Raw genomic sequence first — 72,089 nt, 5'->3', positions numbered from 1 at the left:
CTCCTTTAGATGACATTGTAGGGCCTTTGCCCCTATTTCAAAATCTTCCTCTCGACTGCAATTTTTCTTAGTCTGAGGTATTGGCTGTAGGGTATGCTAGAAATGAAAGATTTTGGATGAGAGATGGTGGCATGCAGGACTTTATTTCCCGCAGATGGTTTCCTGTATAAAGAGGATCCAACAGTTTTATCTAAGTTAACATTAAAATGCTAATATCCAGAAAGCTGATTGACTGTTGGTCAAGGGTCATGGTAAATTTTAAATTATATTGATTTATGTTTAAAATATCCAAAAATGAAAAGAAGTTTCTCCCTGGAACCTGTCCAAACAACAAAAATATTGTCTATAAATCTACGCCAAATCAAGACTTTATCAAAACTCTTCTGTAAAGCATCACAGGAAAAGATCTCATGCTCCCACCCCCCCCAGGTACAGGATTGCATATGATGGGGCACAACGTATCCCCATCGCAACACCCTGCACCTGGAGGTAGAGGGAGAGATCAAAGAGAAAAATATCGTTAGTCAGGACAAAACGCAATAGGTTCAAAATAAACTGATTGTAGGGGTCCGCATTCGTACCTCTTTCAGAAATAAAGCCCTCCACAACCCGAACCCCCATATCATGGGGGATAGAGTTGTAGAGGGCCTCAACATCGATTGTCACTAGCCATACTCCCTCAGGCCTAATGATATCTTCAAGGGCCCTCAATAGGTCTACCGTATCCTTGATATAGGAACTCAAGGACGTGATATGAGGCCGTAAGTAGTCATCAATCAACTGACTGGCTGACTCAGTGAGACAGCCGTTTCCTGATACAATAGGTCACACAGACAGACAGTCAATATCTTTTTGCACCTTTGGAAAGGCATATAAAGTTGGTGTTCTAGGATTTTAAACTGTAAGGAATTCTCTTGTTTTTTGGTCAATCAAACTATCACAATATGCCTGAGCAATCAAATCCATTAACTTGTACCCGTTTCACTTGGTTTTCCGATATCCGTTTGTACCATTAGTGATTCTTTAGAAGGTCCATAACCATTTTTTCATATTTAACTAAATCCATGACTACAATGTTGCCCTCTTTATCGGCTGGCTTGATAACTAGTTCATGATTCTTTTTCAAAGCTACCAAAGCTTTGCGCTGGGCCGGATTTAAATTAGATGATCTACTGCCTCTACTCCAATCAATTGATTGTATTTCTTTAGTTACCTGTTGGGTAAAAGTCCATATGTTGGGATTTCCTTGTAAAACTGGAAATTAATGCGATTTTGGTTTGTACATGTGGGGAGGTGGAAAACATCTTTCTACAGAGGGAATGGACATTGTAATTTGGAACTTTCGGATGGATCTTCCAAAGGATCGAGAGGATTGCTTTCCTCCCATAACTCCATTAAATCATTGAGAACCTTTATTTCATTAAGGGTATGATTCTTCCAAATGTCATCTGAGGAAGCCTTGGATTTAGACATTTGATACTCTTTATAAAAGATTGTCTTGTATAGGAGTTTTCTAGCAAATAGATGAACATCCTTGATGACCTCAAAACTATCAACCGCTTGAATAGGGCAGAAGGTCAAACCCAGACTCAAAACGTGGATCTGATCCTCTGTTAAGGGATGGGAGGACAGGAGCCACTTGGCGCCTGTCTTGCTCACATTCTTAGATGGTATTGTGGATACATTGAATATCTTTTTTGGATCTGGCATGGGTTGCAGTGCAAAAATTGGTGCTGTTCATAAGTCCCCCAAAGGCGGCGTAGTGTGTGAATCCCCACAAATTCGTATGGGGTGAAGTTTGGCTTTGTTTGGTTAATGTACAAGCATTTGGTACTGAAGAAACAGAAAATGCAGAAACAATGTCACCCAGTGCAGTAGAAGAAAGAAGTGAAAGTGAAGTTTTACTGTGAAGATGTTTGCCATGTGTGATCATGTGAACTACGCTTTGAGGCAGACGAGTGAGGTCCTGATCCTTCCCCCTTCCATTTTTAAGACCGTGCTTTGGCTCCCTGTGCCTGAATAGGTGCTATCTGGGAGGAAAAAGAAGATATGGATGACCCATCAGAATCACTAGGATCCTGATTGGGACCATTTTTATGATGAGCAGAAGCATTGTTTCTACATCTTCTATTATCATTAAAAGTGAGGGTTGTTGATCGGCTATTTATCTGCAGGTTGTGCCACATCCTATACTAAGAATTTAAACAAGAGCAATTCCCCTAGTGGACTTTAAAGGCACATATGGAAGGACGTATGGAAAAATGTATAGTATATAAATAATAATTTATTCATTGCAAAAACATCATAAAAACATCAATAGCATTATAACAGATAGTGAAGGGAATGCGATTCATACATTTGTACAACTATAACTATTGATACCAATGTGCTTGCATCTGACGCGTTTTAGCCTCCTTCTTCAGGGGTGGTTGTAAGCTTTAGCAAGGGTTTCTAGATTAGGAATATTATACATGTATTTAACAGAGAGATAATGAGTGTGTGTACATAACAGACCATAAGGACATGAATTCAAGTTAGATTTGTTGAATTTACACTTACATTGGCATATATGTAGACTAGTTTTGCATTCCACAGAAATTTAAAAACAAAGGCACTGACACTGTCTGCCCATCCAGCGTGTTTCCCAATCGTGATACATCAGGGTCACTTGGTATCCCCAGAGTATTAGTAATCCATATATAACAGATGGAAGTAGATGAGTATGGATATATGTAGATAGTTTACTTCCTCATAGTGGGAAGAGAGGCCCATATACATAGGGCGTAAAGAGATTTTGGATCTGGAGTTTCACTGAGGCCAAATGCGGGTCCTGGTTGAACTAGTGTAGAAGATTCAAAGGGAAATAATGAAGATGGTTGGTGTAAACTGAATATATCTCGGATAATTTGTATCACATCAGCTCAGACCGACAGCATCCTGCATGCAGCAAAGGACCATGCAGGACGCTGTCGGTCTGAGCTGATTAATACAAATTATCCGAGATATATTCAGTTTACACCAACCATCTTCGTTATTTCCCTTTGAATCTTCTACACTAGTTCAACCAGGACCCGCATTTGGCCCCACACCCACCTAACAACTGTCCCAGAGCCACCCCCATCAAATCATTCCCCGCATCTATTACCTTTTGTACCACCACCCCCCCTCCCTTTAGAATGTAAGCTCTACGAGCAGGGCCCTCCTGTCCCTTCTGTATTGAACTGTGCTGTAATTGTGCTGTCCCCCTCTACATTGTAAAGCGCTGTGTAAACTGTTGGTGCTATATAAATCGTGTATAATAATAATAATAATAATAATAATAATAATAATGTTCTTGCAACCTAAAAATCCCAAATCTCTTTGCTTGCTATACCTTTTGTTACCAGCGGTTTAGACATTAATGGCTGTGTGTTGAGTTATTTTGAGGGGACAGCAAATTTACACTGTTATACAAGCTGTACACTCACTACTTTAAGTTGTAACAATGTGTGATTTCTTCAGTGTTGTCACATGAAAAGATATAATAAAATATTTACAAAAATGTGAGGGGTGTACTTACTTTTGTGAGATACTGTATATATATATTTATATCTCAAATCGGTGTCTGAAAAAAAATCAAAGAAACAGACATTAGGTGGCGCTGTAAATTCTCATACCTCCAATATAAATACAATATGAATACATATACAATTGATTCAATTGTGTTCACCCAATTAACAACCTTTTATAAGAGAGTAAATTGGGTGTGGTTTGTTTCTATGAGGAAGTCTGCACGTGCCAAATATGTCTGAATATAACTGCACATAGGACCGCAAGTGTGGCAGGCACACTGATCTGGAGGAGACACAGAGGTAGCAAGCTGCACCGCGAGGTGGTGAGACACCGGAAATCCGGCTCATGCAGGGAAAGCTGGCACACTGGCGGCTTGTTTTAATGGTTGAAGGCAATTCATTTTGACCACTTAATGACCGCCCTATAGCAGATTTACTGCTACAGGGGGACAGTTCTGAGCAGAATCATGTATGTATACGTGATTCTGTACTTCCGCCTAGGGGGTGTGTGCGTGCCCCTTCTGTTGTGATTAGTCACAGCAGAAACAGATCAGCGGGTGCCGACCAATGGATGTCCATTGGCACCCGATTGTCAGGAAGAGAGGCTGGATGGAGCTAAACAAGGCAGAGCTCTGTTCTGTGGGAATGTGATGGATTTTCTTTTCAGAGAATAAAATCAATCACATCCCTTAGTAAAAACACCTCACAAATTACACAAAAACACTGACTAGCCACATATTTAACCCTTTGATCGACCTACATGTTTAACCCCTTCCCAGTGTCATTAGTACATTGACAGTGCATATTTTTAGCACTAATCACTGTATTGGTGTCACTGGTTCCCACAAAGTGTCAAAGGTGTCAGTTAATGTCAGATTGTCTGAGGAAGCCCTGCTATAAGTCACTGATCACTGTCTTTACTAGTATAAAATAAATAAATAAGTAAATTCCAGTATATATCCCATAGTTTGTAGACGCTATAACTTTGCGCAAACCAGTCAATATACGCTTATTATTATTATTATTAATATAATTATGATTTTTTTTTTGCCAAAAATATGTAGCAGAATACATATTGGCCTAAATTTATGAAGAAATTAGATTTTTTTTTAAAAAATGTATTGGATATGTTTTATAGCATAAAAGAATTTTTTTTTTCTTTTAAACATTATCTGTATTTTTTGTTACAGTATATAGTAAAAAATAAAAAACGCAGTGGTGATCAAATACCACCAAAAGAAAGCTCTATTTGTGGGGAAAACATGAAATAAATGTTATTTGTGTAAAGCGTCGCATGACAGCGCAATTGTCAGTTAAAGTAACGCAATGCCATATCACAAAAAATGGCCTGGTCATGAAGGGGGGTAAATCTTCCAGAGGTCTTTCTTTCTGGAGCAAGAGAACCATGAGATATGTGTGACGGTGTCATTAACCATTTCAGCTCTGCATGCTGATCATCATAGACCAATGCTTGATGAAGGAAATTATTTGAGTATATGTGGACATTATTGGTAATTCATAATATGCACTGTTGTGTAAGATTGTTTGAGACTTTCATGTGCTTCTACTTTTTACTTTCTTATACTGTAAAAGGTTCTTAATTGGGTATAGTTTGATTCAATTGTATATGCATTCATATTGTATTTCTATTGGAGGTATGAGGATCTGCAATGCCACGTAATGTCTGTTTATATGATTTTTTTAGACACTGATATGATGTGTTTGATTTTTAAAGAGGCAGCAGCACTACACACTATTTTTGGTTAATATTGATTTGTCTGTGTTTAATATATATGTATATACAGTATCTCACAAAAGTGAGTACACCTCTCACATTTTTGTAAATATTTTATTATATCTTTTCATGTAACAACACTAAAGAAATGACACTTTGCTACAATGTAAAGTAGTGAGTGTACAGCTTGTATAACGGTGTAAATTTGGTGTCCCCTCAAAATAACTCAACACACAGCCCGTCATGTCTAAACCGCTGGCAACAAAAGTGAGTACACCCCTAAGTGGAAATGTCCAAATTGGGCCCAAAGTGTCAATATTGTGTGTGGCCACCATTATTTTCCAGCACTGCCTTAACCCTCTTGGGCGTGGAGTTCACCAGAGCTTCACAGGTTGCCACTGGAGTTCTCTTCCACTCATCCATGGCGACATCACGGAGCTGGTGGATGTTGGAGACCTTGCACTGCTCCACCTTCCATTTGAGGATGCCCCACAGATCCTCAATAAGGTTTAGGCCTGGGGACATGCTTGGCCAGTCCTTCACCTTTATTCTCAGATTCTTTAGTAAGGCAGTGGTCGTCTTGGAGGTGTGTTTCGGGTTGTTATCATGTTGGAATACTGCCCTGCGGCCCAGTCTCTAAAGGGGGGGGTCAGGCTATGCTTCAGTATGTCACAGTACATGCTGGCATTCATGGTTCCCTCAATGAACTGTAGCTCTCCAGTACCGGCAGCACTCATGCAGCCGCAGACCATGACACTCCCGCCACCATGCTTGACTATAGGCATGACACACTTGTCTTTGTACTCCTCACCTGGTTGTCTCCACACACGCTTGTCACCATCTGAACCAAACAAGTTTATCTTGGTCTCATCAGACCACAGGACATGGTTCCAGTAATCCATGTCCTCAGTCTGCTTGTCTTCAGCAAACTGTTTGCAGGCTTTCTTGTGCATCATCTTTAGAAGAGGCTTCCTTCTGGGATGACAGCCATGCAGACCAATTTGATGCCATGTGTGGCGTATGGTCTGAGCACTGACAGGCTTACCCCCACCCCTTTAACCTCTGCAGCAATGCTGGCAGCACTCATACATCTATTTCCCAAAGACCACCTCTGGATATGACACTGAGCATGGGCAATCAACTTCTTTGGTTGACCATGTTGAGGCCTGTTCTGAGTGGAATCTGTCCTGTTAAACCGCTGTATGGTCTTGGCCACCATGCTGCAGCTCAGTTTCAGGGTCTTGGCAATCTTCTTATAGCCTAGTCCAACTTTATGTAGAGCAACAATTCTTGGCATGTTGAAGTTCCAGTGACCAGTATGAGAGTTAGAGAGAAAATACCAAATTTAACACACCTGCTCCCCATTCACACCTGCTCCCCATTCACATCTTACACTAACGAGTCACGTGACACCGGGGAGGGAAAATTGCTAATTGGGCCCAATTTGGACATTTTAACTTAGGGGTGTACCCACTTTTGTTGCCAGCGGTTTGGACATTAATGGCTGTGTGTTGAGTTATTTTGAGGGGACAGCAAATTGACACTGTTATACAAGCTGTACACACACTACTTTACATTGTAGCAAAGTGTAATTTCTTCAGTGTTGTCACATGTAAAGAAATAATCAAATATTTACAAAAATATGAGGGGTGTACTCACTTTTGTGAGATACTGTATATAAGGAAGGTGCAGTAATTATTTATTTATTTTCTTTAAAGCGTTGCCATTCCAAACTGAAAATTGAGCCTTGGATGTCCAACCAAGTCCCATTCGTTATCTAGTAATCTATGAGCCTCTGCTCGTGAAGCAGGGGAGTTATTCCCAAACACATCCACTGAAGGATATTGGTTGTCTCTCCCATACAAAAAGTGTGATGTCAAAACTTACTTGCAGCCACCAATCAAACTGGATGTATCATTTTAACTCTCACTGACAATACTGCAAGCAGTGAGATGGGAAGTTAGACTTTTGGAAGACAGCACCTCTTAGCACATGTGACTACTGTATGAAATCCATAAAGTCTTTAAACTTTCAGGACCTAAAAGAGTTCCAGTGTTTGCTAAAAAGCATTGGTTTTAATTGCTGGCTAGAATTGATCTTGATAAGCAGACCTTAGAAACCCATGCAATCCACTTAAAGTCTAAAACCGAAATTCTGAAATAATTTTCTTACAAAAATTGTAACTAAGAATTATCTTTCTCGAATTTTGCACCATTAGTAGGCTGCAGCAATGACCGATTTTCGTGTGGCCATTGAATTTGTGTGATCGGGCATGTTGGAAATTTTTGGAAAAATTAACAAATTACTAATCAATAATGGGAAAATCGTGCAAGAAATATTATAAAAAAAGGAAATGCAAATGAACTGTGATCTGGAAAGAAAAGAAGATTCCCAGTCACAAAATTATTTTCTGTAGCAACATGAGGTGAAATTGAATGCTTGGTTGGTGGAATTTCGAAATCAATGGTGGTACCATCAGATCACAAAACACATACAATTTCTAATTTTCTAAAGAAAATTTGTTCAAAATTCGACCCATTTATGACAGGCTTTACACCAGGTTTCTTCTGACTTTAACTAGCTCATTTGGACCAAGCTGGGCCAAATGAACTATTTCTATTACTAACAGATGCAAAGTAAACTTTCAAAATATTATTGAAGGCTTTACCCTCTTACTGTTACTAGGTTTTAAACATGAGCTTCAGATGTACCTTTACTGAAGTTTTAAACTCAGTTTAAAACACATGTTTTGATTTCCAGTCATGACATCAAAGTTGGTCTACTGTAGAGCTTGCACACTGCCAAACTTCATTAGCATTAAGTAGATATAAGTACATGAGAAAATATAGATGACAGATGGTGATGAGAAAAGTCCACAAGACACATGATGTGGTTCTAATGCTGGATACTAGTAGTGCACCTCATACCAAGAACCTCCAAAACATGTGTCACACTCCCCTTAGGGGTTCTCACTCACCAGATATAAGCATAAAAACAAGCCTTTAATATGCCCAGAAATACACCATCCACATCTTGAGAGTTGGGTCAGAACCGCAAATCACCTCCACAGGTACTTGGATAAATGGGAAACAAACTCCACATAGCGTGATTCTGTTTACCTTTTATTGTAGTCACCAACTTCATAAAATAAACATTTTGCAATGGATAAAACATACAAGTATGCACTTTATAACGTTACCAGCAGCCCTTGTTAGTAGCAAGACATTCACTTTGGAAGAACAGCGTCTGCTGGTTACTTCCGGTTGTCTCTTCCTGGCTGTGGAACGCAAAACATCACTTCCGGTCGCCGTAAGGTCAAGCACTGACATGCTTCGTCATTACAACTTCATCTGAGGGAGTGGCCTTATGGCGTGGTGTCCCGATATTTATACCAAAACATCACAGCTGAAATTTAACCCTCCGTTGGTGCAGCCACACCATTCTCTACTGGTGCACATAGATGGTGGTCAGTACACCACTCAGAGGTCAATGCATTCTCAATAAATCACTGTTTAATCCTCCAAATACATCTGCACATCATCTGGAAGTGTTTAAAGGTCTTGTATTACAGGATTTAGAACATGTGGCCCCCCAAAAAGACATAATCCCAGATACATACAAGAAGGCATAGAAAAGTTGGAGACTAGGAATGACATAATAATAAGGCCAGCAGATAAAGGAGGTGAGGTAGTCATTTTATCTAAAGAGTTCTACAATAGCCAGTTAACAGAATTGCTTTCGGATGTAGACACCTACAAAAAATTAGATAGTGACCCCACTTCACAATATAGGATGCAGTTAGAGGCCTTAGTTGAACATGGTCACCAAACACGGGTTTTAACATGGAAAGAGAAAAAATATCTAGTCCCAAGTAGTAGTCACATTTCTACTAGCTATACACTTCCAAAGATACATAAAGACCCATTAAATCCCCCTGCTAGGCCTATCGTTAATGGGATAGGTTCTGTGACATCAAGAATATTTAGATCAGTTCCTCCAGAAAAGTGTAGTCACTACAAAGGGATATCTGAGAGGTACCAAGAATCTTTTACAGCTCTTTCAGGAAGTTAACTTAACAGAGAGAAGTGACGTTTTCCTAGTCACGCTGATGTGTCTTCATTATATACAGTAATACAACACGACAATGCTCTATTAGCCCTTAATTGGGCATTGAGTCAGAGAGAGGATTTGCCCCATAGTCAGAAAGTCTTTTTGCGGGATGCTCTAGATTTTTGTCTCTCCCACAATTATTTTTGGTTCAACAACAAGTTTTTTTCCCAGAAGAGAGGGGTAGCTATAGGCGCAAAGTTTGCGCCCAGTATAGCTAACCTTTTTATGGGGGAATGGGAGGACAAATTTGTTTTTGGTAAGAAAAGAGATTAACTGTTGTTTTACAGGCAATACATAGACAATCTGATTTTCATATGGGCAGGATCAGACATTTCCCTAATTAATTACTTGGAATATTTGAATAGTAATGAAAACAACATTAAATTGACCAGTCAGTGGAGTAAAGACCAAATCAATTCTTTAGATGTTAATATTTTTAGACATAATTATGTATTAGAGACCAAAATATATTCTAAGCCAACTGACCGGAATCGTATTCTGCCAATACAGAGTGGTCACTACCCTCTGTGGCTGAAGAATATACCTAAAGGTCAAATAATGAGGGTAAGGAGAAATTGCTCCACTGCAGATGACCTTGTATTTCAGTCTGAAGTGTCTGGAGTGCCCATGTGGGTTAACGTATGTAGGCCGTACTGAAAGGCTTCTGAGGATTCGCATTGCAGAACATATTCAGAACATTAAATTGGGTTATAAGGATCATAGTGTAAAGCTTCACTTTAGATTAACTGTTGAATCACCACAATCAGGATCCCTCTGGTTTAAATTTTTGGGGTGTAGATATAAAACCAGTATGGAGAGGTTTATAAAAACAGCTGACAAAGGAGGCGGAATTGTCATCCAAAACAGAGACACATATGTCAATGAGGCCCACAGGCTTCTGTCAGATGACAACACCTACAAAAAACTGTCTTGTGACCCTTTACCCAAGTTCATACCTGAAGCCCATGCACTGGTGAATAAGGCAACAATGGAGGGAATCATCACAAAAACCGAAGCTGCATTCCTCAAACGTGATAACTACAACACCCCCAATTTCTACTACCTTCCCAAAATTCATAAAAGTCTTATCGAGCCCCCTGGACGTCCCATTGTGGCCCCCCATGAACAGTATCACCAACCCCTTCTCCATGTACATCGATCATTTCCTGCAACTTCTGGCCCAGAACCTACCGGCATACATCCGGGATGGCACCCATCTACTTAATACTTTATGTAACTACCGTTGGGAACCAGCCTATCTATGGCTCTCACTCGATGTTTGCTTGCTATACACATCGATCCCACATAAAATTAGTCTAGAAGCAATAGAATATTTTCTTTCCCAAGAGCCCCAAATCAACTCCAGACAAGCAGAATTTATTGTTAAATCCACAAAATTCTGCCTTAACCACAACTATTTTTCCTTCGAGAACCAATACTACCTACAAACCCAAGGCACTGCCATGGGTGCCAACTTTGCCCTCAGCTATGCCAACTTGACTATGGGGCTCTGGGAACAATGCTCAATCTGGCATAACAACCCCTACTCTGAGCACATCATATTCTTCGGCCGATATATAGATGACATACTGATTATCTGGGATGGCACTCGATCTTGAGTTGACGAATTTGTGGCCTACTGCAACACCAACAGCTTAGGCTTATCTTTTACTTCTGTCTGCGATCCAGACACCCTCGCCTTCCTGAACCTTGAACTAAGCCACACAGATAATCTCATCCATGCTAAGAACTATATGAAACCCACTGCAGGCAACTCTTACCTCCATTTTCACAGCTGCCATCACCCTCGATGGATTTCAAACATACCAAAAAGCCAATTCTGCCATTTGAAACATAATTGCACCCGTTTGGAAGACTACATTGAACAAAGCAGCTCATTCAAGAAAAAGTTCTCCGATAAAGGCTATCCTGCCCCCCTAGTGGACGAAGCCTATAACCACTTCCTGAGCGAAATACCGCAATCCAGGAATCTAAAATCTCCCTCGCTCTCCCAAGCACCCAGACTTATCACCCAATTCCATACTCAACACAGAAAGATGGAACACATCCTCCAAAAACATTGGGGGCATACTACTGGAAGACCCCCATCTCAAAAACAGCCTTAATGAAAAACCCAAAATTACATACAGAAGAGCCCAAAACCTAAAAAAAAAATAACTCCTAGCAAGCTAAAAACCCACAGACCTCAACCTTCTGCCACACCTACTTTCCTCGATATCAAGGGCATGTACCAATGCCACAAGCTCAACTGCCTAACCTGCAAATTCATACAGCACAAACAAAAACATTTCACTAGTAAGGATAAAACATTTCAAATTGGCCAATTCTTCAACTGTTCCACTGAATTCGTGGTATACTGCCTCTCATGCCCATGCAACCTACTTTATGTAGGCAGCACCACCAGGACATTACGCAAGAGATTTGGAGAACACAGACAATCCATTGAAGATAACAAGAACTTAACGATCCCCAGACATTTCACGGAGTTCCACCAAGGCTCCACCAATGGGCTGCGGGTCTGGATTATAGAAGCCATCCTGTACAATCTCCCCCGAGCTGTCAAACATCTGTGCGAGAATGAGACCTTCTGGATATACACCCTAGACTGCCTAAAGCCAGGAGGCCTCAACTAAGAGATCGAAATCCATTCCATTCTATAAACTCCCTAGACACATCATCCGCATTCTCCCACAGCCATATCACCTTTAAACCCCCTCAACCCCCCCGTTGTAAACACCATACACACAACCTTCTTTCCCCACAGTTACCCCACCCTTAACATTGCCCTCCGACTATATCATAGTCTAATTACCACCTGCCCCCGTACTTCTTCACTATACTCTATAATTAATTTGCTGCATATGTGCATGCATGCGTGTGCACATGCATATGTGCTTGCACTCATGCGTTTTTGACGCTTGCTGCATGCGTTCCCACCTGCTTTATACCCCTCCCCATTTCTCACTTCATTCTCATCATCCTTGCCATTTATATTCCTTACCATATTTATTTCCCCGTAATATTCCCTCCATGCGTTTATCATTTATTCCTTCCACTCATTCATATTTTTCACCCATCTGTCACCTATAATCTATTAACTATTTAATTTTTTCCATTATCTCTCACTGCACATAAAATATTTTTTTTACATTTTTTTACACCTTTTTATATATATATATATATATATATATATATATATATATATATATATATATATATATATATATATATATATATATATATATATATATATATTCCTCTGTTTTTATTATTTTTTTTATTATTAATATTTTATTTTTTATTTTTGCATTTTTTACTTTTTAAATACTTTTTTAATCCTATTTTTTCTATATATTTTTTCATATATTCTAATATATTTTTTAATAAATATTTTTTTCTCTTATTTATTTTTTATATCTTTTATATATTTTTTTTCACAATTTTTTATTTTTTATTTATTTGCACAACCATCCCTTATCCTCCAGTTTTCTCACGTACATTCCCGCAGTACTTTTCTTTCTTTCATTATTTTTTCCATTCTTATTTTTTCCATTCTCATCATTACTTCCCCCCCTCCCCCTTCACCTCTTTTTTCCCACCCTGCCATACAATCCGCTTTTACACTCCCTTGCAAGCCACATAATCATTCCATTTGTCTACCTCATTACAACTCCCTTTGCCTTACTACGATTGCACCAGCCTGCATGTGTCTGACACACACACCAAGGCTGCTTGACAGATCAATCCAACTCTGCACCCTGCCCCTTCCCCCTCCCCTTTTTCCTATATAATCAGGACTTGTCATGGCCGACACACACGCCTGATAAAGGAGCATGCATGCTCCGAACGCGAGCACTACGGCCACGCCCCTCCGGCTCTCCAGCATCTGTCATCTCCACCCACGGACCAGCTGACGCACTGTCTGACAGAACTACATACCTTGGAGCTTCGGATGCCACTGGAAGCGGCCAGGGAATGACTCCTCCACAGCCCAGCAGTCCACCGGATGTGATCTCATGATGTTAAAGAGTAACACTACATGCCTGTTTTTATCAGCCTAAATGTGAGTGCATATTTTAAACATTATTAAAGTCTTTTTTACACACTACTACCCTTAGAGTGGCGCTGCTCTTTTTTTCTGCTTGTCTTCCCCACAGAGTCCCTTCTGCTCTGAGAATCCGGCTGCCGCCTACCCCATCCATCTGAACCCAGTACTGTAGGTCTAACGACCACCTCAACGGTTTGCCTCTTGCAAACACCACACTTCCTGATCCACACCACTGTCCCATTTTTCATTTCAATAGTAGCACCTGTCAGCGCTCCATTTCCCATTTCCACTCTTTGGAATATATATATATATATATATATATATATATATATATATATATATATATATATATATATATATATATATATATCTATATCTATATCTATATCTATATCTATATCTATATCTATAGATATATATATCTATATATAGATATATATATATATGGCCAGATGTTAAAGATTACCATCACCAGCTGCTGAAAATGTATTGCCCTCTGAGTGGTGTACTGACCACCGTCTATGTGCACCTCTAGGGAACGGTGTGGTTGCACCATCAGAGGGTTACATTTCAGCTGTGATGTTTTGGTATTAATATCGGGACACTGCGCCGTAAGGCCACTCCCTCAGACAAAGTCACAATGACGAAACACATCAGTGCGTGATCTTACGGTCACCAGAAGTGACGTTTTGTGTTCCACAGCCAGGAAGAGACAGCTGGAAGTAACCAGCAGACACTGTTCTTCCAAGGTGAATGTTGTTAGGGAATGGTTCATTAGAAAGACACGTGGTCTAGAGTGATGCTTTAAGGTGAACTTATAAACTGCTAAGCTGAAATGCACAACGCAAGGCTTTTCTGCAAAAACATGTTTTTCTTGCTCAAAGATATGCAGCTGTAGCTAGCAGGAAGCCGCTTGTAGTTGCAAGTGAAGCTTATCTCAGAACATTATCAAAAGATATTATGTATCACACACCTTGGCTTGGACCACACTGTTTCAATTTATAATTTAGTTAAAGGTTAAGAAAGTATATTTTGATAAGAATTTTATAGGTCATATCTCTTGGCAGAATTATATGCAAATATATGTAACATGTAACTCATGATACCTGTACTTCTGTGATAATGTTGTAACCCTATATAACCTATGGCAAGCTTTTAATACAAGGTATTTCTTGATAACCCATAACTGTCTATGGTGTCTTGATTACCCGATCGATCAAGGAAATCTCTTGGTGTCCAACAAAGTCCAGCTCGAGCAGAAGTGGCGCACTTGACCAGTTGACCAGATGACCAGTTGACCTTTTCAAATGTCTTGCTACTAACAAGATGTCAAGTTCTCACGTACCTGACTGATGAGCCCGAGCAGAGGAAGGCCTCCCTTACGTATCTGACTCGCGGCCCCTGGTAGAGCAGTCAGGTGGCACGGGAGTGCAGAATGGTATGAGTGCCTGGCAGGATCAACAGCAGATGGGTCAGATGGCCGGCACAGCAGACAGAACCAGCAGGCTGGATGGATCAGCAGACAGGTGAGCAGACTGAATGGGTCAGCAGACAGGTGAGCAGACTGGATGGATCAGCAGACAGGTGAGCAGAATGGATGGATCAGCAGACAGGTGAGCAAACTGGATGGGTCAGCAGACAGGTGAGCAAACTGGATGGGTCAGCAGACAGGTAAGCAGATTGGATGGATCAGCAGACAGGTGAGCAAACTGGATGGATCAGCAGACAGGTAAGCAGACTGGATGGATCAGCAGACAGGTGAGCAAACTGGATGGGTTAGCAGACAGGTAAGCAGACTGGATGGATCAGCAGACAGGTGAGCAAACTGGATGGATCAGCAGACAGGGGAGCAGACTGGATGGATCAGCAGGCAGGTGAGCAGACTGGATGGATCAGCAGACAGGTGAGTAAACTGGATGGATCAGCAGACAGGTGAGCAGACCGGGACTGAAGCTGGATGGCTGCAGTAGGTAAGTATAGCAGACTGGAGGAGAGTCTTGGAACGTCAGGCAGGCCGGGTCGATAATCAGGCTGGCAACAAAGGTACAAGAGGAGCAGGCAGAAGGAATCGTCAAACAAGCCAAGTGTCAGATGCAAGCGGATAACAGGAACAGTCTCAAAACAAGCCGGGTCAAACAGGAGCAGATATCAGATCTTCAGGAAACACATACACAGAGCTGCAGATCAAACAGCAAGGACACAGAGCTGCTGAGGTCTTTAAATAAGGCAGCCTGTTGCCAATCACTGAAATCAGCCTGGACTAAGTTAACCCTTAGGTGGCAGATCCATGACACAAGGGCTGCTGGTAACGCTATAAAGTGCATAGTTGTACCTTTTATCCATTTCAAAATCATTGGAAATTATTATTTTATGAAGTTGGTGACTACAATAAAAAGGTAAACGGAATCACGCTATGTGGGGTTTGTTTCCCATTTATCCGAGTACCTGCGGAGGTGATTTGCAGTTCTGACCCAACTCAAGATGTGGATGGTGTATTTCTGGGCATATTAAAGGATTATATCTGGTGAGTGAGAACCCCTAAGGGGAGTGTGACGCACGTTTTGAAGGATCTTGGTGTGAGGTGCACTGCTACAATCCAGCATTAGGACCACATCCTGTGTCTCGTGGACTTTTCTCATCACCATCTGTCATCTATATTTTCTCATTGGTTATAATCATATGAAAGCTTGTCATTTTGGGAAATGACAGTAGCGCTGCTTTAGTATATACTGGTACTTATAGAAGTACCTGTGGACTTGGATACTATTTGCTGATACAAAATTTTATTTTTAAACAGCTGCTGATCAATGAAGTGTATGTGGTACATATGTGTTATGCCCCGTACACACGGTCGGACTTTGTTCGGACATTCCAACAACAAAATCCATGGATTTTTTTCATACACACGGTCACACAAAGTTGTCGGAAAATCCGATCGTTCTAAATGCAGTGGCCAATAGCTTTCATCTCTTTATTTATTCTGAGCATGCGTGGCACTTTGTGTGTCGGATTTGTGTATACACGATCGGAATTTCCGACAACGGATTTTGTTGTCGGAAAATTTTATATCCTGCTCTCAAACTTTGTGTGTCGGAGAATCCGATGGAAAATGTGTGATGGAGCCCACACACGGTCGGAATTTCCGACAACAAGGTCCTATCACACATTTTCGGTCGGAAAATCCGACCGTGTGTACGGGGCATAAGTGTGTTGTTATTAACATTTAAGCTCCGGAGCACTAAGATAGTGGAATTGGGGCCGGTTTTCACTTTTTTATGTATATTAAGTGGATATAGACCAGTGGCAGTGCATTAAGAGCACAAGGGCGCCGCCCCCTCTGTCATGCCACCCCCCTATATGTAAAATTGATAGATTCAACTTTATTGAATTTTTTTGAGCATTTCCTGGCTTCAAAAGTCATTTTATATAATGTTACATTGGCAATGACCAGGCCCTTCCAGGAGGTTAACGTGAGATGGTCTCTCTTAATCCAATTGATGGCAAAAAGCTTACGAATATAAAAGAATAGTAATCGTAGTAAAGTTCTCATGTTGTTACTCATAATGTCATCTTCAATAATGCCTAGAAGTCCCAGTAACGGGCTACAAATATTCAGGGGATCAAACGTGTCAGCAATAAATTGGGTCACCTGTGACCAGAGAGGACATATCCTGTTACAATCACACCATATGGAGAAATGAACCTTCCGTTGCCAAACATTTTTGACATGTGGGAGTGTCTCTACTTCCCATTTCATACAGTCTAAGGGGAGTGTAGTACATTTGGTATAAGTGTAGCTGGCCAGCTAAGACCTGTACTAGGTTGCTAAAGTGACTTACATGGATATACAGCTAGACCTGCTAATAACCTTAATACAGTTTATATGCTCACATGTGAGAGATAAAAAGCAGAGTTATTTACTGTGACTTTATATATGGATGTCATATAACAGTCAGTAGTGTATTTAGGTTTTGTGCTGCCCTAGGCCTGACTAAACTTGTGCACCCCCTAATTTAAATATGACCACCCCTTCCTGTCAAGGCCACACCCCTTGATGTTTAAGACCCGCCCTGAAATTTTCGAGTGGGGACACTAGTTCTGTGGGCCTGGGGGGGGGGGGAATGGATTCCCTTTGAGATTTCCTCTCACCTCCTGTTTGGCTATGGGGCAGGAAGTGAAGGGAAATCTCTGCAATGGGAAAGGGATGGTAAAAAATAAACTGGCAGTGGCTATAACCCTCCCTTAGTCTATCCAAAATGAAAAAAAAAAGTGTTGCCTATAGTTCTGCTTTAACCACTTAAGGACTAGCCTCGTTTTGGATTTTAAGTGTTTACATGTTTAAAACAGGTTTTTTTGCTAGAAAATTACTTAGAACCCCCAAACATTATATATTGTTTTTTTCTAACACCCTAGAGAATAAAATGGCAGTCAATGCAATACTTTTTTTTGCACCGTATTTGCGCGGCGGTCTTATAAGCGCACTTTTTTTGGAAAAAAATTCACTTTTTTTGAATAAAAAAATAAGACAACAGTAAAGTTACCCAAATTTTTTTTAATATTGTGAAATATAATGTTACGCCAAGTAAATTGTTACCCAACATGTCATGATTCAAAATTGCCCCCGCTCGTGGAATGGCGTCAAACTTTTACCCTAAAATATCTCTATAGACGACATTTAAAAAATTCTACAAGTTGCATGTTTTGCATTACAGAGGAGGTCTAGGGCTAGAATTATTGCTCTTGCTCTACCGGTCGCGGTGATACCTCACACGTGTGGTTTGAAAACCGGTTTCATATGCGGGCGCTACTGACGTATGTGTTCGCTTCTATGCGCGAGCACGTCGGGACGGGGGGGTTTTTAAAAAAAATTTTTTTGTTTTTATTATTTATTTTACATTATTTTGTTTAGTTTTAAAAAAAAAGATTGTGTCACTTTTATTCCAATTACAAGGAATGTAAACATCCCTTGTAATAGAAAAAAGCATGACAGGACCTCTTAAATATGAGATTTGGGGTCAAACAGACCTCAGATCTCATATTTACACTAAAATGCAATAAAACAAAAAATGACATTGAAAAAAATGTGCCTTTAAGAGGCGTGGGCGGAAGTGACGTTTTGACGTCGCTTCCGCCCAGCAGTGTCATGGAGATGAGTGGGCGCCATCTTAGCCTCACTCGTCTCCTGGCAAAGAAGGGAGACGGACGCGATCGCCTCCGCCGCTATCGACAGCTCGTGGAGCGGTGGAGGGCACCGGATCGCGGTGGGAGGGGGGCCTCTCCCGCCACCGATAAAAGTGATCTCGTGGTGAATCCGCCACAGGGACCACTTTTATCTGAAATCCGACCACCGCACGAAAACGGGGATACCGGGGTTATGGCAGCTAGCTGCTGCCATAACAACGATATCCGCTGCCAAACTTTGGATGTACCTCGCCGTGCGGCGGTCGGCAAGTGGTTAAGCACAAATTTCTGATAATTTTATGGAGAGGACTAAGAAGATATAACCATGCCAATGGTGCAGCAGAAAACATATAGTACAGTGTGGAAGGTTTGTGGTCCAGGATGAGAGGACAGTCAAAATTAGAAGCGGCGCAACCCCCCCCACAGTTGCGGAATGCTGGCCGCCTCATACCAGAAGCAGTGCGGCCGATTTACGGAGGCGCTAGGCTAATTTGCCTCTCAGCCCAGTCCGCCCCATAAGACTGGCGTTACACTAACAGTGTAGCGCAAGCCGGCGGGGGCTCTTTCCATGCTGCCCCCCTGCAAAGTGCTGCCCTAGGCCTGGGCCTTGTTGGCCTAGGCCAGGATTCAGCATTGATAACAGTTGCATATTGTGTTCACAGAAGCAAACCAGAAAGCATAGAGTTAAGTCTTTGTGACTCTCAGGAGTTTTGGCCAGTCACAGCCAATCTCACATTGAGCAAGAGTTTTGGCCAATCACAGCCAGCCTTACACCTATTATTTTGTCTGGAAATTACCCAGCACATTGCTAAATCTTATTATATCAGAGAGAGTGGACCTGAACAGATTGCAGATCCAGCCAGAGTTCAGTTTTATGGAAGCAAGTGGCCAAAATAGGTATTTAATACAGTTATATATGTTACTAATGTTATATAATGTGATTAGAACTGTATACTGAACTAGTTATGTGTTCACTTGTAGTTCCACCAAACCAAACAAACATCACCAAACAGCATAGCAAAAGTTTAAACAAGCATGCAAACTGCAAATTGCAATATCAAACAAGTAAAAGTATTTCTTATGCCTCAGATATACCTCTCAGAGAGATCATAAAGTGTCTAAGGAACTTTAAAGTGAGAGTACAGATACTGAAGAGAAAAATACATCTACCATTTTATGTAAAATGACAAGATTGAACTGTTGAATCGCCATTTTTGTTATACTTTATTCAACACGTTTGTACATGCACTGCCTGCTGCTAAATTGTCAGTGTTATATATGAAGAAAATCTGAAGTTGATAAAGAAGATATCATATAGGTTTGGTGTGCTCTTTAAACCTACTGCTTCCATAGAACGGCGCTAGAAGAATTATAGAGTAAGAGATAGTCTTGTTTGGACTAAAAGGTCAGAGATTACAATTCTTCTAATACCACAGCGCATAAGGCACTTCAAAGTGCTGCGCCTGCCACAATAAGTACCTGAGTTGTATCATTTTGTCTCTGGCCAAGATAACTGTGGGCATATATGAGGCTAACACTTCCTCCCACTGTTCCTCCGTTAGCTCAGGTATAATACTGGTCCATCTTTCCCTGATTTTCTTAGCTTTTGGCTTTTCTTTGCCTATCAATACACTATAATAGCTAGATATTAATTTAGTGTGGTCAGGGGTTACAAGGAGTTTTTCTAAGTTCGTGTTTTCTAGGGAGATTGTTTCAGTCCCAAACTGAGTGCGTGCCGCATGTTTTAGTCTAGTATATTGGAATGCCCAGGAGTCAGGAATTCCCAGTTCCCTCCTTAGTTGTGCAAACGTTCTCCCGCATTATATAGTTGGTGGAGGTATGTAAGTCCAAATTTAGACCATTTATAGCCATCTTCCAGATGGAAAAATTCTTTCAGACACGGGTTGAACCCTAGCGGAGCATAGGGGGATAAATGAAGGGGACCATCTGCTATATGTTTCAGACATATCCCTAGGATACCTTTAGCAGATTTGAGCATCACCCTGCCTCCCTCCGTAGGGACCTCCCCCTAAAGAAAAAGTTTAACAAGGTTTCATATGAAGTTACAACCTCTGCCTCTACCACCACTGCTGCATTGTTTATTTGTGGGAACAATCGCCAATGTATATGCACCAACTGTGATGCAAGATAGTAGAGGGACCCACCAGTCCTCCCTTTCCCACCGGTAATTATAAGATCTCCAAGGAGACTCTGGCTGCCATGGAGCCCCACAAAAAGGAGCTCAGCAGGGAATTAATGTACCAAAATGTTTTTTTGGTATATAGCCCGGGGCATTAGAGAGAGCATATAGAAACTTTGGTAAGAAAATCATTTTGAATAGGTTAGCTCTACCCAATAGTGTGAGTGGTATATCTTTCCATTTTTGCACTCTGTCACTAAAAGTTCTAATTATGGACCACAGACGTTTATCCTCAAATACTTAAACTGCGTTGTAACAGTGAGGGGTATTAGGCGGGAGTATTAAATTTGGTTGCGGGTCTAGGAGAAACACTGTTGACTTGGACCAATTGATTCGGGAGCCTGAGCAATCCCCAAATTCCTGGATTACAGAAAATGCAGTGGATAGGGATGTAGCAGGGTCTCTCAGATATAGAAGCATGTCGTCTGCATATAATGATACACGTTCCTCTAGCTCCGCAACCAACAAACCTCTAATATCAGCATGATTTCTAAGTTTAGCAGCTAGCTCGATAGCCAGTGAGAATAGAAGAGGAGACAGGGGGCAGCCCAGTCTCTTTCCTCTATGTATCTGGAAAGTTTTTGAAATTAGTCCATTCACTCTAATGCTGGCCCTAGGGTCATTATACAGCAGTTTGAACCAGGAGATAAATTTTGGCCCAACCTAGTCAGAAGGGAGAAAAGGTAACCCCATTCAACCGAGTCAAATGCTTTTTTAATGTCTAGAGATGCTATTATCCTATTGCCGGTATTTGTATGCTGGATCTGCAAATTAACATATAGTCTTCTAAGGTTCATTTGGGTACTTCGTCCAGGTATAAATCCTGTTTTGTCAGAGTTTATTAATTTAAAGATTACCGATTGCAACCTATTAGCTATAATTGTTGCCAGTATTTTGACATCAGACTTTGTCAAAGATATCGGTCTGTAGGATTCACAATCCAGTGGATCCTTCCCAGGTTTGGATATCACCACAATCAGGGCTCTCTCTTATGGATTCTGGGAGTATACATTCTTTTCCCGCCGCTATGAAAACCTTTTACAAATGTGGCACCAGATTCTCTTTATGTAGCTGATACCAGTCAGCTGGAAATCCGTCAAGTCCTGGTGATTTACAGGGCTTGAAAGAGGAAAAGGCACCACATATTTCCTTCTGCGTTATGGAGTGTTTCAGGTTATTACTATCTTCTACACTTAATGAAGACAATGTCAGGGCTTCCAGATAGAATGATATCTCCTGATCCGTTTGTCGGGTCTGTGATTGGTAAAGGTTCTCATAAAACTCTAGGAATGTGTTCAGAAGTTTCAAAGTTGGATCACTGATACTGGAGCAGTAAGAAGGTTTCTCTAGGAAAGCTAACAGGCGTCCACTCTTATCAACAAAAAAAAAATGTTTCGGACCTGGTGTAGTTGCTTTTTTGTATTTTGTTCAGTCAAGAGTAATCTGTACTGCCTTGTCTGGTCCTGCCAAAACTTGTAAGTGTTAGGGGACGGATCTTGTATGTACTTCTGCTCAGCTACAGTCGCTCTATGTTCTGTTTGCATCACGTCAGAGCTCAAAGCTCTGGAAAAATCCCTCACCTCCTTAGTGAAGACTCCCCTAAGGGTCACCTTAAATGCCTCCCATTGTTTATGGACCAGAGTATCTGCACTATTTTCCCCCCAATAATGATCAATAGCGGTTTTGCATTTTAAAGTAATGAGTTCCTCCTGTAACCAGTGAACATTCATACGCCAGTGCCTTCTCCCCTGGGGAGCATTCTAGTCTAGTGTGAACTCCACCTGTGAATGATCCGATAAAGCTCTGGATAGATATCTGACATTGGATATTAGTGGAAAACCGTCCATGGAAGAAAGCAGCAGGTCTATTCTTGAGAGTGTCCTATGTGTCTCTGAGTGACAGGAGTACTCTCTGACCCCAGGATGTTTGTGACGCCATACGTCAGTGAGAGCGTAGCTCTCCAACCAGGAGGAAAGAATGTAGTGTGAGCCAGAGGTACAGCCATGTCTGTCTAGAGCCACATCTGACACCGCGTTGAAATCTCCTAATAACAGTAGTGGACCCTCAGCACAGCCACTTTTAGAATTTCCTCCAACACCGAAAAAGAGAATGGGGGGGTTACATACACGCATACCGATGTTAGGCACACATTAAACATCTTACATAGCGAGATTGCATATCTACCATTAGGGTCAAGCTTGATATGTAAAATATGAGCTGCCGCCTTTTTAGTAACCAAAATAGTCACTCCTCTTGAGTATGTGGAGTATTTTGCATGAATAACATTTATAATATTTGCTTTTTTTAAGGCCAGAACCTTAGAACCCTGTAAATGCATTTCCTGTAATAGAATAATATGGGGTTTGTACCTCTTAATAGAGTCAAAGAATAGAGATCTCTTCACTTTTGCGTTTAGACCTCTCACGTTCCAGGACATTAAGTATATTTTGTTAGACATTCAAACAGAGAAAACATAGATACAGGATTACTGGGTAAACAGTATCTGAGCGATCACATGGCAGTTTGGCCACCTTGTGGAGATCTGAACAGAAAAATATAACAGCACACAACACAAAACAATAGTGAATGAATATCCATCCCTTCCCACCCTGCACACAACCCCAACATGTTGAGTGCCTGTACCCCAAAACTGAAAGTGTAAATGACCTTGGGGTTCTAAGGTCTTTAGAGAAAATGTAGTTACATATAGTTACGTAGCAAGTCCAACCTATGTGTGTGATTATATGTCAGTATTACATTGTATATCCCTGAATGTTGTGGTCGTTCAGGTGCTTATCTAATAGTTTTTTGAAACTATCGATGCTCCTCGCTGAGACCACCGCCTGTGGAAGGGAATTCCACATCTTTACCGCTCTTACAGTAAAGAACCCTCTATGTAGTTTAAGGTTAAACCTCTTTTCTTCTAATTTTAATGAGTGGCCACGTGTCTTGTTAAACTCCCTTCCCGTGAAAAAGTTTTGTCCCTATTGTAGGGTCACCAGTATGGTATTTGTAAATTGAAATCATATCCCCCCTCAAGCATCTCTTCTCCAGAGAGTTAGCTTTGTTGCCCTTCTTTGTACTCGCTCCATTTCCAGTACAGCCTTCTGGACAGCACTGGACATCCATCCTGGACAGCACTGGACAGCTGCATATCCAGAGAAATGTCCCCGGCAAGAGCTAAGTAGTGTCTGGTACTATAGCAATCACTCCACACCTGCTTACACGGGGATAGGAGAATATTGTAAAAGATGCAGCTCAAAAAATGAGGTGGTAAAAAGATATAGTGAGTCCAACGAAGAACTGAGGAAAGCAACAAAAGTAAAATTAGTAAAGGTGCAATAGTGTGTCTTAATAAGTTTGTAGATCGGCATGGGATAGCACACAGGAGAAGATGGTGTCAAGAAATAAACGTAGGTTTTGGATGAGGAGTGGTGTGTGACCAAAGATAGGCCTGTAAAAAGGGTGCTGGACCTCATGAGCACAGCTCCCTGAATCCCAGAGCAAGTGGACATTATGTCCTGTAGGTGGTCAGTGGAGCAAACATAAGTCTCAACTATTGGACTTAAAACCAACATTAGCCACTTTGAAATTTCACAACCTAGTAACAGTAGAGCTTAATAGGGGTTCAGGTTGTAGTGAACGATTGTATAGCATAAGAGGTCCAGAGCAATCAACGGTGTGCGGCAGGGCTAGAGCGCCCCCTAGCATCCAGCCAGCGCGAGGCATTCGAAGGGGTGTTGAAGAAATAATTCTTGCCTCTGTCTACCACTCTCAGTTTTGCAGGGTAAAGCATACTGTATGCCATTTGTAAATCCCGGAGCCTTTTTTTCACAAGGGTGAAACTGGCACGTTGCCTCTGTGTTGCTGCAGAGAAGTCAGGGTATATAGAAATGCGGTTGCCATTATACTGTAAGTCTCCCAGGGACCATGCTGCACAGAGGATATTTTCACAATCTCTAAAATGCAAGATGCGTGCAATCAAACTGCGTGGATGTGACCCGGTGGAGGTTTAGAGGGGACCCTATGTGCCCTTTCAATAGCAAACAAATGGGAGAAAGTAGTATCTGCCATATTGTCTTTAAGCCAAAGTTCCAAAAACTCTTCAGGTTGTTTACCCTCTGCCCCTTCAGGGAATCCCAAAAATCGAATGTTATTCCTTCTTTGGCGGTCTTCCATATCCCCTAATTTGTCAGCGTGGGCAGTAACTTCTTTTTGTATATTTTGCACCGTGCCTTCTAATGGGTGGACTACATCTTCCAGATCATTGATTCTGTTCTGCTTCTGTGGCCCTTTCCCTAATATTCTGTACATCCTGCTTTAGGAAGGACATTTCAGCTCTCATGCCATCTATATGCTCAATCGGGGTAGATTGGCAGGTGTGTATGGCTTCCATAATTTGTTTCAGGGAGGGCTCTGCTTCTCGTTATAACAGCGCTATGTCACCCATGTCTTTTTGGGATAGTCTGTCTAGTGAGAAGCCCCTTCTCAACCCCCGGGCTCTGCGGGGCAGTGGGCTTACCTTGCTGGGGTCAGTGGGTGAGCAATCAGCTCCATTCTGCTGCGTGCTGCTGGGTCCCTGGGCCTCCTCGTAGACGCCGCCATCTTGGGATCCCCAGGCAAAATGGGCCAGACGTTCCACGGCGGAATCCATGGGCGCTGGTCCATATTTTACCATAGTAGTCAGCTCTGCCAGCTCTGTACAGTATTAGGCGTCTGGTGTAGTGCAGGATTGGTGTCTCTGACACTCAGGATGGTAACAGGAGATGTTGTCCCGGCCAGAGCTCTTTCACGCCGCTGCTTACATGTCGGCAGTTGGCTCCACCCCCAACAATCTCCTTTAGAACTGCCATCAACTATGTAATGCAAGGACCTAACTGATTTTATGCTAATTGAATGGTTTGTTTAGATTTAACCTCATATTACATTGTTTTGGTAAATCTAAATTGTACAGTGAGCCTAAAGTTTTTTTTTTTTAAATCAGAAAATGTTAGCACAGGTAGTTTTTATGAATATATGCTAGATATAAAAGTTCTGGGGACATGCAAAAGCAAAGATTTGTTAAATTTCACAAATTTATTTTGTGAGACTTTGATAAGATAATTGCAATTTTTTAATGAAAATATCATAAACAAAATGCTGATAGATTTACTGTAGCCATTCATTTTAGTGTATCATAGTGTTTTCCATATTTCTATACAGACTTTTTAAATACCTCATGTTCAAGTATGTTGTCTATTTCTTTGTATAAAGAGCTTTCTCCACCTTTTGAACTCTAGCCTTTGTTTAAATGCCTGCCAAGTTCGCAGCTTTTGCAGGGAATATGACTTTTTTCTTTTCATCTTCCTCTTCTATGTCTCTTAGGTCTTTTAGTGCATGCAAATGTGTACTGCTTCATAAAAGGTCCCCTTGAAATCCTATAACATGCATATTCTAGTTCGATACTATAGAATGGAGAAAGTTCAAAGTGAAAAGACAGCGCATTGGTTTAGAAGGAAAGCAGCTCGGAACCCCAAAAAAATAATACATAATATTTTCTAACAGTACATCAGGGACCACAAAAGTGACAATGCTAAGAATTTTTATATTTGCATATATCCATCACTAAAAAGAATTGACATTTTTTTTTTAAGAAGAACTCCAGATTCAACCAAAGAATTTACATGCTCATCCTGTTAAAGTGTTCAAATATTTTGAGTCTTTCAATGTCCAAATTAGTACCCAGCATACTTGGCAACCTGACATATTAGTTGGTGGCATGTGAGCTAAAGCTGAACTCCAGGAATGACCTTTATTGCATACTTTCATTGGTCCTACAATCCTCTGGGTCCTGTACAAGGAGCTTCCCCTCGCTCAACTCTGCTGCCCTTCATAGAACAGCTTGTATTATTTTCAATGAAAATAACATCACTGCCCTTACTCTCCACTTCATCCAATCAGAGAATGCATTATATTCATTGAAATAAATAAAAGACCCAATAAAAATAGCACTAATGCCAAGCAAGTGACTCCCTGTGGTCAGTGTGCAGAGGGGGAACCGCTTGCATAGAAAAGAGCAAGATCAGAAGATCCTGACTATCATCATAGTAGTGCCGACTACTACAGTGTCAGCTTCCCCAGTAGTCCATCAGGTATGAAATATGCATGCTTACAATGAACCAAGGTAGACCAATGAAACTATGTTCTATGTATATACAGTAGGTGGCATTATATAAATAACTGTAACAATTTTTACATTTTTTTTTTTTTTAGTTTAATGTTTAGTAAATATTTTTCATTATTTGTTTAAAATCTTGAAAGCCCATATTTTTCTTTAGGATGGTAATGTGATGTACTGGGCCCTCCCCCTCTTTGGTCTTCTTCTGGTAGTGGGCAATCCTTCAGATGTAGAAAGTGGTGCTGATGTGATCGTGTCAGCCCCACTCTCAGCAGTGGATGATACTCTACATGTAAAGAGTGGTGCTGATGTGATCATGTCAGCCCCACTTTCAGCAGTGGATGATACTCTAGATGTAAAGAGTGGTGCTGATGTGATCATGTCAGCCCCACTTTCAGCAGTGGATGATACTCTAGATGTAAAGAGTGGTGCTGATGTGATCATGTCAGCCCCACTCTCAGCAGTGGATGATACTCTAGATGTAAGGAGCGGTGCTGATGCGATCATGTAAGCCCCACTCTCAGCAGTGGATGATACTCTAGATGTAAATAGTGGTGCTGTTGCGATCATGTCAGCCCCACTCATAACAGTGGATGATACTCTAGATGTAAAGAGTGGTGCTGATGTGATCATGTCAGCCCCACTCTCAGCAGTGGATGGTACTCTAGATGTAAAGAGTGGTGCTGATGTGATCATGTCAGCCCTACTCTCAGCAGTGGATGGTACTCTAGATGTAAAGAGTGGTGCTGATGTGATCATGTCAGCACCACTCTCAGCAGTGGATGATACTCTAGATATAAAGAGTGGTGCTGATGTGATCATGTCAGCCCCACTATCAGCAGTGGATGATACTCTAGAAGTAAAGAGTGGTGCTGATGTGATTATGTTAGTCCACTCTCAGCAGTGGGTGGTACTCTAGATGTAAGGAGTGGTGCTGATGTGATCATGTCAGCCCCACTCTCAGCAGTGGGTGATACTCTAGATGTAAAGAGTGGTGCTGATGTGATAATGTCAATCCAACTCTCTGCATCAATATACTATGACTGACAGGCCCAGTAGTGATGTTCTCTTATTGATGCATGGTGTCATTCAAACTGAATTGTTGAGGACATATTGTGCACAAAAGAAGTACTGCAGGAGACATCTCTAGAAAGTGAGCAACCAGAGCTATTTTTTTCTAAGTGCTGGGGGACCTTATGAAGATAAAAAATTTGTCCAGAATTGGGTTTTAATTAACAAGTCCATATTTAATACAGGGTGCTACATAATTAGATTATTTGCAGACAATGTTGGGCTTTCTAAAAGTACTTGCTCAGTTCCTGTTGATTGTTCCTCTGGAAATCTAGATCACCATCTCTACCAAGATAAAGGAAGACATAAAAAAAATTACATTGTCTGGAATATTAGGTTATAGTAATATGAGGTTGCTTTGGGTATATACAGCTCCAGGTTTCTGCACTGCATGTAAGAGACTTCGATTGGACAGCGGTTCCCGACAAGCTGGCCCAGGTTATACCTTGCTTCTTCTCCAGATAGCATATGCACATACCTGCCTTTTGGAGAGACTTTTCCATATTGTGTCACTAATACTTCTGGTGAGAGGCTTCTGGTGATAGTACTCATATTTTCTGGCATTTAGAATCAGAATATCCACACACAAAGTGATTTTCAGTACTTTATTGCAGAACATTCTTTACACAAAAGCTTACATATTTCTCCTTCACAATTCGTGTGGAGCACTTCAGTGCCAGAAACACATAGTGCCATAAATACAGAGCAATACAATTCTGCCATTTCCCCCAGTAGACTCTTGGGAGTCCCCCAGCAGTGGGTTCTGACACAAGGTGTCTCACCAAGCCAGGCCCAGAAGACCTCTGAACGCCAAGCTATAGACTTGTAGAAAGTAGGTTATGGGTAATTGATTTCTGCTCCTTCTACCTTGTGAGTCCCTATATATGGATATTTATCCCATACCTTCTGTCAGTCTTTTCTTATAGGACTCTCTCTCTCTCTCTCTCTCTAGAACAGTACACAGACCAACAATGTATTTGTCCAGAGTGACCTATTCTAAAGAAAAAAAAATGTAATTTAAACTTGCTGTAATGTATTGCTGGCTCCCGGCCATATAGATGAAAAATCAAGGAAAATATTGGCAAAGGGTCCCCCCCAGTCCATACCAGGCCCTTCAGGTCTGGTATGGATTTTATGGGGAACTCCACGCCAAAATTTTTTAAAAAATTGGCGTGGGTCCCCCCCCAAAATCCATACCAGACCCTTATGCGAGCATGCAGCCTGGAGGACAGGATGGGGAGGCAGGCCGCATGCCTTCAACATGGGGAGAGTGATTTGGGTTCCCCCCAAAGCACCTTGTCCCCATGTTAATGGGGACACGAGCCCCTTCCCAACAACCCTGGCCATTGGTAGTCGGTAGTCTGCGGGTGGGGGGCTTATCGGAATCTGGAAGCCCCCTTTAACAAAGGGGCCCCCAGATCCCGGTCCTCCCCATGTGAATGGGTATCGAGTACATTGTACCCCTACCCATTCACCAAAAAAAGTGTTAAAAAGTAAAAACCACAATAGACAGTTTTTGACAATTCCTTTTTTAAAAAAGAAAAAAAGTGTCCTGCGATACATCCGTCGTCAATCATGCCGCGCGACGCACCCGAAAAAAATACAAACCCCCCCCCGAAAAAACTCCTCTTCCATGGGAGACCTGCTGACTCTTGGCTTTGACAGCTGTCATATAGGCAAGGGCAGGGCCACCCGCTGATGTAGCTGGATGACCCCGCACCCCTCTGACGTCACATGACATCAGAAGGGGCAAGGTCACCCGGTTACGTCATCGGTTGGCCCTCCCTTGCCTATATAACAGGTGTCACAGCCAAGAGACAGCAGTCGTCGGGAGGCCTCCCATCGAGATGGAGCTTTTTTTTTTCTATTTTTCGGGTCCGTCGGGCGCCATGATTGAAGATGGATGGACATCGCGGGACCCTTTTTTTCTTTATTTTTTAATAAAGGAATTGTCAAAAACGGTCTGTTTTTTTACTTTTTGACACTTTTTTTGGTGAATGGGTAGCTGTACAATGTTAAAGGGGGCTTCCAGATTCCGATAAGCCCACTGCCCGCAGACCCCGACAACCAATGGCCAGGGTTGTTGGGAAGAGGATCTTGTCCATGTTGAGGGCAATCGGCCTGGTATGGTTCAGGAGGGGGGCGCTCGCTTGTCCTTTTCTTAATTCTGTCATAGGGTTCCCCTTAACCACTTCAATGCATTGTATTATATACTGTACACTGACTGCACTGTATATATAGTCTACACTGACTGCACTGTATATATATTAGACTGCCTGCACTGTATATACAGTCTACACGGAATGTACAGAGCAAGTAAGTATAACATGTTTGTTATTTAAAAAAATAAATAAATGAGACTTAAGTATCACTTTAAATTAATTTTGCAACATGCTTTTAAGGCTCCCATATAAAGTTTTATAACAGTTGACAAGGAAAAGAGCCACCCTTCATCCACTAGAGGGTGCCTGGGGGCATAGCATGCAAGAGACTCTGAGGTGAAATGTGGAGGCTTCCACATTTCACCTCAGAGTCACATTCCACAATTCTCAGGAGAGGGACAATAATCAATAAGAGCTGCAATAGTGTTCCTGGGCTAAGAGAGGAAGAAAATGCTCTTTCTGTGGAGAGGCCAGGACTGAGACAGACTGCAACCCACCTGAAAGCAGCTAAGGCAGTAAGCTAGCAATCACCGCCTGAGTGTAGAGGAGGTGGAGCGGATGCTATTCCAGAACTTTGGCGTGCAACCTGGACAATGGTGAGCCTGCTGTGCAGTTAAAGAGCAAGAGCCTGTGGACACCATTCAAGAGTGAAAGGGAGAACCCCTTTTTCCTGGAACTTGGACAAAAAGCTTCTGCTTAAACAGGACTGGTGAGTGGCTGCGTGGCTGCTGGACTAATTGCTGTTGTTTGACTGTTGACTGTTGTGCTGTATTTCTTGAACTGTGAACCATTCCAGTATAGTCTTTTTCTAGTTGCAATACACTTTGCCAATACTCACACTGTTTGGATTCATTGTATGGTGTAGATTTACTATGTTTTGGTGATATATATATATATATATATATATATATATATATATATATATATATATATATATATATATATATTGTAATGGTGAGAGTCCCTGTCACTATGAAAATGGGGTTAAAGTGGACACAGAATATGCACATTTGATTGGTGCAAGGCTGCAGAGCATAAATGTGGACTGGAGAAAACTGCTTTCGCAGCTTTCTCCAGATTTTGAGATCCACCAGCATATTGACTGGTCAGGTGTGTGTTGGGCTATTTGTAGGCCTCCCATCGAGATGGAGCTTTTTTTTTTCTATTTTTCGGGTCCGTCGGGCGCCATGATTGAAGATGGATGGACATCGCGGGACCCTTTTTTTCTTTATTTTTTAATAAAGGAATTGTCAAAAACGGTCTGTTTTTTTACTTTTTGACACTTTTTTTGGTGAATGGGTAGCTGTACAATGTTAAAGGGGGCTTCCAGATTCCGATAAGCCCACTGCCCGCAGACCCCGACAACCAATGGCCAGGGTTGTTGGGAAGAGGATCTTGTCCATGTTGAGGGCAATCGGCCTGGTATGGTTCAGGAGGGGGGCGCTCGCTTGTCCTTTTCTTAATTCTGTCATAGGGTTCCCCTTAACCACTTCAATGCATTGTATTATATACTGTACACTGACTGCACTGTATATATAGTCTACACTGACTGCACTGTATATATATTAGACTGCCTGCACTGTATATACAGTCTACACGGAATGTACAGAGCAAGTAAGTATAACATGTTTGTTATTTAAAAAAATAAATAAATGAGACTTAAGTATCACTTTAAATTAATTTTGCAACATGCTTTTAAGGCTCCCATATAAAGTTTTATAACAGTTGACAAGGAAAAGAGCCACCCTTCATCCACTAGAGGGTGCCTGGGGGCATAGCATGCAAGAGACTCTGAGGTGAAATGTGGAGGCTTCCACATTTCACCTCAGAGTCACATTCCACAATTCTCAGGAGAGGGACAATAATCAATAAGAGCTGCAATAGTGTTCCTGGGCTAAGAGAGGAAGAAAATGCTCTTTCTGTGGAGAGGCCAGGACTGAGACAGACTGCAACCCACCTGAAAGCAGCTAAGGCAGTAAGCTAGCAATCACCGCCTGAGTGTAGAGGAGGTGGAGCGGATGCTATTCCAGAACTTTGGCGTGCAACCTGGACAATGGTGAGCCTGCTGTGCAGTTAAAGAGCAAGAGCCTGTGGACACCATTCAAGAGTGAAAGGGAGAACCCCTTTTTCCTGGAACTTGGACAAAAAGCTTCTGCTTAAACAGGACTGGTGAGTGGCTGCGTGGCTGCTGGACTAATTGCTGTTGTTTGACTGTTGACTGTTGTGCTGTATTTCTTGAACTGTGAACCATTCCAGTATAGTCTTTTTCTAGTTGCAATACACTTTGCCAATACTCACACTGTTTGGATTCATTGTATGGTGTAGATTTACTATGTTTTGGTGATATATATATATATATATATATATATATATATATATTGTAATGGTGAGAGTCCCTGTCACTATGAAAATGGGGTTAAAGTGGACACAGAATATGCACATTTGATTGGTGCAAGGCTGCAGAGCATAAATGTGGACTGGTGAAAACTGCTTTCGCAGCTTTCTCCAGATTTTGAGATCCACCAGCATATTGACTGGTCAGGTGTGTGTTGGGCTATTTGTAGACACCTGACCATAGTTCTGGGCTCCACCCTCCCGAGGAGTCCAGGCAAGCAAGGGAGAAGTGTGCATGTCTGCACAGGTCTGTCAGAGTAGACAGAGGGTCCAAGCCAGTGGGCTGGAAAAGGAAGCTGGAAAAGAGTGCTGAGTGTACTGGGTGTACAGGAACTCTGTTATAGATCCGAGAGGGCTGAAGCATAAGTCTGAGCAGCAGTGCTGCTAAAGAGAGCCAGGTGGCTTGGTATTTTTGATTGAACTTATATTGTTGCTGTGGAAAGCTGAAACCCCTGTGTGGGCAACTCTTCTGTTATCGGACATTTTCTTTCTTTAATAAAAGTGGGCCTACAAGCCCTTAAAACTGCATATCTGGCGTGGACTCAGCTCACTGGTAAGCTCTACCTTTAAGCTAAACCAACCCCTGATGTTACAAGTGGTTGTTGGATGCGGGCACAAGACGGTGGAATCCGGGTCATTGCTCCACAGTGAGTTCAAGTCACTAGTGGCTGTGTGTGGAAGTGCAGCCAGGCAAAAGGCATTGCGTGTTGCAGGTGGTGTACCTGTGAATGAAAAGTCAAACTTATTTTTTTTCTGCTATGAACTGTGTTTGTGTGCATGAGACAGCACAATCTGTGTGTGCACTGTGCAGGTGAGGAAATCTTGCATGAAGTGAAAAGCAACTTGCTTTAAAGTAACAGTGCTTCATTTTTTTTTTTTTTTTTTTTTTTTTTTTTTTTTTTTTTTTTTTGCTGGAAAGCGCAAAAGTGTGGTGGAGTGACTGCAAAGATGAAGCAAGAGTTTGAGCCTGCCGGAGAATATTGCAGACTGTTTTTTGCTACACTTAAAGGGGAAGTGCATGCTGTTGCCCCTGGCAACGCTGGTGCAAGCAGGCCAGCTATTAAGGTGCAAAGTCCCAAGCTTACAAGAGGATGCAATTGGGGAAGCCCTGTCAAGGCTCTGAAGCAAGAGCGCTGTTTTCGGTGCAGAGAGTGGGGGCATGTTATCTCCAAGTGACCTTTGTCTCAGTCTCCAATACAAGGCGACACGGCCAGACAGAGGTCTGCAACAATGTTTAGGAAGCCTGATTTAAGTCCCAGGAGTGTCCAAAAGACTTATCAGAAGTTCGACAAGTATGTGGTTGCCCGTAGCAACGGCAGTGATGTCAAGTCTGTGGACTACGCGAGAAACGTATTGCCGACGTACTGCGTTTGGGAGAGTCAGCAAAGTACAGCCATCTCCCTTAGCAACAAGAGATCGGGTGTTAACCAGAAGGAGGAGATACAGTGGAGATGTGGAGCGGCATCCCACTAAAGATATGTGTAAAAATGTACCATGCCTGGAATGTGGTCAACTGGGGCATGGAATTTTTTCTTGTCCCAGGTTATGGAACATGCCTGGAGATGTGGTTACTGGGCAGAAGTCTTTGTCTGCAAGCCCAGATTTTTGTGCAAACCTATTTTCAGTCACCTCTGGCAACAGTGAGGAAGTACCTGTTGTGCCTGCAGGGGGTGCTAAGGAGTCAGAAGTGGCTGCTGCAGTTTCATCCCATGGCCACCAGGGAGAGTTGGTCAGTAAAAGTGCGATAAAGGATAGACAACGTACTCAAATGAAGCCAGAGTTACCTGCTACAGATTATGGTAAGACTGTTGCAGTTTGTGGGACTGATCCCAGTGAAGTGGGAGTATATCCGGCTGGGAGATCAGCAGAAGTTGTAAAAATGGACTTGCTGCAGTGTGCTACCCCAAGTAGTGGGGAGACACAGGTTGAAGCTCAACCTGCAGCAAGGTTAAGAACTCAAAGACTGGACTCTGTATGTGCCTGGTGTAATCCACCAGAGTGCTGGAAGTGGTAACCTAGGGGTGACCAATACAGTTTGTGTGCCAGGTTCCCTAGTGACAGGTGCTACAGAGATGCCCAGGGAAACCTCCCAGGAGCCCGCAGTGGTGAGGCACATGGTTTCCCAGGACAACTGTGGAGCCGCCCTAGTGGGCAAAAGAATGCCTTTGGAGAGGAAGGGTGGTGTGCTGAGCGTTACACGGGGTGCTGTGTGTTCTGACCAAAAACGGCCTGTTAAAGCTTATAACACTGCTATGTCTATGAATGCTGATGGTAAAGGTATGGCTGATGATACATGTACTTATTGTGATGTATTCAAAAGTAATGAGGAAAGAGGAATGTCTCCCTTGGCAACCAGACGCAGAGCCACAGGGTTGTCCATGGAAGTCTCAGGGGCTCTCCATGCGTTTTGAGCCAGAGATTTTCCAGGACAGCACTGAATTTGCTCGGGTGGAACAGACTCGGTCTACACCATGCAGTAAGAGTTTGTGTAAGCAATCCGTTTACCATCTGTGTAACCCAGTTGGTAAGGGGTTAAGTCAGCTGGCCAAAGCTGAAGGTACACAGCTGAGTGTGTTAGCGCCCCAGGAGCAAGGTGGTGATGGTGTATTGCAGCCTGCCTTGTTTGATGAAGCATTAGCCAAGAGTAAAAGCATGTTGTCAAAATGTGATTTATATAGAAATGACAAAGGTACTGTTTGTGCTGCAGAATCCCAGGTGCCTCCTAGAGCAGATGATGAGGTACTGCTGAGCCCTCATAATGGAAGCACAATGGATTGGGACAGTTGAGCCAAACAATTACTAGCCATGTTAGACAAGGCTATATTAAGTGACAGGGGTGTGAGTACAACAACTGCTATGCCAGACAGGGAGATTGCAGAGCGACCGATGGTTGAGGGTGCGATGGTCCCTGCAAGGGTTGTTTCCCTCCAGTCGGAAGGACCAGATCAGGACGCATGCATGGCAGATGCGGTGTTCACAGCCCAGCAGCTAAATGTCAAGGTGACAATGTAATGAATGTTGACTTGCAGAGGCTTATTGGTGAGTTAGAGGGCATGAGTGGGAGACATGCGTCTGACAGTGGTTCAGAGGAGTGTCAGGCTGTGATGGGTACTTCCAGTGAGGTGGAGGCTCCCTTAAATGTTGTGGCCCCTCAAGCTGCAGTGAATGAGCCCCTCCATGTTTCTAATAAGGGAAAGGTCCCCAAAAATGTTTTGCAGATTGATGTGGAGTGTGTAGAAATTACAGATATGCTTGTGGAACTGATGAAAGCACACTCCTTGTATACCTGGGTGCCTCCACTACAGTCAGATGTGGTAGTGCTGCATGGTACCAAAGGGTGGAGCCAGGTAATGCAAGCTGTGCTGGGCAACATTAATCACCAGTGGAACTGGGTGGTACGGTGCTTATTAATAGTCTGGCAAGTGATCTCACAGTTCCCTGTGAGGGTGCTTCCGGATACGGTTCAGTACAGAAGGCGCTCTGGGGGGCTGCTGGAGACATCGGAGGTCTCTCCGCCTTTTGTGGTGATGGACATCTCTGCTAGTGCGGTCCAAGGTGTGGCTGAGCAGGGTTTAGTAAATGGCGCGGATACTGCCTCACCCGCTAGACCTCCTAAGAAGGAGGGGCCAGATATGGACACGGCAAAAGCAGAGATTCTGTCTGTCACCTGCAGAGAGGTACAAGTTGGGGTACCCGGAGACGCTCTCAAATATAGTATGGAGAGGAACAAAAATTGTGACGTGGAAAAGTGTGAGCTGGCAAAGATTGGTATTGCTAGAAATGGGTCATGCGTTGTTCAATGTCAGTTGTTAGGACAACTGCCCACAGAGATTTGGACAACAGGTGAAGTGAAGCCTTGTGAAGGTCTCATAGGGGATTGCTGCTCACCTGTGTGTTGTCCCTCCTTGAGCCTGGCCCTAAAAAACCCAGAGCAAGAAAGAACTGACGGTATTGGTAATTGGAGAAATGGTGACTTATTGCTGAATGTTAATGTAAATAGTGGCTTGGATATGAAAAGTAATTTTTCCTTGGAAAATGAGCATGATAAACAGATATTGAGCTCTGGGGAGTTGGTAGTCAAAGGTAATGGCAAAAGAGTTGGTAAGCCCAGGGACCCAAAAAGAAGAGGAAGAAGGCTGAGGATGGGAAAATGTAGGACCCTGTTAAGATCCAGGGTGGCACGTACCTGGAAGCGCACCCGAAAAAAGAGTTGGGCCTATGTGGCTGACAGCCAGCACAGAGGTGTCCCAACCATGACAGGTGCTGGTGTTCCTCCCTCCGGATCGAAACGAAGGGGGGGGATATGTAATGGTGAGAGTCCCTGTCACTATGAAAATGGGGTTAAAGTGGACACAGAATATGCACATTTGATTGGTGCAAGGCTGCAGAGCATAAATGTGGACTGGAGAAAACTGCTTTCGCAGCTTTCTCCAGATTTTGAGATCCACCAGCATATTGACTGGTCAGGTGTGTGTTGGGCTATTTGTAGACACCTGACCATAGTTCTGGGCTCCACCCTCCCGAGGAGTCCAGGCAAGCAAGGGAGAAGTGTGCATGTCTGCACAGGTCTGTCAGAGTAGACAGAGGGTCCAAGCCTGTGGGCTGGAAAAGGAAGCTGGAAAAGAGTGCTGAGTGTACTGGGTGTACAGGAACTCTGTTATAGAGCCGAGAGGGCTGAAGCATAAGTCTGAGCAGCAGTGCTGCTAAAGAGAGCCAGGTGGCTTGGTATTTTTGATTGAACTTATATTGTTGCTGTGGAATGCTGAAACCCCTGTGTGGGCAACTCTTCTGTTATCGGACATTTTCTTTCTTTAATAAAAGTGGGCCTACAAGCCCTTAAAACTGCATATCTGGCGTGGACTCAGCTCACTGGTAAGCTCTACCTTTTAAGCTAAACTAACCCCCGATGTTAAAATATATATATATATATATATATATATATATATATATACATACACACACACGGCAAAAAAGTATTTAGTCAGCCACCAATTGTGCAAGTTCTCCCACTTAAAAAGATGAGAGAGGCCTGTAATTGTCTTCATAGGTATACCTCAACTATGATAGACAAAATGTGGAAACAAATCCAGACAATCACATTGTCTGATTTTTGAAAGAATTTATTTGCACATTATGGTGGAAAATAAGTATTTTGTCAATATCAAAAGTTCATCTCAATACTTTGTTATATATCCTTTGTTGGCAATGAGAGAGGTCAAACGTTTTCTGTAAGTCTTCACAAGGTTGTCACACACTGTTGCTGGTATGTTGACCCACTTCTCCACACAGATCTCCTCTAGAGCAGTGAAGTTTTGGGGCTGTCACTGGGCAACACGGACTTTCAACTCCCTCCAAAGGTTTTCTATGGGGTTGAGATCTGGAGATTGGCTAGGCTACTCCAGGACCTTGAAATGCTTCTTACGAAGCCACTCCTTCGTTGCCCGGGCAATGTGTTTGGGATCATTGTCATGCTGAAAGACCAAGCCACGTTTCATCTTCAGTGTCCTTGCTGATGGGAGGAGGCTTGCACTCAAGATCTCACGATACATGGCTGCATTCATTCTTTCATGTACATGGATCAGTCGTCCTGTTCCCTTTGCAGAGAAACAGCCCCAAAGCATGATGTTGCCACCCCATGCTTCACAGTAGGTATGGTGTTCTTTGGTTGCAACTCAGCATTCTCTCTCCTCCAAACACGATGAGTTGTGTTTCTACCAAACAGTTCTACTTTGGTTTCATCTGACCATATGACATTCTCCCAATCCTCTTCTGGATCATCCAAATGCTCTCTAGCAAACCTCAGATGGGCCCGGACATATACTGGCTTAAGCAGGGGGACACATCTGGCACTGCAGGATCTGAGTCCCTGGCGGCGTAGTGTGTTACTGATGGTAGCCTTTGTTACATTGGTCCCAGCCATCTGCAGGTCATTCACTAGGTCCCCCCGTGTGGTTCTGGGATTTTTGCTCACTGTTCTTGTGATCATTTTGACCCCATGGGTTGAGACCTTACGTGGAGGCCCAGATCTAGGGGGAGATTATCAGTGGTCTTGTATGTCTTCCATTTTCTAATTATTGCTCCCACAGTTAATTTCTTCACACCAAGCTGCTTGCTTATTGCAGATTCAGTCTTCCCAGCCTGGTGCAGGTCTACAATTTTGTTTCTGGTGTCCTTCGATAGCTCTTTGGTCTTCACCATAGTGGAGTTTGGAGTGTGACTGATTGAGGTTGTGGACAGGTATCCTTTATAATGATAGCAAGTTCAAACAGGTGCCATTAATACAGGTAATGAGTGGAGGACAGAGGAGCCTCTTAAAGAAGAAGATACAGGTCTGTGAGAGCCAGAAATCGCGCTTGTTTGTAGGTGACCAAATACTTAATTTGCACCATAATTTGCAAATAAATTCTTTCAAAAATCAGGCAATGTGATTGTCTGGATTTTTTTCCACATTTTGTCTCTCCATAGTTGAGGTATACCTATGATGACAATTACAGGCCTCTCTCATCTTTTTAAGTGGGAGAACTTGCACAATTGGTGGCTGACTAAATACTTTTTTGCCCCATTGTATATATGCACAGGCATCTGCAACTACAGTATATCCTCAGCCCAGCCAGGTGTGTCAGAGAGTATAGAGCCGTTTGCAGTGTCATGGCCACAGAATCAGAGGACCCAATACATCAAGTGGCTCCTTCGGGGGGGGGGTTAATGCTGCATATAAATCTACTAGCTGATTAAAGAACTACGTGAACATGGTTTGGTCTGGGGGCCATAACAATATATTTTGAAAAAACCTCAGTGTCCTGAATAAAAGCAAAGATTATGACTGGATTTTCCACTCTTAATTGTTACACAAATGCAGGCATTTAATAAAATAAAGCCTGAATTACTTTCTTTCCAATAGTAGGGTGGTAATTACGTACACAAGTCCCAAATCAGAAACTCTTTAACTGTAGCACTGATTACAGACTTGCAGTGAGTGATTTCTCAAAATAGAATGTTTTCCAGATCTCTGCAATACACTTATGATCATTCAATGCAGATTTACTACTCAAGTACCACTGTTCCCTTAATGATTACCATTGTAGTCCTGAGTCTTGATCTTACTTGCCTCTACGGTGCTATTGTGTTTTATTATTGTAAAGTTATTGTAAGAACTATGGAAGAATTTGAGAATGTGGAATCAAGAAATGTTACCTCCTTAGTCTAGAAGTTTTAATAAAATATGTATTTAATCTTCCATCAAATGACCAAGGTTTGGCTCCTACTTAATGCAACATTTCTTAACAATCACCTGTAAGAAAATCTTTGTTCAGGCAACTGTTAGGTTTGAGTGAGCTTTGAGTTTGCCTCTGCCATGACTACATGCCCACCATGACAGTGCTAAGCTTCCTATGCCTTTATTTTTACAGTAGCTTGCCTGTTAGCCCTAAAATGACCAGAATTTAACAAGATCAGCCCTCAATCCAAGTATACTTTAATTAGATTCACTGCTAAGTTTTGGTTTGCCGAGTTTTGAACAAGATTTGAACAAGATTTGTAGAGTTCGATCTGAGCAGATTCGTCCATCACTAGCTGCTGTTATAATGGAACAATACATAATGTTGTGTGTTTCCTCTTGAAAGATTTTACAATGGCATAAGCTTCCAATTCCATCCATGGGATCTTTTACTTTCCACGGCCAAATATTTATCTGCCAATATGAGTTGTTCAGCAAGCTTCCTTGTATTAGTAATACAACCTCCCATGCAAGCTCTCAGTTATGAGAAAAAATATATATTTATATATAAGTATTAGAAAACTGTGGTGGTTCTATCCTTGTTTTTGGCTACAAGTAATAGTGACTGAGGAACTGCATCTGCAACTGTTCTGGCAGTTTTCCCTGGGTTTTTCTAATTTCCGGATGGGACTTTGTAGTTTGGAGATCCCTAAGAGTTTTGGGTGGGACGGAATCTCTAAACCCGTGTCCGGGTCTTGAGGATAGCCAACGGGGTGTGTGCCCAGGTGCACACAGCCCATATAAGGAGGGGCTGGTGAGAGCGGAAGGTGGAGTTGGAGCAGTGGCTGCTGGTGAGAGAGGCTCTGTGTGAAGATAGATGCTGTGTGTGTTAAGAATCTCAAAGCTGTGTGTGTTGAAGGGCTTCAAGCTGTGTGCGTCCAAGGAGCCAGAAACTGTGTGCATTGAGGGGCTTGAAGCTGTCTGCGTTTAAGGAGCCCAAAGCTGTGTGCATCCAAGACTGTGGGCCTGGAAGAGCTGATGGTTTGAGGGACCAGTATCTATAGCAGCAGTGCTGCTGAAGAGTAGCCGGGTGGGCTAGTATTTTCAGTTATGTCTGAATGATGTTTAAACCCCTGCGTGGGATTCCTGTGTGGACTTTTGTTTTGTTTTTTCATTTAATAAACATCTGATGTGGACTCACTACAGAAAAATGCATCTATCACTGAGCTGAACAATCCCCCTTGTCACAGTAGGATATTTTTAAGGTTGAGCAACTGACTGGATGGACTTGTCTGAATATTCCTTTTTAACAAAAAGTGTGAGACTTTAAGGTAAAACAGAAACCGAAAACCAGTACGAGCTTATGCTCATATTCGTGCACGTGTACATTGCTTACATGCTAATACTTCTAGGCAAAGAGGCAATAGATGTACTATTCCAGTTCATCATGCTCGCGTTCCTGCGTGCACTCATGCACATACGTGCACATACAAATTACCGTGCGTACTTGCCGTCCAGTGGCTTATTTAAACTGGCCTGTCGCCATGAGTGGTTGCTGAATGGTCTTCAGCTTGTACCTGTATTCCTGTGACTTGATCCATTAATACAAAAAAGGAAGCCACTGCCCCCACCTGTAACTGGCCATTGCAGCAAGTAGCATTGGAAGGAAACATATGTTAGAAAAAAAGCCAAGGAAAAATCCAAGGAAAACTCTAAGCTCACTTACCGACCAACCCGCGGACAACCAAATTATCCTGTCTAACAGTGTGCATTAAAAACAGGTTTAGTCTGCACACTAGGGATGATCTTCTTCCTTCCTTCCTTCCTTCCTTCCTTCCTTCCTTCCTTCCTTCCTTCCTTCCTTCCTTCCTTCCTTCCTTCCTTCCTTCCTTCCTTCCTTCCTACGGTTCTTAAATAACGGAGGACGGGGCCACCCGTTGCCCCCCCCCTTCTGACACACGGAGACTTGAAGGACTTCCCTGTGGCATTCCCCGTGACATCAGAGGGGGGCGGGGAACATTTTTGACACTTATTTGTGAAATGGTAGGGGTGTACCCCCTTACCATTTCACACAGGGGGGAGGGCCAGGATCTGGGGGTCCCCTTGTTAAAGGGGACTTCCAGATTCCAATAAGTCCCCTGCCCACAGACCCCCACAACCACCGGTCAAGGGTTGTGGGGATGAGGTCCTTGTCCTCATCAACATGGGGACAAGGTGTTTTGGGGGGCTACCCCAAAGCACCCTCCCAATGTTGAGGGCATGTGGCCTGGTAGGTTCAGGAGGGGGTGGGTGCTCTCTCGTCCTCCCCTCTTTTCCTGCAGCCTGCTAGGTTGCGTGCTCAGATAAGGGTCTGGTATGGATTTTTGGGGGGACCCCACGCCATTTTTAAAAAAAAATTTGGCCCGGGGTTCCCCTTAAGATTCATACCAGACCTGAAGGGTCTGGTATAGATTTTGGGGGGGATTTCATGCCATTTTTTTTTTTTTTTGGCCGGTGTTCCCCTTAATATCCATACCAGACCTGAAGGGCCTGGTATGGAATTTAGGGGGACCTCCCACGTCATTTTTTTTTTTAAATCTTGGTTCGGGGTTTCCCTGTGGGTAATTCCCATGCCGTTTTTATCAATGAACTTTTATGTGTATTGTCGGACCGGCAATTCATTAATAGCTGCGAGTAGTTTTAAATGACTTTTTTTCCTTTGAAATGTCATTTTGCTGTCAGACTGTTCTAAACACAGGAAACATGCGCCCCTTTACAGACATACTATAGACACCCTCAGGTACGAAATTTAAAGGAATATTACACTTTTATTGTTTCACTTTAAGCATTATTAAAATCACTGCTCCCAAAAAAACGGCCATTTTTTTAAAACTTTTTTTTGCATTGATCCATGTCCCTTGGGGCAGGACCCAGGTCCACAAACACTTTTTTATGACAATACCATGCATATAAGCCTTTAAAATTAGCACTTTTGATTTCTACCATAGACTTTTAAAGGGTGTTCCGTGGCTTTCGAATTTGCGGCGAACACCCCAAATTGTTGGCTGTTCGGAGAACTGGCGAACAGCCGATGTTCGAGTCGAACATGAGTTCGACTTGGACTCGAAGCTCATCCCTACTGCACACATTTGCAAGTACATGCGTAAGCTACAGGCCCTGCCAAGGCACCCTGGTATCTGTAGTCCTATCACTAGCTTATGAGTGACTCCACAATGGAAGCACATGCTTTCTGATGGATAGATGGAGGGTAGATGGACTGAAGGGAGCCTACCCCTCCATCTTCAGGAATTTTGGGCAGGAGGCACAAGAAAAGCCTCCACAGCACTCCAGTTGTCACCAGGTACGTGATAGAGACTTTCTGTGGTAGTTGGGTTTATTTGGCTGCAGCAAAAGAGCCTGAATCTGCTCATAGGTAAGCATTAGAAGGATTTTATCAGCTTAGGTTGTAGTACAGAGTAGAATTTAAAACGGCTTATGTTTTTGGCTGGAATTAGGTCTGTTTTAACTAGGATATCACTCAGTTCCTCTCCTTGTCTTTCAATCAAAATACTCTTTCTCTGAATGCAAATTTACATTTTCAGTGTCCATTACCATTTGCTTCTTTTGTAGGCAATACCATCAATGTCTATGTTACCTTAAGGGGTTTCTTAAAATCTAAGCAAGTCATATTCGAGGAGGAATAGTAGCTGTGTGACAAGTCCCAAGTCCCAACATTTGCAAAATGATAAGGGGCAAGGCTTAAAATAATTGTATAAAAATTACTAAAGCGCTGATGTGAATGATTATATCAAATTGTGAACCAAAAATGATATTAAGATGAACAAATGATAGTGACTGCTATTATTGTGTTATGTGCTGATATCACAAAAAAGTGAATATATAAAAAAAGTTAATAAAGCGCTACCATCAACCTTAATATAGCACAGTGATCCAATAAATAATGTGATCCAATAAAGGATGTGATCCTATAAAAAATAAACTAATCATATATATATATGTGTCCAGTAAACCACACTAGATATAAATTAATTACTGTTCTTCCAAAATGCTTGTAGATTTCTGGAGACACTGGGAAAGACGTCAAATACCACTCATTTGTAAGATAAAACACAAAAGGACAACGATACCCAAATGATCAGGTGTGTAGTGTCTGATGTTCACCTGTGGTGGATTGCTTTCAAACCTTCATTGCTTTCACTCCTTCATAGATCGATATTGCTCAAACAAAAGAAAGGACATACATCATTGTGCAAATAAACTAAAAAAAAAAAAGCTGTTCCTGCTCATACAGCACTGGGGTGGGAGGAGCCAGTAACCCCAGTGCTGTGTGAGCAGGAACAGCTAAGTGAGGAGATTGTCTCTGAATATATGCAACTGACCTTCTTAAATGCGATCTTATTGCGGGGCATGTGTGAGTGCAACTGTGTTTTATTACTCACATGTCATTTTTAGTTATTTATTTGCGCAATGAGGTATGTCCTTTCTTTGACGAGTGGTATTTGACGTCTTTCCCAGTATCTCCAGAAATCTACAAGCATTTTGGAAGAACAGTAATTTATATCTAGTGTGGTTTACTGGACACATATATATGATTAGTGTATTTATTTTTTATAAGATCACATCCTTTATTGGATCACATTATTTATTGTATCACTGTGCTATATTAAGGTTGATGGTAGCGCTTTATTAACTTTTTTTTTATATAAGGCTTAAAATAAAGTTGTAACGAGGAGTAGAACATTGAAGCTCAAAGATTCGCAATTGGGGTGGTCGTTTTGGCATCCATGGTAAACTCATGGTTAAGGTTTGGGCACGGAGAACTTGATGTACTATATTTACTTTTGTTATTTTCTGTATGGGTCAGCTTAGTTTGTGGGAACATAGAGAGTTTGGGGTTGATTTACTAAAGGCAAATACACTGTGCACTCTGCAAAGTGCAATTGCACCCTGCAAGTGCAGTTGCTCCAAGACTTAGTAAATGAGGTAAATCTTCTCTTTACAAAGAATACCCAATCAGGTGAATGAAAAATAAAAAAAACAGCATTTTTGCTTGTAGATGATTGGACAATGGAAGTCAGCAGAGCTTCTGCTCGTTTACCAAGCTGTGGAGCAACTGCTCTTGCAGAGTGCAACTGCACTTTGCAAAGTGCACAGTCTATATGCCTTTAGTAAATCAACCCCTTTGTGAGAACTGGTTCAAAGTGAGCTCAAAGAAGTGACATAATTGAATACTGAAATGGATAAACCATCAAAGGCAAAATTATCAAAATTATTCCTATAGTGGGTATCTCTGACATCACTTATGCTGCTTTTGTATTTTATTATGTGATTGTCAAGACAAGTTTCTGTTCTGGGAATTCTGGGAGTAGTGATTCTGTTAATTAGGAATCTTTGCTTTGGCAATATTTATTATCAAACTATATGACAGATCATTACAAATGCAGTGTTTGTAACTATAGATAAACCCATGAAACACTTTAGGAAACAAATTAGGATGCTTTAATGCACTCTAATGAGAGAACTACAGTGACTAATGCTGGCAAGCCTGCAAGAAGGTGAGGCAGGTAGACAGTGGCAGCTACTGCTAACCTGAAGAGCATTGCAGTCACTCTGTTGGGTTAGTGGTGACAGGAAGATATACAGTGATTCTGTGATTGCTAAATCACTTCCCTGTTCAGCAGTAAACAAAGCTGTCACATGACTGCAGTTTATTATTAGATCTAGAGGGTGCCCACCATAGGACCAATGTGTCCTCTGCCAAGGACTCTGGGTGCCAATTGACAGAGGCTGTATCTGGTATAATACAAAGCCTTGTAAAATTCCGATGGCCATTTTATGTATTATTTCTATATATCACACAATCTGTGCCACAAAGAGGGGCCAGAGTGGATAGTTTACTTAGGGAAAGAAACCCATTGTTGGGGACAGACAGGTGCTATTGATAGCTACAGGAACTGGGGTTATTAGGGAGAGTTATAGTCCAGAGAATTCCACTTTCCTTCAGGTAAGATGGGTGGAGGAGTGAAGTCATGGTCATCTGGGGAATATGAATTCTTTAGGTAAACCAACAGTCAGGGTGTGTTGCTGTTAGGGGTCCCTTTTGGTTGTGGAAGTTTAAGGGAAACTCATGTGCCTTGAAAAACCTGTTGTGACAACTGTGAATAGTTCCTAGAGAAGTCCATAGTTGCCAACAGTCCCGATATTTTCCTTGGACATTCCCGGAAATCAGACCCATGTCCCGGTCTGGGAACGCCCTGAGCAAAATCCCCAAAACCCGCCAATGTTCTAGACAGCGGTTCTTGGCGAGGGCGTGGTGGATGCAGCAGCACCTGGAGAGGCAGCCCAGCCTATCACGGGAGCCAGTGTTCTATTGAGAAATACCCTCCATCGAAAAATGCCCCTGATGGGTCTGCACATGCGCAGTACCAAATATCACTCCAGCTGATATGTTGATCAGCTGGCGTGACGTCAACACAGCGCATGCGAAGATCGTCTGAGGCATTATCCGACGCTATGCAAACAGCAGGGGAGTTGTCAGATTGAGCCTCGCTGTTGCGTGGTGGGTTGTGGGTGTGTTAAAGGGCGAGTTTTGTGTGTATTGCAAACCGCCCTTATGCCGCGTACACACGATCGGAAATTCCACCAGCAAAAGTCCAATGTGAGCTTTTGGTCTGAAATTCTGACCGTGTGTATGATCCATCGGACTTTTGCAGGCGGTATTTTATTTTCTATTTTCCCGTCGGAAAAAGTTCCTATCGGAAATTACGTTCGTCTGTATGCAGTTTCGACGTCCAAAAAAAACCACGCATGCTCAGAATCAAGTACGAGACGGAATCGCTTGGTCTGGTAAAACTAGTGTTCGTAATTGAGATAGCACATTTGTCACGCTGTACATTTTTGGATCTTTTAATGTAGCGCATTCTTTTGTTCTTTATAATGCTAGAAGAATGAAGTTGTTTTGCTGCTGATATTCACACAGAGTTCTGACAAACTCATTTCTTTATTATTTCTTGTGATCTCCTTAATAATATTTTTAGTTTTTAAAGCCAGATCACCCTAAGAATGTTTCAAATTATTTTTTATAGTGATTTTTTTTTTCCTTTTTTTTTTTTTTTTTTTTTTTTTTTTTAATATAATTCTTTATTCAATATTTTATCTTTTTTTCCAGTTATATACAGAACATATGAACAATATAAAACAATAACAAGAAAAGGGATAAACCTACAATTAAAGTGGAGAGCAAATGTAACTTCCAACCTCACAATAAAGCAAATAAGCCTGCGGCATCTCGTATTCGGTTCATACAATTAAGAATTTAGGGCCACAAAATATACCTAGTAGTAAATATTGTTACAATCATTAATCTGGATTGCACTCCTCCCTTATCACTACCTTAAATTCTTCCTTTATTATACCATCCCTTCTCTACTTTAAAATGAAATATACCTCTCCCTTGACCCCCATCCCTTGGAGGCTGTGGGAGGGACAAAAAAACAGGAGAGAAAGGAAAAAAAAAAAAGAAAAGAGAAAAAAAAAAAAGGGGGGGGGGAACAAGGAAAAGAGAGAAAAAAAAAATATTAGATTAAATATCTTAAGGCCTTCTCAGCCTCTGGCCCCCTCCCACCCCCCAGATCGCCTCATCTTACTTAGTGACTTAAACAGAGAGGCAGTCAACATACTGAGGTGTACAAGTAAAGGTCATCCATGGCCACCAGGTTTCCCTACAATCCTCCTCTCTGCCATGGAGTAAGGCTGTCATATTTTCCATTGTCCTAATGTCATCTATTCTGGAGAACTAATGTTTAGGGCTGCAACTAACGATTATTTTCATAATCGATTAATCGGCCGATTATTTTTTCGATTAATCGATTAATCGGATAAAATCATAAAAAAAATCGTAATGTGCCATTTTTTTCTATTCCTCCCGGGGACACCAATGACGGGGCGCTATTCCTCCCGGGGACACCAATGACGGGGCGCTATTCCTCCCGGGGACACCAATGACGGGGTGCTATTCCTCCCGGGGTCACCAATGACGGGGTGCTATTCCTCCCGGGGTCACCAATGACGGGGCGCTATTCCTCCCGGGGACACCAATGACGGGGTGCTATTCCTCCCGGGGTCACCAATGACGGGGTGCTATTCCTCCCGGGGTCACCAATGACGGGGCGCTATTCCTCCCGGGGTCACCAATGACGGGGCGCTATTCCTCCCGGGGTCACCAATGACGGGGCGCTATTCCTCCCGGGGTCACCAATGACGGGGCGCTATTCCTCCCGGGGTCACCAATGACGGGGCGCTATTCCTCCCGGGGTCACCAATGACGGGGCGCTATTCCTCCCGGGGTCACCAATGACGGGGCGCTATTCCTCCCGGGGTCACCAATGACAGGGCGCTATTCCTCCCGGGGACACCAATGACGGGGCGCTATTCCTCCCGGGGTCACCAATGACGGGGCGCTATTCCTCCCGGGGTCACCAATGACGGGGCACTATTCCTCCCAGGAACACCAATGATGGGGCACTATCCCCCCACCCCTCCCAGGAACACCAATGGGGCACTACCCCCCCCCTCCCAGGAACACCAATGGGGCACTATGTCTATTCTCCTCCCACCCAGGAAAACCAATGATGGGGAACTACTACTCCAGGCACCCCCCCCCTCCCAGGAACACCAATGGGGCACTATTCCCCCCCCCTCCCAGGAACACCAATGGGGCACTATTCCCCCCCCCCCCCCCAGGAACACCAATGGGGCACTATTCCCCCCCCTCCCAGGAACACCAATGGGGCACTATTCCCCCCCTTCCCAGGAACACCAATGGGGCACTATGTCTATTCCCCTCCCTCCCAGGAACACCAATGATGGGGCATTCCCCCCCCCCTCCCTCCCCAGTAATACTGTTAGGATGGTGCCTGGTCATAAAAATGTGCTGTTTTTACTGTGTTATTAGCTGCTACCTTTCACTATGAATGTGCAGCTCGGCTCTCCTCGCTTCTTGCCCTCGCCTCTCTGTTCCGTCGAGGCAGCGGGCAGGGCTGAGATCAGTGGGGATGACGTCTGCAAAGAGGAGGAGGGGGAGAGGTGCGCCGCGGACGTGCCTGGTCACAAACGGCGGCGCCGAGGACACAGGAGGGAGGATTTTTTCTCTGTTCCCTCGAGGCAGTGGGCGGGGCTGAGAAGATCAGGGGGGGGTGACGTCAGCAAGGAGGAGGAGAGGCGCGCCGTGGACGTGCGGCGGCGCAGACGTGCCTGGTCACAAATGGCGGCGCCGAGGACACAGGGAGGGAGGATTTAAAACGGACAGACAGACAGAAGGAAGGTGCGGACCAACTAATCGATAATGAAAATCGTTGACAACGATTTTCATTATCGATTATTATCGATAATATCGATTAATCGTTTCAGCCCTACTAATGTTGCACTAGTGGTATAGTAGTAGATTTACATAGGTCTGGGATACATGCCCGGGTAGCGTTCAACATATGTCCAACCAATGACTTTTTATATATTTTTGGAGGGGTATCGCATTTGGGTGCAGGAGATATCCCAGAGGGTCCGAACCAAGGTCAACTGATGTCAGTAGTTTAATCCAGTTCCCCACTTCCTTCCAAAATGGTATAATTAAAGGGCATGCCCAGAAAATATGAAATAATGTCCCTGGCTCTTTTTTGCACCGCCAACATAGGTTAGAGGTTTGTGGGTAAAGTTTATTAAGTAGGGCAGGAACCCTGTACCACCTGACCATCAGCTTATACCCCTGTTCTTCAAAACGACTTGTTATCGAAGACTTATGGGCCAGTGAAATAATCCTTTTAATTTGCGTGCTTGTGAAGGAAATTTGTAGGTCTTCCTCCCAGCGGCGTATATACGAGGGGACATGGCCTTTTGGAGGCTCAATGATCGATTTATAAAAAAATGACAGCAAATGTGGTACATACTCCCCCACCGCAGATAGATGCTCAAAGGGTGTCGGTGGCCTAACATGAAGTTCCACATCTGGTAAGGACCTAAAAAAATGTGCTAATTGAAAGGTTGACCAAGGGCTCAAGGGGGGCTGTGAAAGGTTGGATAGAGCTTGCATAGACATCCAACTCTGCGAAGTAGCAAATTGCATACGTCTAGTTATGCCAAGTCCTATCAAGCCCTGGAGCTGTTTATTGTCAAGTCCAGGCGTGAAGTCTGGGTTCTGAAGCACTGGTGTTAAAGGTGATGGATTGAGAGAAAGGCCTTTTGTTGAGAGTATTTGAATAAGGACTGCAATTGTAGCCCCAATAGTAGGGTGCCTCTTCAATCCCCAATAGTATTTATGGGCAACCCAGGGAAGCACCGATAAAATGATCGGTGAGGCTTGTTGTTCTACTTGTACCCAGGGTTTGGTCTGCGGGGGAAGTGCACCATGACACCACTCTAGACAAATGTAAGGCTCGATAATATGAGATCAGGTCGGGTAGACCAATCCCCCGCTGGGATTTGGGGAGCAATAACAGGGAGTAACGGAGTCTAGCAACTTTATTGCTCTAAAGGAATTTAATTAACAATGTCCTACACAAACTAAAAAAGGCTTGAGGTCATTTAATAGGTATCGCTTGCATTAGATATAAAATCTGTGGAAGCAGTATCATCTTAAATGCGTTACACCTCCCAAAGCATGTAAGGGTAAGTGTTTGCCACAGTTGGAGATGTAATCGCATTTTAGATAATAATGGACAAAAATTAATCTCATATAATGAGGCAATGTCTGAGGTTAACCCCCCAGATATTTCAGAAAAGACTGAACCCATTTAACCCAATAGAGGCCTTGTAGCTTTACAATACACTCCGTGGGGAGAAGAATACTCATTGCTTCACTTTTAACCTTGTTTATAGAGAAATTAGAAAGATCCTTATACTGAGCAAAACACTGAAATAAATGAGGTAGTGAAGCCACTGGATCAGAGAGAAAAAAATAAGAGATCATCTGCATACACAGCGATTTTATGCTCCATGCTTGAGACCTGAATTCCACTGATCAAAGGGTCTAATCTAACTTTGCAGAGAAAGGGTTCTAGAGTTAACACAAAAATTAATGGGGAGGACAGCCCTGTCTCGTCACATTGGACAAAGAAAAATACTCTGATCGGACCCCATTAACCAGCACAGTGGCTGTGGGGCCAGTGTATAATGCATGGATCCAAAAATGTGTCAATATGTCTAAGGGTAAGTCATAAGAACTGCCAGTCCACCCGATCAAATGCCTTTTCGGCATCTATTGATAGGAGCAAAAAGGGTCTGGCCTCCAATCGGGCGAAGTGGATCAGATCTATTGCCCTTACAATATTGTCCCTGGCCTCTCTCTGAGGGATAAAGCCTGCCTGGTCTGCGTGAATGAGATGAGGAATATATGGCAGTAGCCTATGCGCTAGGTTTTTAGAAAATAATTTTAGATCGGCATTCAAGAGTGCTATGGGGCGGTATTTCCCACATTGGGTATGGTCTTTGTCTGGCTTCGGGATGACCATAATGTGGGCCCTCAAAGCGTCATCTGTTAGCTTACAGTTAGCTGAAATAGAGTTATAGGTACGTAAGAAGTAGGGAGAGAGAACATCTTGAAAAGTTTTATAGTAAGCAAGATTTAGCCCATCTGGGCCAGGGACCTTGCCTAATTGAGAGGATTCTATTGCCATAGCCAATTCTTTCTCTGTTATAGGTGCTTCCATTCCCTCTGTTACCTCTGACGAGAGAGAGGGCATACCTGAAGATGTCAAAAAAGTAGATATCAGATTTTCCCGAGATATAGCTTACTGGATTTGTGTTTAAGGAAGGTTGTAAAGCTTCAGATAGAATTTTTGAAATTCTTGGGTTATAGACCCTGGGTCTGACAACTTGGTGCCTGATTCAGATGTGATTTGAGTAATATGCGGTTTAGTTTGTGACCCTTTCAGTGCCCTAGCCAGGAGAACCTCTGGTTTATTTCCATATTCATAAATAGACTGTTTATGTTGTCATAGTTTTTCCTTCACTTCAGTATTTACACTTTGATTATACTGCTGACGTAAGGTGAGTAATTCTTTCTGTGTCTGTAAAGCGAGTTTTTTTATGTATAGCCTCAAGTTTGCGGATCCTCAGAAATAACGACGCAGTTTCCAACCACCTCAATTTCTTTATCCTCGCTCCGTGTTGAAGGAATGTCCTCTTATAAAGCATTTGTGTGCCTCCAACAATACTGTGGGGGGCGTATTAGGTTAATCATTCTGACTGAAATATTCTTCTAAGCTGTAAAGGGCCCCACTCATAGTGATAGGGGTCATTTAACAATGTATCATTGAGCCTCAAAGACCAGTTCCCTGTAGATACTGTGTTTAAATCTATGTCCATTTGAACTGGTCCATGGTCGGCAAGCAAAATTGGTTCAATCGAAGTAACTCAAACTCTGTCTAGATCTTTCTGAGTGACAAAAAGTAGTCAATTCTTGAATATGTTGAATGTACTGGGGAAAAAAAAGTATAGTCTCTAACATCAGGGTGTTGTAGATGCCATACATCTACCAGTTGCAGAAGATTTAATTCTGCCTTCAGTTGCTTTAAGTAAGAGAATGCTAGATGAGATACCCCCTTTGAAACATCTAGAAGTGGATCATATGCAAAATTAAAATCCCCTCCTACAATCAGTACACTATCAGTATGCTCTAAAAAGGGGGGGGGGGGGGGTGGGGGGGGTCAGTGACCTTAAGAACAGCAACTGATTCGAGTTTGGAAGATACACTTTGACCAAAGTTACCTGGGTAGCCCCAATTGCGCCCTTGACAATCAAAAATCTACCTAGTTCATCTGCGATGTAAGTGCCTGGTGACCATGGAACAGAACTTGCTATACGAATACTAACTCCCTTAGCTTTAGAAATCGGTTATATACCACTGGATATACTCTGTTTTTCTTCAGGAAACACATTTTCGGGCCAGGAGAATTCCAAAACTGACTAACAATCTGACTCTGCATTTTGGTCAAATCTCTCAATAACCTGGACCTTTTTTCTGGGACATTAAGACCTCTCGCATTAAGGGAAGTTAACCTCACCGGGGAGGTCAATTGTGCCCCGGAATGGTCAGGTGCCATGACTCCCCCAAAAATAAGAGAAAAAAAAAGGGGGAGGGTGAGAAGGCAAAGAGACGACAGAAACAAACAAAAAAGAGAGGGAAAAAAAAAAGATGGGGGGAAAAAAACCTTCAAATCTCCCAACCTAGCCCAATGGGACTGGGAGATACCTATTTGGGGGTGTGCCAAACCAAAACCTGTACTATAAAGAGTCCTCCTCTGAAGGTGTTTATAATACATACTCACTTCTCGAGGGACCAAAAGCCTAGCTAGATTAAGGAGTCTATTTAATAATATACCATGCCCACCGTGATATACTAGGGTGTACAAAAAACCCCAGGCAAACTCAAACTCGAAATTCAGGTAAAATCTAACCAATTAGGGACTTGTACTGGTTCACACCCCAAAAATATAAACAGATCTTGAAGTTGGTCTTGGGTGTGAAGAAAAAAAGAGTGATTCTCTTTCTTGACCTTCAAATGAAATGGATGTCCCCAGGAATAAGTTGCCCCAGATGCTTTAATCTGGTCCAAGAGTGGATGCATACATCCTCTCATACGTCGTGTATTTCTTGATATATCTGAGAGGATCAATATCCTTGCTCCAGCATGTTTAATCTGACCTAACTGCCATGCTTGACGCATGATCTCTTCCTTTATATTGAAAAAGTGTATGCGGCACAGAACATCTCGTGGACCTGACCCCTGATAGCCTCTCTACGGAGTGACTCGATGTACTCTATCTATTATGAGTTCATCTAGTTGAGGTTTACCCAAAATATTGTTACAGATTGACTGTATCGTAGGTCTCAGCTCTGTATCTTCAACATTTTCCGGGATACCTCTAAACCGGATATTATTCCTCTGGCTTTGATTTTCCAAGTCATCTACATGAAGAAGACTAGATGTAAACTTTTGTTGTATGGCCATATTGGAAAGTACCAATTTATCCATACGTATATTCACGTTTTCTACTGCAGATTCAAAGTTAGATTCTAGGTTGGAAACCCGAGTCTCGACAATATCCAACTGTTCCCTAACCTCAGAAATCTCCTTCCGTAGAGCTCCTTCTAGACATTATGCCACCGCTTCCAAATCTCCTCTGTTTGGAAGTAGTGCTAGGTTTTGTTTGGTAGGGAGTGAGAGCAATATTGCCCTCTTCTCTGGGTCTTCTGTCCATAGATGGCAAGATCTAAATTGTGTTGAGTTTAAAGGAGCCGATACTCCCCTATCTTATTGTTGATTAGCTATATTCCCGATCTCTCCTGAAGGTACTAAATCATGTGATTGAAGATCCATAGCTGTATGTTCTGGAGAAGCTGAAACTGAAATCGAAGTGGTGTCTTTGTTATGGGGTGTGGCTGTATTATGTAGAGCAAGAGGCGTCTCAGAGTTAGCAACTATAAACTGTTGCTCCTATAGTTTGTTCTGCGTGCTTTTGGCACCTAGTCATGACTTTGCAATATCGTAGTATTTCTGGTATTTCCTGGTAGATAACTTAGTAACAGGTTACTTCCAAGTTAATTCACAAAAAAGAAAATGCCCAGTCATATTTAACAAGATACTAAAGCTGAAGCTTAACCTGGGCCTAGACTAAACAGTCCTTGAAAAAAAGAAAAAAAATCAATAAATAGATAAATAAGCAGACTGGGTTAGACTGAATTGCCTGAAAATGTCGCTGAGACACTAAGATCTCTCCACACAGCAGCACAGATTAACAGTTATCAATGTATGTGGTTGAACAATTACAATCATGCATCTCATATACCACATATATCATATATACTGTATAACATGTATACTGCCTATTCTAGACAGTTGTAAACAATGTGCAAATTAGTTACCAGTTAACCTGTTAATCTATTACTCCATTAATCCATACCAATACCTACTGGGTATAGCTAGCTATGAAAAATAAATAATAATAAAATTTTTTTTTGGTAAAAAAATAAATTAAAAAAAAGGCAATAATATCTATCAAAAAGAAAAGTAAAAAGTATCGATAGCCTCTGAAAGTCTCTGCGCAAATGCTATAATGCTATAGTAGCATGATAGCCTAATAACATAGTAGTATAATATGTAGCTTGGTATATGATAATGAATACATATTCATCCTGATGTAAAATGATGTAGAGCCATCAGAATCCACTGAATCAAGAAGCAAAAGGTGGGAGAAGCACAAAAAGAAAAAAGAAATAACAGTCTCCTCAAGAAAAACAAAACAAAAACCCTTATAGCGCTTTGCTCATCTGAAAGTTCAGTTATTCAGTTACTCAAACATTAGATTTTCTCCATTCCTGTTTATCTTTTGTTCAGAGTCTCATGTGGTTACTCACCTGGCTTATCTGGCATATCTGGTACATTTCTTATAGCTCCTATAGGTCAGGTACATCTATTCCTGCTGTGACCTCCAGTATCAGCTCCAGTATCAGCAGTACGCACTGCCAACGGGGGGGCTAGCCTAAAGAAGCAATCTGGTGGCAATCTGATAATCAATCTGGTATTCAGGCAGGTAGGTAGGCAGCGACCACACAAAAAGGAAAGTTGTTGTAAGATAATAATTGATTATAATTGTAAAATTATAGGAATATATAGGCATAGGAATAGCTATACCAGGGATTGCCCCATCTTGTCCAGGCCAAGCTCTCACTCTCATTTAGATAACAACCCCCCTTTACCTTGTTGAAAAAATAAGTCACCAAAACATCGCACTCCGAAAAAAATAAAAAAAAATAAACACTTCAATCAATGCTGCAGGTTGGGGGATGCTGAGAAGTGAGCAAGCAGGTGGTTCAAAGCATCGGCGGGTAGTTAGTAATAATTAGAAAGCTTTACAGCGTGTCTCTGTAGCCAGCAAATGGGTTAGATGGGTTAGAGCCTCAGCAGGTAGGTCAATTAGATCAATGAGTATATAGTTAGACAGTTAGGTAGTTAGATAAGGGCTTCCCAGAATATCTCCGTATGCTCCACAAACATCGAATAGAATTATTAAACATCTTGTCCTAGTCCACCTTGTCCACGTTGTCCACCTTACCTGTACCACCTTGATACAGGGATACAAGAATTGCAGCGATGTTCGACGAGGGACAACTCGGCTCGGCGGCCCCCCGTACACTGAGGATCAAGAATTTGAGAGGAGGAACAAGGAAGGCTAGGTAGTATGGTAGTATAGAAAGTTCATGCAGCCCGTGCGATCCGTGTAGGGAGAGCAAGGCGAACAGAGAAGGGAGATGGGCTACCCACCGTCCTGTCTATCTGTGGACTGACTATGGGCTGACTGTGGGCTCCTGGTCTGACCAAACAACCAAACAACGACCAAACAACCCCTCTGAGAGCACAGCACTCCTGCACTCTTCCGGTGTGATGAAGGAGCATATGAAAAGGTCCGTGGCGCTGATATTGGATGCGCTAACACCAGATGTTTAGAACAGGAGAGCCAGAACTCTGAATCCTTCTGAAGCCGCTCTTTGTGCTAGTGCTGTACTATACACCTCCGCACACCAGCACGCCAGCTCACTCACCTCCTGACATGCAGCCTGAAGCTCCTAATCCTTCCCTCGGAGGAATCACTCAATTACTCAGCAGCAGCTGACTTGCATAGTGGTACACACATAGTGGCACACCCACCTTTGCTCTCTTTTTTCCTTTTTTTTATTTAAATCAAGATCTCTTTTTTTTGATTATTTAAAAATTATTTTCTAGTGATCTCCATATTTTTTAAAAAATTTTTGTGTCAAATTACCACAACAACATTATTATCTTGTATTTTTTAACCTCAGGGAGGTTGGTGTCCCTTGTTAACTTGACATTGTATTTTTGAAACGTACCTGCCTACTCACAAACAAAGTGTCCTTTTTTAATAAAAACACATAGGCATGTATTTGCTGAAAACAAAATTACCATTTATTCTGGGTCATAACAAAAGAAAGAGGGAAGGCAATGTTGGAGAAACTGCAGAAATTTGCGAAACCTTTGGACCCCAGGGCACACATAAACTATTTGAAAAAGAAAATTGGTAGCCTGAGGAGTCCATACAATAGGGAGCACAATCTGGTCCTAGACTCAGAGAGATCAGGAACAGCAGCAGATGACATATGTCCCCAGGCTGTGGTACTACCACAGCCCGCGTCTTCTGTCAGACCAGACTGAACCCAGACCATCACTCTCTTGTCTTCTTTCCACGCTTCCCTGCACGCTGTGGCTTTGTTCGTGAAGTTGTGGCAGGAGGAGGTATAGGAAGAGGAGGAGGAGGATGGACGAACTCTGAAAGGTGGGTATTTTCGGTCATTTGGCCACTCAACCCCGTATTTAGGGTCTGTAAAATTATGTTCTCACATAAGAGGCATTGTCCCTTCTCCATTTCCTGCATTTTCGCTGCTACTATGCAGCCATAGCCCTCTTGAACGCTGGGGGGGTCTCTTATGGTCACATGAGCATCCCGAATGAGGGCAAGTGCTGCCTCCTCCTCGTTCCTCCCCTTCCTGGGCCTTTTGGGTGGAAGGCGGAGGGGAGGGACCTGGGATTGGGTCAGTCCACTGGGCCCGGCCTCCTCCTGGCTGCCACTTCCCCCTGCCACCTCCTGGCTGCCACTTCCCCCTGCCACCTCCTGGCTGCCACATTCCAAACCCTCATCCTGGCTGAGGCTTTCCTGTGTATAAAAAAGGGACATAGTTTTAGTTTTGCTTCATCAATCGCACACAATTTTCAGCTCATGACTTTGGCAAATTGAATGATAATAAATAGAAAAGACTATCATTCTGACCCCAGCATTTTTCATTCTTGTCCCAATCATTTTTGGCCACTACTGTCTATTGATATGTAAAACACTTTTTGTTCAATCATTAATTTCTTATCAATAATAAAATCTAGTTAATATAATTAATTATAGGACAATAAATATGTAGAAAATTGGCCAAATGGGAATCTGACCTCAAATCCACTATAACAAACAAGAAAAAGGACAAAATACTTCAACTTGCACACGTCTCCTCACTAGCTTTGTCTATGGCGGAATCTAACTATAAGCTCCTCACCACATGGCACCACACCCCAGCTAAACTTCATCGGATGTTCCCTACCAACTCTCCATTATGCTGGAGGAATTGTGGAGAAGTCACTACCCACGCACACTTCTGGTGGTTCTGCCCCCTTATACGTCCATATTGGACTAAGGTGATAGACCTGATCCATCAGATCACTGATATCAAGCTTCCTCTGGACCCCTGGACTATCCTCTTTCATTCCACCCAAAGACCTATTGGCAGAAATAAACGATCGCTTATTCCTCATCTGCTAAACACAGCCAAGGCCCTCATCCCCACCCTTTGGAACCAGCCTACGATCCCCTCCATAAAATCTTGGATGCACAAAGTTTCGGAAGTAAACTTCATGGAGGAGCTCACACATATCGCAAGGGGGACCTCCGACCGTCAAGGGTCCTTGGTCCTCCTTGGTCCTCATTCCTCACCTCCTCTTGTTACAAAGACATTATCTCCTCGACACCCCAGGACACTATCTTGACTAGACCCACCACCTAGTCTACCATTCCATTGCTACCTATACCTTAGAGATCAACCTTTTTTGAACCATCAGTTGCTTTTTGACTGTATGTATGTTACCATGTCTGCCAGCCTCCTATCCCCTCCTCTCCCCATCTCCTCTCCCCCCTTCTCAAACCTCTTCCCTCTAACTTTTTCCTCCTTCATTTCTACCCTCTGTAGCTCTCTATACCCCTCTTTTCTTTTAATCTGCAATTATGTCTCTCCACACATGTTATCAAGTCATTTTTTCCTCAGATTAATGTTGACCCACATGCCCCCCTACACTCCTGACAGCCTAGTATTTCCTACCTCCATGGATCCTAAGTTATATTTCTTCTACTAGTGACTAGGTGGGAGCGCGGGAGCCTCAGATATTCGTCCTCATTGCATGCTAGAATAATGACTTATTGTGTTATTGTTTCCTTTTCCTCAATATGTATATCTTTTGTTCAATAAAAAAAAGATATTAAACAAAAAATAAATATGTAGAAAAATACTATATCTCCCTCAAGCTGGGCTCCTCCACTTCTTCCTGGCTGGAAGGCCAAGGTTGGTCCTCGGAAGCCTCAGCTGGGGTGGAAGGAAGTGTGGAAAGTGATGACCTCACTTCAGTCTGGTCTTCCAGAAAACGCATTTTGTCATAGTACCACAAACTGGGTACATACACGTCCTCTGCTGCTGCTCCTGACCTCTGGGATGCCAGGACCTTATTACACTCCTTCTTGTATGTGCTCCTCAAGCTACCAATTTTCCTTTCCAAAAAATCACTGTCTGCGTTGGGGACCTCCATCTTCACACGTTCCAAAAGTTTCTCCAGCGCTGCCTTCCTAGCTGGTCTGTTATTTTATAAATTATGTTTGACCTGCCACAAACTGGGCAGCTCCCTGTACCTATCTATAAACTGGCTCATAAACCCTGGCTTTTTGAACGGATTCATTATTTCTGCAAGACAAAAAACAAGAGAAAAACCCTAATGTCAGGCTAAACTCTCATAATCTTGTCCCGATATAGGCCTCAATCTAGAAACAGTATAGGCCACTGATGCTCCAAGTTAAAATGTTACCTTCGTTCTAATGATCGGCACTTCCTCCACTCACAGATTGTATGTCCGACGCATGCGCGTTACGCTTTATATACACTGCGCATGTGTGAAACTCCGCCCACGTCACCCGCCCCTGACGTTCTTTCTAGAATATTCCCCGCCCCTTCTCTTTCGGCACAGTGGGAGAGGACATGGTGGAGACACAGCAGGTGCGGAATTCCAGTAACGATGAGAAAAGCCCGGAGCCCAAAACGTCCTGATTTAGGGCTTAAAATATGTCCTTTGTAGAGATGGTGGAGATGGTGGACTATGATAGTCAAAGAGGGCCGACTATGATGGGAAGTATGGACCTTACCTAAACCCAAATGTGAGAAAGGCCAAGATCATGTCTAAAGTTGTGAGAAGTCTGCACAGGAATTTTGGGGTACGACGATCCAAGGAGCAATTGAGCAAACGCTGGTCAGATCTGAAAATGAGGGAGCAGGATCAGTACAGAAGGATCAAGAAAGTGCTTCTAAAAAGAAAGTAGTTGTCCTGTGTTCCTATTATTATTATTATTATTATTATTATTACTTGCATGCTGCTCCATGTGCTTTTCTTTACTGTTGTACAGTTTAAAATGGCAACTTTCAGGCTCGTGGGCACAGTAATCGGTCGTAGTAAACATCGTTCGTTTGCCCACTAATAATACAATATTTTTGTGCAGATGCAGGTTAACTACATTTGGTCATGTCTATTTGTATTAAAATAGTTTTAGTACATTGTTGTCTAGATGTGTTTGTAACTAGAATGAAATGCAAACTTGATTCAGTGTAATGTAAGGAGAGGACACTCAGCAGCTGTTTACACATCTGGACACAGGAGCACTAGTGTGAGACACCAGCACAAACTTTTTAGGGTGTCCCACACAGGTGCTCCAGTGGATACTAGGGGTGTCTCCATGTGTGAATATTGTCCAAAAAAGGTAAGTATTCCAGCTTTAGAAAGGGGAAAAAAAATGTCTTCAGCTTGGAACTCTGCCAAAACAGACAACTGTACCACACTTCCAAGCAATGTTTCTTATTCCTATTAATACCCTCAAATATCTGTGTGCTAAGTATACCTTTTTTTTAATTTCCCATAGGGAAGAAAAGACTTGGGACGTCTGAGAACACCAGGGACCACCAACCTCCGAACGAAGGGGAACTCAGCACACAACCAGAGGATGTGGAGGTAGGAGAGGCGGTTGAAATAGTGATCACAACAGGTGAGAGTCTGAAACCACAGCTTCAGGTAATAGATGTATGCCTGCATATTTATAATACATGGAGTATTTTTTGATTTTAGGTGATGTGCATGTTGTGGAAGAAGATTTGCATTACACAAGTGAAAGTGCACAAAAGCTAATCCAGGACATAATGCTGTGTAGTCGGGATTTAGACATCATCAAGCAAAAAACCAATGATGTTGAACAAAAACTGAAGAACATGATTGATTTATTAGGGAGAATCTAAATATCAACAAAATGACACCATTTTATATTTTTGGGGAGAAATTTCCTAAATGTTTTATACATTTTAAAAGCCAAATTTTGAAGATGCACACAGTGTGTCAACATGTACTATCTGCCATCATGGGATATCAATTTACGCGTTTTGTGGGTGCAACCTCTTCCTCGCAACTCAAGTAGGTGAGAGGAAGGGGTTGCACCCACAAAACACATCCATTGATCACCCATGATGGGAGCTAGCACATGTTGACATTAGGCATGGGATCAGGAGGGAAATCCCCATTTTGAATCCCAATTTTTGTGCATCTTCAAAATTTGGCTTTTACAGGGGTGACATCACCCCATCTGATGAAGGCAATATCAACACAGTTTTCACATACTAATGTCTGATATTGCCTTCACTTTTTTCACGTTAAACTTTGTAAGTTCCAAAGTTGTGTATGTTATGGTTTGAAACATGCCTGTTATTGCCAAATATAAAACTAAAAATGTCAAACTTAATTAAACAAAGATGTATTTTTGGTGGAAAAATGTTTTACAACACATATGTGAATGTGCACGGAGTAAAAGATTTTATACTCAACAATGTGTGGCTTCTTCTTTTAATGCTCAATACCAGTTTTTGTATTAAGTTAGTGTTTGCAGTGACAATGGGGGTTATTTAATAAAGCAAAATCCACTTGGCAATACAAGTGCACTAGGAGAACCTAGGATACAGCTAAAAGAAACACAAGCAGTAAATCAAATTCAAGATGATTTCAGATCAAAATAATTTTTATTTTATAAAAGAATCAAAAATTTGCTGGCATAGCAATGGCCCCCCTACCTGTAAAATTGTCCAGATACTTTTGATGCACATCACGGGCACTTTGGGGGGGCAAGCCAGGATGGCCAGCTTCCAGGGCCGTCATTGGATTTATGTCCTGAATTGCGGCCTCAGGCCCAACTGAGGCCGCATAGTTTGGAGCATTTCTCCTTAAATAATTATGGAAAATACAGCACGCTAGCACTATGTGATTCAGTTTATACTCCGCCATATTGATTGCCGTAAGGAATAGGCAGAACCGGCTGGCTATTATACCAAGCGCATTCTCCACCACTCTTCTGGCTCTGGCCAGCCAGTAATTAAAAACCCTCTTTTCTGGGGTGAGGGTCCTCTGGGACAATGGCCTCATCAGATGTTCACCCAGACCAAATGCTTCATCTGTGACAAACACAAATGAGAGTCCTTCCACTTTCTCTTCCGCAGGTGGCAATCCCAAGCCACCACTCTGGAGACGTCCGTAGAACTCGGTCTGGGCAAAGACTCCACCATCCAACATCTGGCCATTCTTCCCCATGTCCACATAGAGAAACTCATATGTCGCCGACACCCCCGCCATCAACACTATACTATGAAACCCCTTATAGTTAAAATAGTATGACCCCGAGTGGGGTGGTGGGACGATGTAGAGGTGTTTCCCATCGATTGCCCCTCCGCAGTTGGGAAAGTCCCAACGCTCGGCAAACTGGGAGGCCACAGTCTGCCATTCCTGTGACGCTGAAGGAAACTGTGGAGTCAAACCAGAAAAAAAAATTAGTACTTTTGCACATAACATTGCAAGCAGATTAGACACAAACATTCTTGGCCAACATCAGTATAACATTTATTTTAAGGTGTATTTAAAGACAAAAAGATAAGGTACACTTATCAGATTCCTCACCCCCACTGATGGCCCATTGTAAAAATTTTAGGGGGGTTCTAGAGGAGTTTGGGACCCCCCCAAAAAAGCCTCTGGCACTCTGTCTGAATTTAAGGACACAAATAACATGTATATTTTATGTGGTGTTTAGGGTAAGCACTACAATGGAGCTGACAAAATACATTGTTAAGTGAATAGGCTAGGTGTATATGGGCCCAGGATAGCATGCTGAGGAGGTAAGTGAAGGGAAATATGCATTAAGAACAAAAAAGGAGCAATAAAAACTTCCAACATGCATGAGGAAAAAGGGGACATTCACAGCATATTACAATCATGGTAATTAGGGAATGATGAAAGAAATACAATACATTATCAAACATTAAATACATATAATGTGATTTTAAAGGAGAAAACTTACCTTTTAATATAGTCCTTTTGCAGGACCTGAATGATGGCAGAACAGGTCTCTGGAATAATGATCCCCAGAGCCTGGGGGGGATGCCTGTTGAGAACTTGAGGTCCTGCAGACTTCTCCCTGTCGTTAAGTACCGCAATGTGGCGACTAGCCTCTGTTCAGGAATTATGGCTTGCCACATGCAGGTGTCCTGCTTCGTAATATAAGGGGACAGCAAAGCCAACAAACGGTGAAAAACGGGGTCCGTCATCCGGAGAAAATTCCTGAAATCATCAGGATTAATCTCCTGGATCTCCCTCAACAAAGGCATATGACAGAATTGGTCAGAGCAACCAATTCTTGGTCCATTTTCTCCTCCCCACCCTGTTCATGGACTGGGCTCGGGTCAAAGCAAGAACCCCAACACCAAGCCCCCACATAGCACGGACTCTATAACGAGTACGTACCCGCAACATGGCTTCAAAACGGTCGGCTGGTCAGAACAAACTAACAGAAAGTACTGAAAAACAGAAAGGCCTGAGAAGAGCTAGCTGAAAATCAGAAACGAGCGGACAAAAACGCACTGAAAAACAAATACGTACTATATACTATAATGATACGCACTGAAACCCAGATGCGAACTGACTACACGCACTGAAGAATAGTTACGAACCCACAAGTACAAACTGAAGAGCAGTAACGATCGGAAAGTACGAGGCTGAAAAGCGCGAATCGTCTCTTACCAAACTTCTACTAACACAAGATAAACACGAGATTAGCAGAAGGAGCCCAAAGGGTGGCACGTTTAGTATGGAACTTCCATTTTCTAGTCCCGTCGTACGCGTTCTTGATGGTCGAAAGTTCAGAGAACTTTTGTGTGACCATGTGTATGCAAGACAAGCTTGAGCAGAATTCCGTCCGAAAAACCATCCAAGGTTTTTCCGACGAAAATTCCAATCGTGTGTATGTGGCATTAGACATGGGCAGAACCCGCCGTTCAACACACCCAACCCGTCCAGCAACACAGAGAAAGCCTGCCCTTCAGCACACGGAAAACCCGCCCCGCAACAGCGAAGCACAATCTGAAGTAAATTCTCACACCGCTGTTTGCATAGCTTTGAATATTGCCTGTCGAATACTGTCTCCCATCGAAAAATGCCTCCGACGATCTGTGCATGTGCTGTGTTGACGTCACGCCAGCTGATCAACATATCAGCTGGAGTGATGTTTGATGCTGCGCATGTGCAGACCCATCGGGGGCATTTTTCGATGGAGGGCATAGAATACCCGCTGCAGCATATACAGGGTGGTGAGGTCAGGAGATGTGTCTTGGTATGCAGCTTTGCTGGGGAGGGGGCAGACAGGTGAAGTCTATAGTGCTTCCGGTGTCTGCACTCCTCTGAAAGTTTACAAAGTTCTGGGAGGAGGGGGAGGGGGGAGACAAGTCCTCCGGCCGTATCTGAAGAAAGAGCAGACTTCCCGCTGAGAGGCTGAGCCACTCCAAGACCTAGGAGGCCACCCCCATGGAGAAGTCTTTGTGTGACAAGAAGCCAGGTTTGTCCTGCTCTGATTACATTGCACTGGTGAGACCGCTCTGATGACAATTCACTGGTGAGAATGCTCTGATGACATTTCACTGATGAGATCACTCTAATGACTTTGCACTGATGAGACCACTCTGATCACATTGCACTGGTGAAACTGCTCTGATGGCATTACACTGGTGAGACTGCTCTGATGGCATTGCACTGGTGAGACTGCTCTGATGACATTTCACTGATGAGACCACTCTGGTCACATTGCACTGATCAGACCGCGCTGATCACATTGCACTGGTGCAACTGCACTGATGAGACTGCTCTGATGACATTGCACTGATGAGAATGCACTGATCACATTGCATTGATAAGACTGCTCTGATCACATTGCACTGGTGAGACCGCTCTGATCACATTACACTGGTGAGACTGCTCTGATTACATTGCACTGATGAGACTGCTCTGATCACATTACACTGGTGAGACTGCTCTGATCACATCGCACTGATGAGACTGCTCTGATGACATTGCACTGATGAGACTGCTCTGATGGTAAAGGAAGGCTCTGATGATAAAGAGGGACTTTAAAGGTAAAGGCTCTATTTAACCACACCCCCTTTAAGCCACCCCCAATATTTAGCATAAGTTAAGCCACACCCATTTTACCGTAGCATGGCGATTTTTACCGAAACAGTTATGTCATCTTTTTCCATTGGCGCCTCTGTGATCGAGAAGGCACAGCTACAAAACCATGCTCCTGCTCACACCATCAATATTGATTCTGTTCACATTATGAATATTTTTCATTATTTTCTGCTGTTGTTAATGGTGTCCAGTGCAGTGGAGTAGCGTGGGATGTCAGCACCCGGGTAAGGCAAGTAATTTGCGCCCACTAACCTGTGGACTTTTAGCACTCCCCAAGTCCCTTCTACTAGTACAGTATTAACTGCTTGCCGACTGCATAACTTACATATACGGCAGGGAAGGCGCCTCTCCTTCACCAGATCACATACTAGGTACGTGATCCAGCACTTCTGAGTAGGAGGTGCGCGCACGCGCCGCCAACGACCTGGCTGTGCTGTCATTATTCTCTCCCCCGTCAGTAGGGAAGTAATGGATTTTCTTTCTCCCCAAAGCAGGGAATAAAATCCATTGCTTCCTTTAGTAAAAGCACCACACACTGTACACCAAAACACTGGCTATTTGTGATCACCCTGGATGTTTAACCCCTTCTCAGTCAGTGTCATTAGTACAGTAACAGTGCACATTTTTAGCACTGATCACTGTATTAGTGTCACTGGTTCCCAAAAAGTATCAAAAGTGTCAGTTAGTTTCCGATTACCGCAGTCCCGCTATAAGTCGCTGATCGCCGCCATTACTAGTAAAAGAAATTATAAAAATTAAAATTCCAGTATATATCTCATAATTTGTAAATGCTATAACTTTTGCGCAAACCAATCAATATACGCTTATTGGAATTTTTTTAACCAAAAATATGTAGCAGAATACATATTGGCCTAAATTTTTGAAGAAATGTTATCTTTTACATTTTTTTATTGGATATGTTTTATAGCAGAAAATAAAAAATATTGTTTTTTTTTTTTTTAATTGTTGGTCTTTTTTGTTTATAGTGCAAAAAAAATGCAGTGGTGATCAAATACCACCAAAAGAAAGCTCAATTTGTAGAAAAAAAGGACATACATTTTATTTGTGTGCAGCGTTGCAAAATCGCCCAATTGTCAGTGAAATTAACTTTTTCGCAAGAAATTACCTGGTCATGAAGGGAGGTAAATCTCCAGGAGGTCAAGTGGTTAAACCCCTTATGGTACATTTAGAGAGAGAGAGGAAGAGAGAGGAGAGACTCTCTATGGCACTACAAATCTCAGCATAGCAGGCTCAAATTCCTCAGCTGAGCACAAACAGCATGAGGAGATGACCATCACTGGGTCACTAAAGCCTGTCAGCCTTTCTACATTCCCTCACTCCCTGCCACATGCCACCTGCACCATGCCCCTTCCGACTCCACTTCTACATCAGTTTTCCAACCCCCTCCTCCTCTCAGCTTACCCCTCTGGCTGCCTCCTCCCCTTTCCCTTCCTCCCTCTGTCATCTGTCCTCCAGCACCAGCTGCCATCCTCTGTCCCCCCATCTCTGTCTGGCTCCCTCATTAACAGACAGCCCGACAGGTTCCCCGGCCTCCCCTCAGACTTTCAGTCAGATGCAGTTTCCTTTGTGAGCAGGGGGCCATGGAATATGGAGGAGGTGGGTGGAGCAGAGCACTAGGAAAGCTGGGGCCTCTGCATTATGTCACTGGTTGCTAGAAGCCAGGTGGTCCTAGCCCCTCAGCAACAGAACTTTAGGTCTGAGCAACTGGGACCCTCAGGACACATGGGCCCCCTACAGATGTATCGGCTGTCCCCCTGATAGTGGCCCTGAATGTAATTAAGTACGTGGTCTGCTGGGGCCTCAGACCCAGGATGCTTAGGATGGCGCAGGACTATTTTTTGTACCCCTCTAAATGTTGCTCCCCCCAAGCTAGTTCTGTTGCAATAAGTTGGATAACCATTGGCAGCAGTTTAAAATACTGCTAGTTTGATACTTAGCAACAAGGGAGGCTAGTGGTGGCTTGCTGCTGCAAAAATACACTGGCACTGGCTCCCTTATGGCTATAGAAAAGTGGTCCACTCTCTCCCCCAGATTACTGACTTTACAATGATTTTGAAAAAGCCTGGTTCTGGCAAATAGTTTTTTTTTCTGATCTGGTCTCCCCTGCTAGTCCCAAATTTAGGCAAAATAATCTTTCTCAGAACACTAGAAATACCAGATTTTGACTTGTCCGTGATGTCACACAATTAGCTGTCATTGTTTAGTCACATGTATGACTGCTATAATGATTCCCTGCCTGTGTCAGTAGTCACTCATTCTACTGCAAAATACCAGCTGTCACTTAATCTTCTGTAACACTGCCAAGCCCAGTCACCAGTTCCAAGCACACCGACAAACACAGGCTCAGTCTAGGGGATGTCTTTTTGTAGATATATTGTAGTAATTGAACAGGAAAGATTGATGAGGATGCAATATACTCCAAAATGCAAAACAAGTACAGGAGGACAGATTCCCAAGCACAAATCCTTTAGCAGTAGCCTTTACTGAAAATAGGGGGGATAGCCAGTTAATCTGATACTCTGTATAAGCAGTCCCAGTCCTTAGAGCAACCTCTGGCATTCAAACCCCAAAATACATGCACAATTGGAGTCTCAGGCAAAGGTCCTATTCATAATGGCCAAGGGCAGCTGTCATCAACCAACTTCCACACAACACTCTTAGTGATAAAGGGGTTCTTCTACAGCCCAACTTCTTAAAGTAGTGCTCTCAAGCAAATATCTTTCAGCCCAAGTTCTTCCAGGCCCTCAACCAAGCACATGCTTAGGCCTAGCAACAGGTCTTCAGTACACAGGCAACTCCAGGAGAAGACTCCTTTGAATAGGCCTTCCCCATCATTTATTTTCTCCCCAGCTACCTTCTGAGTGTCCCCTCTCAGGGATAGGCTGAGGTCAGATAAATATTCAAAGCTCAGTGGCTAACCCTTCTATTATCTTTCTGGAAGTGTCTTCCAGAGGCAGGCTGGAGCAATTAACCACCTGGCCAGAGTTAGAAAATAGATTGCTGCTCTACTGAGTACAGCAGAGCCAAAACTAAATGTAGCCTTTCTGGAGCAGAGTGCTACACATTTCAGTAGCTACTTAGCTTCCTGTAACTTATTCCTTAACCTATCAGAGGTCAGCCATTTTCCTATAATATTTTCTCCTGACCTAATGATAACGGAATGTCTATTTTTTCACAAGTAAATCTGAGATATTGCCATGTGAAACCTGCAAATGTACAACCACTTCTGCAAGTGAAAAGCCAGCTAAACCACATTGTGCATTACAGAGGTTCAAGAAACCTGTTCTTCTTTGATCCAGCAAATAGCAGGTGGTGAGGGACACTTACTGGTGATCTTTTAACAGCCATATTAATTTGCAAGAACAACTGTGACATGAACAACATCATCACATGCATTTTAATATCAGAACAATAACAGGTATTACATAGTTAGGTTGAAAAAAGACACAAGTCAATCTAGTTCAACCAATAAAAAAAATGAATTATACAATCCTCTACCCACAGTTGATCCAGAGGAAGGCGAAAAACCCCAGCAAAGCATGATCCAATTTGCTACAGCAGGAGAAAAAATCCCTTCCTGATCCCTTGAGAGACAATCGGATATTCCCTGGATCAACTTTACCTATAAATGTTAGTACAAAGTTATATTATGTACATTTAGGAAAGAATCCAGGGCTTTCTTAAAGCAATCGACTGAGCTGGACAGAACAACCTCTGGAGGGAGTCTATTCCACATTTTCACAGCTCTTACTGTGAAGAAACCTTTCCTTATTTGGAGATGAAATCTCTTTTCCTCTAGGAGTAAAGAGTGCCCTCTTGTCCTCTGTGATGACCTTAAAGTGAAAAACTCCACACTAAGTTCACAATATGGACCCCTTATGTATTTATACATGTTGATCATATCCCCCTTAATCACCTCTTCTCAAGAGAGAATAAATCCAGCTCCTCTAATCTATCCTCATAGCTGAGCTCCTCTATGCCTCTTATCAATTTGGTTGCCCTTTTTTGCACTTTCTCCAGTTCCCTGATATCCTTTTTGTGAATTGGTGCCCAAAACTGAACTGCATATTCCAGATGAGTTCTTTCTAATGATTTGTACAGGGGCAAAATTATCTCTCTCTCTCTCTCTCTCTGGAGTCCATACTTCTCTTAATACAAGAAATCACTTTGCTCGCTTTGGAAACCGCAGCTTGGCATTGCATGCCATTATTAAGCTTATGATCTACCAAAACCCCCAGATCCTTCTCTACTATGGATTCCCCCAGTTGTATCCCCCTAATATGTATGATGCATGTATATTCTTAGCCCCCAAGTGCATAAGTTTACTTTTATCAACATTAAACCTCATTTGCCACATAGTCGCCCAATTAGACAATGCATTGAGGTTGGCTTGTAAGTTGGAGACATCCTGCAAGGATTTTATTCCACTGCATAGCTTGATGTCATCTGCAAAGACTGAAATGGTACTTTTAATCCCAGACCCTATATCATTTATGAAGTTATTAAAAAGTAAGGGTCCCAGCACTGAACCTTGGGGTACACCACTGATAACCTTAGACCATTCAGAGTATTATTCATTAACCACTACTCTGTGAATTTGGTCTTTTAGCCAGTTTTCTATCCATTTACAAACTAATCTCTCCAAACCTGTAGACTTTACCTTACAAATTAGCCATGTGTGGGGAACTGTGTCAGACGCTTTTGCAAAATCCAAGTATACTACGTTCACAACCACCCCACTGTCCAAGGTTTTACTTACCCCCTCATAAAAGAAATCTTGTTTGACTATGTAACTATGTATCTATGTAACAAGCTGAAGTTAGAAGCTGATTGGCTGCACAGCTGCACCAGATTTTGCACAATACAGTTTTAGTAAAACGACCCCAATATGTGTATGCCAACTGCATACAATCTGAGTATGCAATTCAAATATGTAATGGCATGTGGCCCTGTGGTGATGAATCCTCAACACGTTTCTCAGTTATCTTCTTCAGGACAAATTGAGGATCAGTGAGTGAGTAGCTATGGCTTATAACTTCAGCAACTGCATAGGAGCCTCCCCTGTGGCAGGCAATGGTACAGAAAGAAAGACCATGAATGCTCCATACCTTTATATATCAGCTAACAGAGTTGAAATACCAGTACTTTGAAAATTACAACTCACATCTTATCTAAATCAATTCCACTGTTTTTTGTGACAAAGGCTTAAAACCACATTACTTTGAATGAGTTTATTTCTTGCAGTGTAGATGTAGCCAGGTGCCTGTGCTTTGTCTGTGTCATTATGGGCATTCTGTAACACCAGCTGCAGTGAGCTTGTTTCCCTCTAGTGTTCAGCCTGGACACTGTGTCATCATCTCCTGAATTCAGAGCAAGCAGAGACCACAGCAAAGAGCAAAGGATTATGGGATATGTGGTCCGAGGAGCCAGGATTTTCATTAGAGCCAAACTGCTGCAGACTGCCCGTATGGGAGAGAGAAGAATGCTGGGTGAGGACATAAATAGCCTGGTCCAGGAAGGAGTCTTTCTCTTGGGACCACAGCCTTCAGCTGAGAGCAGACGCGTGGAGAGTCTCCGGTGAGTAAGTGAGCAGATCCACTATTGCCAGCTCCCTGTCAGTCGTGAGACTGTTGGGGGTCACTCTCATCTTCGCCAGTACAGTTACAGCAGAATCCTAGTGTCACAAGGTGCACAGCCAGGCACCCCTCACTGGTTGCAGATTCTTCAAGAGCCTGTTCTGGGACATCCTATTCCCTTGAGCCTTAGTATCTTTAGGTTTGGTGAGCAGGCAGGAGCCCACCCTGTGCACATCACTTAAAGACACTGCATGCAGAAACCTTTATCCCATCTCTTTACATTAAAGCCTCAAAAAGGAAACACTTAGCACATGTTATTTTCTGTTGCCAATCACCATTGCACAGCAATCCTTCTGGGCCCTTGTTAAGCTAGCTGAAGACAGTGAACATCTACATCACAAGGACTCCTCCACTTTCCTCTTCTCCCCCCACTTAAAGAACTTTGTGCAAAATATCTGCACACATTAAGTGGAACTCTACTAAGAGATTAATTATTGCATTACTTGTAACTTGCTGTTTATTAATTGTGCCACAAACTTGTTGGGCCCATGGCATCAGAATCTAAAGGGAGCAGTCTGACGTAGAAGGTCATTCTCTTCCCTTTTATACTTTGGGTCATAGGTTCTTTCATGACCTATTTGTTACTACTGTGTGACTTATTGTGATTTTCTTTCCACTGCATACCCTTTGCATATTTACCAGGAGTAAGAGTTTAACACTGAAAGATCACTATATTACCAAAAGTATTGGGGTGCCTGCCTTTACACGCACGTAAGCTGGATGGATGAGTGAGTCTGGGGTGGAGGAACTTGACTGGCCTGCACAGAGTCCTGACCTCAACCCAATAGAACACTTTTGGGATGAATTAGAGCGAGGACTGAGAGTCAGACCTTCTCGTCCACCTTAGTGCCTGACCTCACAAATGCACTTCTGGAAGAACGGTCAAAGATTCCCATAGAGACACTCCTAAACCTTGTGGACAGCCTTCCCAGAAGAGTTGAAGCTGTTATAGCTGCAAAGGGTGGGCTAACTCAATATTGAACCCTACAGACTAAGACTGGTATGCCATGTGTGTGTAAAGACAGGCATCCCAATAATCTTGGTAATATAGTGTATCTGTCTAAAGCTGGCCATACATTATACAATCATCTTGTACAATCTGTCTTTAGATTTACCAAAACCATATAATATGAGGTCAAACCTAAACACTTTCAATTTGTATGCATTCATGTAGGCCTTTGGAC

At 42.7% G+C, this 72,089-nt stretch overlaps 1 long non-coding RNA gene across 1 annotated transcript; it reads left to right on the top strand.

The window, feature by feature from the left end:
• The first annotated feature begins 19,465 nt into the window (after positions 1 to 19,465).
• Positions 19,466 to 61,060, top strand: LOC141143059 (uncharacterized). Its single transcript, XR_012244324.1, has 3 exons — positions 19,466 to 19,543; positions 60,624 to 60,746; positions 60,827 to 61,060. It is a non-coding gene; the product is annotated as an uncharacterized lncRNA (long non-coding RNA).
• Positions 61,061 to 72,089: the final 11,029 nt, after the last annotated feature.

The sequence above is a fragment of the Aquarana catesbeiana genome, linkage group LG01 (genome assembly GCF_042186555.1).
Source record: "Aquarana catesbeiana isolate 2022-GZ linkage group LG01, ASM4218655v1, whole genome shotgun sequence".
NCBI lineage: Eukaryota > Metazoa > Chordata > Amphibia > Anura > Ranidae > Aquarana > Aquarana catesbeiana.
Note: the sequence above shows the minus strand (reverse complement) of the source record. Positions and strands in the feature narration are given on the sequence as shown.